A 72,089-nucleotide genomic window follows, 5' to 3' on the forward strand; every position below is an offset into this window, starting at 1 on the left:
ATAAAATGTGACATTAGTACCTGTCGCCCAATTCACGCTCTGCCTGAGACCGTCAAGGTTTGATCTGCTCACAGGTAGGTGATTTAGAAGCCCTTGCAAAGATTCAGAAGGCCCTAAACTGATACCTCATTTAAAAGCTCTTAGTTACTACAGGAGTCTTAGAGCTGGTGGGGTGTTTTACTCTAGAAAACAGACTTCAGGGATATTTGATTAAGATCTTTAAATGAAGGGACTAGACTGGGACCAAGTGGATAGATTATTTGAATTAGATAGGGTAGGAAGATTGAGGGGGCACGTGTATAAATTACATAAATAGAATTAGATTAGCTGCCAGGGTTTTTTTTTTTCTTTTTTCACTGAGGGTTACTGACCTTTGGAACAAGCTTGAAAGCTTGCAAGAACAAACCCAAAACAAAAAACTATGAAAAATGATTTGACCCAGATTGCCATAACATGAGGAAAAAACGTAGAAAAATATCAAACCAAAAACAGACAGCCGGAAAACGAGGAATTACACCTTAGTCAGACACGAACACAATACAGAAACACTCAGAACCAAAAAAGAGCAGTATATTAAGAATACACTTGCTCCATTGAGGAATCCATTGATTCCAATTGTTTCTGGGACAACTGGAATACATTACACAAAAAACCATGACAAATTGGCCATTCAAAATGGAGACACATGGGGAAAACCACTTTGAAAAATTATACCAGAAAAACACACCAAGGCCAGAGCAACACCAAATATGCAAAAAATTGGAAAAGCTCAAAATGGCCATAAAAGATAACCAAAACCCACTAGACTCCATAATAACAGAAAAACGAACTAGTTGAAAAACTCAAGGGCCTGCAACCAGGAAAAGCTTGCGGTGCAGACAGCATACTAAGCGAGATGATTAAACAGACGATAAAATGAAACTGGCTATCCTAAAACTCTTCAACTTGGTTCTGTGTGTTGGTTACTTCCCTGATATCTGGAACAAAGGACTCATAACGCCCATATACAAAAGTAGGGACAAAGTCGACCCAAATACTATCGAGGCATCTGTGTAAACAGTAACCTGGGGAAGGTATTCTGTAGTATCATAAACAAAAGACTTATAAACTTCCTTGAGGAGCACAATGTCTTAAGTAAAAGCCAAATTTGATTCCTGCCAAACTATAGAACATCAGATCATATCTTCACCCTACAGACCCTAATTAATAAACATGTTCATCAAAACAAAAGCAAAATCTACGCAGGCTTTATAGATTTCCAGAAGGCTTGCGATTCCATCTGGCACGACAGTTTATTCCTGAAACTTATCGAAAGCGGGGTAGGGGGAAAAACATATGATGTAATTAAATCAATGTATACAAACAACAAATGTGCAGTTAAAATTGGAGACAAACAAACAAAATACTTCCCACAGGGGCGGGGGGTGACGCAGGGCTCACCCATCTCACCGACACTAATATCTACATAAATGAATTGGCAAAACTACTTGAACAATCTACAGCACCTGGCCTCACCCTATATGAATCAAAGGTTAAATTCCTCCTCTATGCAGATGACCTGGTTCTGCTGTCACCAACTAAGGAGGGTCTACAGCAGAACCTGGATCTGCTGGAGTCGTTCTGCCAGACCTGGGCCCCGACAATAAATCCCCAAAAAACCAAAGTCCTTGTGTTCCAGCAAAGATCCAGACAGCAGGGACCCAAAATAAATTTCACACTAGGAACAACCAAAATTGATCAAACCACTAACTACACATACTTGGGCTTAAAAATCAGTTCTACAGGAAATTCTCATCTGGCTGTGAATGAACTGAAAGAGAAAGCAAGAAGGGCTTTCTATGCCATAAAAAAATCAATCCAAATAGAAATCCAATTAGCATTTGGCTCAATTTTCAAATCAGTAATTGAACCAATTGCACTCTATGGCAGTGAGGTGTGGGGACCGCTAACACAACAAGAATTTGCAAAATGGGACAAACATCCAATTGAGATCCTACATGCAGAATTCTGTAAAAGTATCCTCTGGACTCAAAGGAAAACTGAACAATGCATGCAGGGCAGAACTAGGCCAATATCCATTAATAATCACTATCCAAAAAAGAGCCACCAAATTTTGGTAACACCTAGAAATGAGCAACCCCCACTGCTATCATTACGAAGCCCTGAAATGCCAAGAGAGGACCATAAAGAAGAATACCCTCAGTCAACTAGTCCTGGGACTCAGTGAAGTAACTACTAACAATAACCAGCCCCAGGACAGTGACAGCGTAACACACAGAATTCGACCCAACACAATCGTCGCTAAGCAAAAGGAAAAATATCTGTCATATTGGGCAGAAACAACAAAAACCCAAAGCAAACTCAAATGCTACTTGGCCCTAAACAGACAATACAACATGGCTGATTACCTGACCAGGGTAAAGGATAGCAAACTGAGGAAAACCCTCGACAATGTACAGACTTAGTGAACATAGCCTGGCGATCGAAAAAGGTAGACACAGGGCCCGGCTACCAAGAGAGGACAGGATATGCTCTCACTGCAGTCAGGGAGTGGTGGAGACAGATGCACTTCCTCACAGCTTGTAGAAAATCTCAGGGCATAAGGGAGAATTTCTACCCAAAATTCACAAAAATATGCCCGGAATTCAGAAATTTGAATGACGACCAAAAACTCCCATACCTACTAGGGGGAAGAGAGAAATTGTGTAACCTTAGCGGCACACTACGTTACAGCTTGCCATAAACAGAGGGACAACCACTAAATATAAGAGTATATACAAATTATATGAATGTATATTTATACACTCAGGGATATATCTGTTTGTACACTATGGATAGATCTGTATTTGTGTACAACCATGAATGTTTTTCAATACTTTGGCAACATAAGATGTACCTTGTCATGCCAATAAAGCGATTTGGATTGAATTGAAGTTGCTGGCTCATGCAATGAGTGCAGATTCACCAAGCTCTCAAAAGGCAGCTGGATGAGTTGCTGGCTGTGGCGGATATCACTGCATACAAAAAGGGAGGTATTGCATGGTCTGGAACTCATTTTGTTCACCTTCAGGGATTGAAGAGAACTTTCCCAGATCATTTGCTCCTGCACAGTCCTAAAGTTTTTAACCACCTTTTGTCTCGTGGTTCCCAGGGAGATTACATAGGGGTCGATTTTTGTGGAGCCATCAGGCGGGGTTTCAGGTGTGTGGGAAATCCCAAATTTGGGGGTCCTGACACCATCCCGCCCAAAACCCTGCAACTTTGAGGCAGTGGGTACCCGCCCTGCAAATGGGACCTGCTGACGCCAGCCGGGAAGGGATTAGTGCCAATTAACTGCCTATTTTGAGGGGTTTCCCCCAAACAGTTCCAAACCACACCAGGTTACAGCAGGCGGGCAGTCGGGTTGAAGGAGTCGCGATGTCGGCGCTCAGGTGAGTGACGGGTGTATGAGTGCAAAGGTAAGTGTGTTTGGTGTGTCTAAAGAACTTTTACTTACCTGTACTTACCTTCACAGCCTTTCTTCCTGTAGCTGTCGGGAGCCCATCACTCACCCGGTACTTAAAGCTGAATGGCTGCGATCTGTGAAAAGTGACAGCCTTCAGCTTTGAGTGCTGCCGAGTTCTAACCGAGTCTGTCCAGTTAGAACTCAGACCGTCAGTGTTTCACAGCTTGAAACAGCTGTGAAACAGATATTTCATCAGTCAAAAACTCCAACAGATGAAATTGCAGTCTGTGACGTTACCAATTGCCAGGTGGCCCTTAATTGGCCTGCTGAGTGGGCTCAACAAGGGGAAATTGCACAGATTGGCCAGACGTTGATGTAGGCGGGACTAAAACCCAAAAGTTGTAGTCCCGCCTTCTCCGACAGCTTCGGGAAAATCGACCCCGTAGTGACTGGTGGGTGCAGGCAATGGGAATCATTATGCTCAGTTTGATCATGACAGCCTTGATGGATCAGCTGGCCTTTTCTTGTAATGTTCATTGGATTCAGTCATCTGCACAGACACTACATTCACGAAACAGCCAGTTTTATTTTGTGGATTTGTTTTATTAAAAAAGGAACAAGGACATAGTCAATACCATCAATCTTCCCACTTAAAAGTTTGCCTAAAAATCAGGCTTCTCATTAAACTGGAGTGATTTTTTAAATTTATGCATGCAACATACAGAACATGTTGGTTGTGCATATGTTTGTTGCTACAGTGGTTTTCATGATTAATGACCAAACTAGAAGGCTGATTTCTAGAAACAAGATAATACTGGTGCAACAAAGACAGGGAGTGCCATGGCAATGTCCTGCATGTATGCCAACTTCCTAAATTGAGAAACTGGTCAACTGCTTAAAAACCAACTCAATAACAGTCTTGAGGCCTATGATAAGCCTGATTTTTTAGAGACCAACAAACTAATACTTAATTTACACATATCCCTGCCTAGAGTCATGTACAAAGACAGGTAGTTGCAAAGTTCAGTAAGACAGCAGCTAATGACTTTTGAATTAAGCAGACTACAAAAAGTTGCTAGAATTATTTGGGTTCAAAAATGGCCATAAAAAAAAAAAGTGGGGGGGGGCGGAAAAGGGAGAGGAGGGAAAGAGAAAGCGAGAGGAATAGAAATAAGTAAGTAATAGTATGAGAAGGCTCTCCTTTTCCATGGAGTCATTGGAGGTCTGGCTGCAGGAAGTGCAGCAGAGTAAGTTAGCCTTCTTAAGTCAGTCCATTGGCCCTGCAAGCAAATGCAGAAGAAATACTGTGGCATTAAGAACAGTGCCAAAAATCTATGTATTTCTATAGTTGAATAGCAATTGGGGCACAAATCAAATGTTGATCTGTGCATACTCAGGAGGTAGCATACAACAATTAACTTACTGGGTGGGAAAAAGACTTGCCAGTCTCTCCACCACACCCTGCACCATTTTAGCAGGCATATGAATACCTTTTCACACAATAACAGTCTCATTTAAATGTATACTGAGCCACCATAAAGGCACAGGCAGGAAGCGATAGACTAGGCACAGGATGGTAACTGGGGTACACAGGCACTTTCTAACATCTAGATACATTGGCAAGAACTTCAACTGGAGGTGTAAATTGACTACTGGAAAGGGAGAGGGGGGGGGGGGGGAAGGTAGTATTTTTAAATGGGCAGCCAATCACTATCACCCATGTTCCGGCAATTGCGTATGATCCCAGGCTCAGGAGATGTGGACAGCAAAAGAGAAGGATTATGACCAAAATCTCAGTAGCAAAAAAAAGCTAGAGTATGCAGACACTAATATCAAATGACATCAACCTGCTGCACCTTTTACAGGTTTTAACATTTTGCCAAGTAACATCCTGCTGCATGATTTATAGAATAGCAGCTTATTTGGAAACACAGCTTTGCAATTTTAGACATGTACATACAATTTCTCTAATTTTGCTTTAGATCTATAAAATAATGCCCTTTTGAATACACATTCATAATTCCTCAGTATTGGAAGTTTATCAATTTCAGAGAGTCTCATGTAGCACAGGTTACTGTCTTTTTAAAAAGACTTCCAGAGAACAGTAATTTGTTTTAGAGAGAGTGATCCAAAAGGCAACAAGCTCAGCTGTAAAATTACATAAACTTACAGGATAGATTTTCCCCTGCATTGTGCCTGGAGAGTTCCCAGGCATAGCAAACAGGAAATGGGGATGGAGAATCACTGCATCAGGTTTCCACTACATTGCCCTGGAATTTCTACAGATGAAAGGTGTGCTCAAACTTGCATCTGCAGTAGGCCCAGTGTAACTGCAGATAAAGCAGGGGTGGGGGCGGGGGGGGGGGGGGGGGGAATGAAAGCAGTTCCAATTTGCCTGCCTCACTTCCTTGCAGCAGGACTGCAGTACCTAGGAGGAGAGCTCTTGAGACACTGGGGCATGCAGCAGACGGGAGGATCTGTGATGAGCACAAGGTCTGTTCATTTTCCTCCCAGCCCCATCTTTGAGCCTTTTAGCTGCTGCTCTGTAACTGAAGCCCAACTGAATTACGGTAGCTAGGTGCACAGCTGCAAGCCACTCAACCACATTTCAGTTTCCATTCCTCCGATCAGAGCTGGACCATGCAAAGGCCCCCTCCGATCAGAGCTGGACCATGCAAAGGCCCCAGCCAGAAAACTCGTCAGGCTCTTCCTTCACAGGCAGTGCACCTCCAGTACATTGTGACTGTCAAAATCAGCCATATTGCATTATAATCATTCCTGCAATAAATCACTATGTAATATATTGCAGTCTACAAGCATTAAATTGCACTCCATTACAACCATATGTTTCTATGCATTGGTTTTCCTCCTCAATTGGAAAAAGTGTGAAACAGCTATCAGATTATTCCAGTTATAAAAAAGGCATAAACCTTCCTAATCATTGTTGAAAAGCAAGACATTATCCACACAAAATTATAAACTGAGAACTTTAATCCATTAGTTTCATGGGCTATTTATGGAGTCTTTATTGTCAGTCAATAATTGTTCCCTTTCAGCATCTTCCTCCATATGCTCCTGGCACCAGGGAAGCTTGGCTAGGACTGGTTTATGGAACCCATTGTAGAGTGCAGCACCTGCCAGCAGGATGAAAAAGCCTAGGATCTGGAGACCATGGAATTGCTCCCAACCCACTGCAAGGCTCACTATCCAGATTACGATGGTCCGTAGACTGTCCAGAACCATGCGTGTGGTTGCACTGATTTCTTTTGTGACACTAATACCAGCAAAGTTGAAGAATGCAATGCTTAAGATGTTTCCCAAGAGGGCCAGAAAGATTAATGGTTTTATCCCTATTTGACAGAAAGCATCAAGTGCATCTTCAAGGACACCTCTGGGGTTGCCACCGAAATGGCCCACAGGGATATAGTACATTGGAATCAACAGCAAAGTTAGGATGATGAAGCCAAACATTCCTAAAAAAAGAGAAAAAAAAATTACAAAATGGATGGGAAGGTTTGAAAGCTAGCAACAAGTAACCTGAGCAGAGACACAACACAAGTGAGTTACAGGTTAACAAATGGTAGACAATTTTGTATATGGAATTTCCCACCGAGACATTCTTGGAAATTAGAACCAGGTTTACTAAAGAATGCTACACTTTTGTATTTCTAGTTAAGACTGGTGTATACTAGATTACCACTATGCTCAAACATTCCCCTTTTTAGTAGGCAAAATGTGGCAGTCGCTTTGCGTCCAACAGCAATGAGATGAAGGACTAGTTATGTGTAAATTCCCTGTACATGACCCCAACTCATTTCTAGAAAACTTAAATTGGTATTGTGCCACTGTTAGCACCTTAATCCAAGGTATTTACTAGTGTGTAAACCAGGAGCTGTACGCAGTTCATCCTATTGTTAGTCAAATGGGTTGGGATAGCAATATTCATTGACAAGTACTGTAGAAACATTTGTTTCAGATGCAACATTAGAAAACCACTGCCATAGTGTTATTATCCAACAATTCAAAGAAAAACCATTACATTTACAGAGTGGGTCCAAATTGCCAGTCTGAGGTTAGAATGATTAATTGGGAAATTTAAACTGGCACAGCAGCAGGTGCTGTTTGGAGATGGTGCACGAGGCAGGAAGTGTTGATGCCAACACCAGATACAAAAAAAGTGGAATTATCCCCGGGGGGGGGGGGGGGGGGGGGGGGAGGCGGTAGGGAAGGGAGGTGGTGTATTTATCCATATTTTATTAAGGGGTTAAATATGAGTTGGGTTATAGTCCATGATAATTTAGCTTAGTCATCTGATCCACCAGATAGTTATTGCACTCCAACATATTCCCAGCCATGCTGTTTATATATAGAAATCCCAAACTGACTTCCCAGTTAATATTTTAACACAATGTGACAAATGACAGCTATGATAAGGGCTTTGTGACAAACAGACATCCTCCCTTAATACAAGTTTAGGGTTTTCCACTACAAGTTAAAGACAAAAAGTTTTTACTAGACATGTAAAAATGTTGGCCTCAAAGAAACTAAGAACTTACCCTCTATGCCCACAGCTCGAAGTGGGTGTACATCATGTTTATAAACAAATTTCTCTTCTAGCACCATCTGAATAGCCACAATGATCTGTGCAATGATAATGAGGAGGTCTCCTAGGTATTAAAAAAGGGAAAAAGTTAAATGGGACTGAAATGGGAAACCCAAGTGACCATTTCATTTGCCTGAAATTTTTTTTTTTTTTTTTGGGGGGAAAATAAATGTGGAAAACTAAGTGACCGACTGAAACCAATGATGATTGTGGATAGAAAGTATGCAGGATTAGACCAGCCAGCCATTAGAGTTTAATGTTCACCATGATGTTCCAGACAAAAGTAATCACATGATTAAGAATCAAAAGAATACCACCAGCACTGGTCAGAGACTCAAGACCCCAACTTAAAACAAGGACAAACCCTCACCTAGATTGGAATTTTATGGCTGTAGTTTTGAGTGGAAGGTGTTGGAGACAGAATTGAAGAGACTGTCCAGGTCAGTGATCAGACAGGAACTTCTAAACAGGCAGTATTGGGCAGAGGAAATTCTTAATTGTGTTTGCCCTATCCAAGTGCGATTATGGGCTGCTTCCACTCGTGTTGTACTGAAATTTGCTACGCCCAAGACTACAGAAATACTAAAGTCTTTGGCCCGGGGGGGGGGGGGGGGGGGGGGGGGGGGGAGAAATTCAGTTGGTTAGCACCTCCGGGGGCACTAGGCACACAACATTACTGCCACGATCTCCTGCGCCCACAGATCGTGACGACAGTCGAGCGTGCAATGCCCCAGACTGGATATTGAGTCGCACCCCCTGCCATTAGGAATGACGGGTAGAGGGGAATGTTTTCAAGTTGGGAAGGGTCAGGGGGAGCACCATTTAAGGCAGGCACTTCCTGCCTTTGTTGGGGGGAAAAAAAAATGTACACTCAGGTTGAGGGGGAGATGGATGTCTGGAGATTGATCGCTGTTCTAAAGAGTTTTGGCCCTCAGCACCACTTGAGGTTCCCAAACACTCAGCTCTTTCCCTGGGCCTATCCACTAGTGTTTCCAATACAATTGCTTTAGGTGGTCTCTCCAGACAGAGATTCAAGGCTGCAATGAGCAGGGTGTGGCTGGCCAGCAAGATGGCCACTCCCCTTTAAGAACTGGATGGCACCAGTCTGCCTGGCTTCCACGGTAATGGACATCGCTGAAGCTTCGGTAGCGTCTCAAGGGGTGTAGCACCTGATTTAGCATTCAAATCACCTCCAGGGGCGATAAGAGGCAAAATTTGCAGTCAGAGGCAATAATTAACTAAACTTTGCACCTGGCCAATATTAGTGCTCTAAAATGAGATACACCCAATTTTTCCCCCCCTGGGGCTCAACCCAGCTCAGCAACCAGCCAGGCCACTTGTATTCAGGGCCTTCCCAAAGCCTAACTAAACACCCAGAAGACCAAACAAGCTGCTTCAAACCTCCCTGACCCACTATTTCTAGCAGCGTCAAATAACTCCATCTTCTACAAGCACCATGCAAATCAAAAAAAGTACAATGGTTTCATAGGTAAAATGTAAAATGAGCTCATACTTGAGAATTAACAGTATGACTATTTAAATTTGCAATGGATTTTACACATTACTTTGTTGAATTATGAGTACAGGTAGTCTGGGAGCAAACTTCTGCATAAAACATCTGCAATAAACATTCCAAAGCAGAGACATCACCAGCCATACATGGCACAGCACGATATGCAATAGGGAGGTCCACACAAAAAAGGTGGCCTGCTCTCAGGCTGTTCCAACCAGCAGTTCTAAACCACAAACTTTGCAAGGAAGAGGTCAAGAAACACTAAACAGATGCAATATTAAACATTATGAAATAACTGATCAATTTAAAATATTTTGCAGCTAGCTCATCCTGCATCTGGGGTGCCAGTTTAGATGTCAGTGCAAAGTGGAACCAGCAGTGTAAAGCCTGCGTCAAGGGCCAACCTGACTCCCAAGGTGAAAGTGAAAATGAAGCACGACCCTGGAGACCGCAGTCTCACTGCTTCAGTTCAACACAGCATGCAATGCAATACCCAACAGTTGGGCCTCCTTTTGAACCTACTTGACCTTTAAGTTGAGCACAGATAACAACCTGTCCCCCACCTTAAACATTTTTTTAAAAATATAAAAAAAGTTAGAAATATCAGGCTCTCACTTGATCAATTTCCAGTCCCAGCCAATGTAGTAGACAGGATACTCATATACTGTAAATGTACTCCAAAGAAAAGCCTATTCTTACCAAAGGATTACAAGAGCATTACAAACAAACATTCTAGGAGATTGCTTTTGGCTCAGATTAGGACTTGTGAATGATACCTGGCAAGTGGATGGACTAGCAATATAGTTTCTATTTTAGAACCAGTTTCTAAGAAACATCCACAAATCAATCTAAAATATTATGGGTGGATGAGCAGTACACAATATGGAAAAAAAAAAAAGTATTTTATCTAAAATGTTCAATTAACTCAAGCGAAAAGGTTCACCCTTCCAGCCATAGCAGTATCGGATAACTGAGCCAACAGGAATTCAAATAGCCTAAAACCTGTATGCCTGACACAGGAATCAAATGGGGATTTGTTCAACATGGATCCACCCCCAGGGTTAGAAGGAACAGTAAACATGCTTCATTACCTGTAATAATCTGAGACAAGTGGTGCCCTTGGTCATGATTTCCACTGACAAAATCTGCAAGCCCCACTACCACAAGGCCACAGATGGTGAGGAAAATACCAATCCACTGGCTGGTTATTAAACGGCGGCCTAAGAAGGCAACAGAGAACAGACCAGTGAAGATGATCACAGCTCCACGCAACATCTGGAAACTGGATGCACTGGTCAAGTTTAAAGCTGAAAGAAAAAAAAAAAGGCATGTACAGAAACAAGTATCTCAATGTATGGGGCCCTACAGGCAGCATACACACCAAGCTAGAAAGTGAGCAAAAGCAGATTAACAACTTCAGAAAAAAAAAATGCCAAGCCAATCCAATGAGGAAAAAACCTTGATAAATACAGACTAATATGGTTATCAGAGATATAGACAAACCTGCTCTTATTCAGTGTGCAGCAGCATTCAATCCTTTTACCCTTCAGCACCCAAGTAGTAGACAGGATGGGAGGAACAGAACTACAACAGTTGAACCATGACAGCTCATGGGGGCAACCTCCATGGAACACAAGCAGCTTGAACCCCCACTGATTTTCACCATCAAATGTGGACACTAGGTTAAGAAAAAGGCTGGCTAGCCAGAGCAGTACAGTTTGATTGCAAAAAGCTGCCAAGTAGACACTAGGTGAAAGTGACATGCATGCCATAATGGTGACTAAGTTAACAGACTAGATGCATGTAACATGCAGTAGAATCTGGAAATTCTTGTGTCTCAACATTTTAGGTTTCAAGTTGACCCAGCATGACCAATTTGGGATTTTGTTTTTCCCCTCACTAGTTATTTGCAGGATTCTTGAACTTCATGGAACAGATCAATAAAAAGATGTCACAAATGAAACACAAAAGCAATCTTCCTGCATCTTGCAAGAACAAAATTTAGAATGATTCACATACTGCTGTCCATCTTCAACTCCAGCAGTCATTTTATTGTCATGTCACTGCTAGAACAGCTCTACTGCACATCTGTTCAATATAAAAAAAAGTTATAATTACTGAATTTACATGTTCTTAATGCAATCTCAATATCTGTGGACATTTGAAGTTTGCTTTTGTGGAGTCATACTGCTTGGTCTCCCTGGTGATCATTGGGCAAATGCACCATGTGCTGTGGTATTGAGTCAGTCATACAGACCAGAAAAAAAAAAAGGGTTCAATTCCAGATCTGTGCATTGCTGCTCCAATTGAGATTGCCAGAGAACAGCTAATGGCAGTTTGTGTCCAAAGGTTTGGAGTGGGGAGTGGTTAGTAGAAAAAGTACTATCCAACAACTCATGTATAGATGGAGTCAGTGGTGATGGCTCAAATGGCACATTTACTAATACACCTGAATTATTAGACAAAATGTGTAGTAGAAATGAAGAAACTTAGTTTGCTTTAGTGAATTAACCCCATATCAACACAGCAGAGGTACAAATTGGGTGGTGTGGCTCAGATTACAGAAAGTTGTAACATTCTACTGCTGACCAGAAATTGGTAGATAATCCCAAATGTTTGGAAATTGTGTGGTGCACAAACAGACACCTGTGTTTTTACATCATTGAATAAATCATGTTTTAATTACTCTAAAAGGAGATCCACTGAACATTATTTGGGTTTATATTGGTCTCCTTCAAATAGTGGCAGTCGGTAGTTCTTACCAATGTACATAATGCTGGTGGCTGTCATATCACATAGAGCAGGTGGTAGGAAAAGGAAAGAGTTGAACTTCCTTGCAGATGCCATTTGGGGTTCTGGTTTTTGTCTATCATGGCATAAAATTATGTAGAATACAGCCAAACAGGAGACTTCACCAAGGAACATTCCCACTGCCTGCAAGAGACAAAAACAAAATGAGATGTCTGGTGTGCAGGTGAGTAATGGGTGCATGTGTGCAGAGGCAAGTGTGTGTATATATGTGTTTTAATAAGTTTTACGGAGTCCCTCAGCTCACCAGCACAGAAAGCACCGGCTGCTGAATTGTCAAAAGCTGCAGCCTTCTGCTTTGATTAAGTTGTATCTTTACTCAAGACTCAGGACAGATCGTCAGTGTTTGACAGCCACAGAGCTGTCAAATGACATTTCATTTGTCAAAAGCTCTGGACAGATGAAACGGCACTCGCTGACATCACCTGTAACTGGCTTTCCCTTAATTGGCCTGCCAAGCCCACTGGGTGGGCTTAACAAGGGAAAATAGTGTGGGTTGGCCACAAGTTGGAGGCGGGACTAAAAACCAACAAGTGGGAGTCCCGCCTCCAAAAGCTCCCCAATGACAAAATCCAGTGCGAGAGAGCGCGAGATTTTAAAAATGTTAAAAATAGGTATGAAAAAAAAGGTGACAAAAAGCTTGGTTGAAAAGGAAGGAAGTGGGAGTTCCAGCAGCTAAATGCACTGCCACCAATTTGGGGGGGGGGGCCACGCAGGCGTGGTTGGGTGGTGGTGCAGAATTAGATGGTAAAGGATATAAAGCTGGGTGGAAATTGCAGAGACAGGGTGGGGCAAGGCCAGGCTATGGAGGGATTTAAAGCATTTTAAGTTCGGTTCATTGAGTCAGGAAGCCACTGTAGGCATGGTTCAAAAACTAGGGTCAAAGGAGACAGAAAAAAAAAGTAAGTGCCAACGCTTGGCTTAAACAGATCATTCTTTATTCCTGGAGAAAATGGTTCTTCCCACCTAATCACCATTTGTAGTTTTTTGTGGACCTTCAGTGAATGATTGAGATTGCCCTCACAGAAATTAATGGTTCAAGTTCTTTTTTTAAAAAAAAAAGCCATTGTTCTGTGCGCTAGCTGGAGTGATACTCACTTGAAGGAAGGGATGATTGAACTTGTGTTTCGGTGATCCGTGGCAACCTTCAGCACTGAACCCATCAGCCCACCTGGGAAAATTGAAGACTTGTCAAAGTTTTTTTTTTTGTTTTTTGCATTCTACAAAATATTTGTTACATATTGGAAAATGCACACCCTTGATTAGGGCTTTCCCCACTGGTACAGAAGTCCAAGCTCTGCAGCATTTCCTTCATTTCCCCTTGGGCTTGGGGGGGGGGGGGGGGGGGGGGGGGGGGGGGGGAAAGATAGATATTCTAATAAAACTTTTGGGATGTGGGAAATGCTAGCAAGGAAGCCAAGGGACAAGAGCCCAAAATTCTAATACAATTCAGAAGAGTTCATCCTGTTGGCTGGTTATGGAAGCCTGAAGGATGGTGGAAGCATTTAGCAAATACTATCCACTCCTCCTGTAAAGTGGGAAGCAGGGTCAACCCATTATTTATTCACAGCCCATTTCTGTAAAAAAGGTGTGAAGTGGAGATTCTCTTTATAAAAAAAAAAAAAAAATCCTTGCATAAATATATTATTAAGTGGCCCGTTTTAATATTTTAGGTACTTCCCCCTCCCACCCTGCAAAAAATTGTCTACACTTTCATGGAAGACTAACTGTTGATACAGTCCCACAAGCACTAGGAAGCCTATAGTACCTCACCACCAAAGTTACCAATCTTAATGCAGGGCTCTACGGTGACTGTTGACAAGATTGTGGGGGCAAAGACCAATCGTTTCTCTACCCAATCAGGAACAGGAAATCCAGTTGACTCTCTCCATATTGGCTTCAGGAATCTAAAGCTGGGGCCTTCCTGGTCCAAGAATGATTCAGTACCACATGCACCATTATATAGAAACTAGTAGATTTTAAGGCAAGATCTACTTAAAGCACAAATTTTAAACAACTTTTACTAAATGGGTTGTGAATAAGAGTTGTTCACAGGTAATGCAGCACTTGGACTGGAGTTGGTTTACCATAGTCTTGCTGCAGCCTAAAACGTGACTGCAGTTAACCTGTTAAAGTAACAGTGTGGCGGTACCACCGGGTATCCCTCACTTATAATACATAATTCACTAACTTAACTATGTATGTATATAAAACTTACCTGTTTGGGCCGTTGCCCTTTAAGAACGCGACATGACGTCATCACGTGACTCACCGAGACGCGAGCCAGTCCAGCTCGGCCTCCCGCGACAGCCGCTGGCCCGGTTCGGCCTTCCGCTCCCACAGCGGCCGCCGGCCCGGTTTGGCCTTCTGCTCCAGACTTCGGCCGCAACAGCCAGCTGCAGTGCTGGGCTAACGTCATCACGCACATTACGTGACTGCCCCAAGCACGGACAACGTGATGACGTAATCACGCAATCCACAGGACTGCGAACTCAGTCCTCGTGGCGTCCTCGCTGGGGAAAGACCTACTCCACGGCTCTCCTGCATACATCCCTTACCTGCTGTATTTCATCTGTTCCTGCATTAGAGAACTTCTTGATTTGTTTATCCTGAAGTCGAACTTGATTATTTAGTAGGCATTCGTCCGATACCTACCTAGGTGAACCCGAATTCCTACAACAAATTTACTGTACAGGTGCATGACCAAATACTAAAGTACTCAAGGTCCATAGTGACTAGCGAGATTTTTTTTTTTTGGGCGGGGGGGGAAGGGAATTTACACCAAGGCACTTTGTTCTATTTGAAGATACAAGTGTGTTTGGTTTATTGTTCACCCCTCTTCCACCCCTTCAGAAAAGAAAACTCACCCCAAAAAAGGTAGCTTAGAATTTGTATTTAAATGGAAAGACTGAAAAGGGATCCCTCCTAGCTGCACTTAGTGATTTGTAAATTCGCTGCTTGGCAGTCAGTGCACTCTGGGTATTGTAGATCCACAGGTACAGGAAGTACAATCCAAGCTGCATCACAGACACAAGCAGATTGTGAGGAGTGGCAACTCCCAGCCATTTGCTATCTGGCTATTGTATCTTATGAATTTGGGATATTGCACAGGAGCAGAAGAGATCTTTTATATACACACACACTATGATTAATCTCAGACACAAATTTCTCCAGTTGCTGGAAATCCCCAGCACCCAAGAACAAAAAGTGAAAGTTATGAATCAAACCACAGACAAAAGGCAAGCCTATATGGGAGACACTTATAGCAGGAATTTTGAATGTACACAGACCCAAGTGAAGGTTGAAAAACAGCAAGAGGAAGTTTCAGCATTTGATTCATGACAATTCACATTTTCCAATCCAACATCTGACTACTTAATAGAAACGTGGCTTTTGAACAAACCACAATTGCTTGCCATATGAGCATGTTGCCACTGAGGTACAAGGGTCATGTGCTAGACACCAAGAATTTTAATGAGATACATAAATTCCAATGTATTATTGGTTTAAGCTTAAAAATGTTAATATTGCTACATTCTACTACTGTATGATAAAATACATCCAAGATTAAACAAGTGGATTCCAGTGCATTTTTCCAGGAGCTAAGAGATTCTTCTGCATGTAGGGACAATGTGAATGCTACTGCAGTTTAAACTGGTTCTTACTACAGGTAGTTAGTACAATGCCAGCATATACTGGTTCTGTACTAGCTAGCAAACAAAATGCAGTCATAAACCAAAGCCAGGCAGCTGACTTAATTGCATCATTCTCAGGCAAGCATTACTTGATCAGCAATTGATCAGGAACTCACACCGCTATATCTTTCAAGACAGCAGGAGTGCTCAACAACAATGCTATGTTTGCTGTGGTTTAAGTGTGTCTGAACATCCCCTCTGGAGATGCAGCAGCAAGATCTTTATTTTGACTGAAAGTTCCACTGAGGGTTGGAAACAACTTGCTCCAAGGCACTGCTCAGTCAGTGGCCAGAGGTAAGTGGTGTTGATGTCTGAGTTCCAGTAGGAATGATATCATTTCACAGTGTTGTTACACTAGATATTTTCTCAAGTTAATTGTCACCAGCTACCATCATAACTCTACCCCACACATCAGCTATTGGAATGAATCATGTGCCTCCACATGATTCTCCCAAGAAGCAAAGTACTGTACTAGATCAAGACTTGGGTGAACAAAACCACTTGGTTTGGAGCACAAGACAGATGAACAAATAGTACAATATACATTTCTCCAAATTTTCTGCCCTTACTTGATCTGGCCTATGTAACTCCAGACCCAGAACAATGTGGTTGACTCTTAACTGCCCTCTGAAATGACCTAGCAAGCTACTCAGTTGTATCAAACAGCTACAAAAAATGGTAAGCCACATAGACCTAGGCACCAGACATAAAGAGGAACACCCAGCCCAGTCAACCATGCAAAGTCCTCCTCACTAACATCTGGGAACTTGTGCCAAAATTGGGAGAGCTGTCCCACAGACTATTCAAGCAACAGCCTGACAGGTCCATGAGTATGATTGACTTTCAGCCAATGTCCTAGACTCTATCACCATCTGTGGTTATGTCCTGTCCCACCAGAGGTGGTGGCACACAGTCAGGAGGGAGTGGCCCTGGGAATCCACAACATGGACTCTGGACCCCATGAAGTCTCAGCATCAGGCCAAACATGGTCAAGGAAACCTCCTGCTGATTGATCAGCTGAGGGAGGGCAGTAGGTGGTAATTAGTACTCCATGTTGAACACCACTTGGAAGAAGCATGGAGGGTAGCAAGGGCACAGAATGCAATCTGGGTGGGAAACTTCAATATCCATCACTAAGAGTGGCTCATTAGCACCACTACTGACAGAGCCCTGAAGGACATAGCTGCTCAACTGGGCTTGTGGCAGGAGAACCAACACGAGGGGAAAAACCTACTGAACCTTGTCCTCACCAATCTACTTGTTGGAGATGCATTAGTCAGTGACAGAGTGCCCACTACACAGTCCTTGGATACAAAGTCCCATCTACACAGAACATGCCATGTGTGTGGTACTACCATCATGCTAAATGGGATAGATTCAGAACAGATCTAGCTCAAAACTGGGCACCCATGTGGCACTGTGGGCCTTCAGTTGCAGCAGAATGGTATTCCGTTATAATCTGTAACCTCATGGCCTGGTACATCCCTCACTTCTACCATTACCATCAAACCAGTGGACCAATCCTGGTACAATGAGTGCAGAACAGTATGCCAGGAACAGCACCAGGTGTACCTGAAAATTGAGTGCCAACCTGCTGAAGCTACAACACAGGACTACATGCATGCTAAACAGTGGAAGCAACATGCTATAGACAGAGCTAAGCAACTCCACAACCAATGGATCAGATCAAAGCTATGCAGTCCTGCCACATCCAGTTGTAATGGTGGTTCCTCCTCCTGTTAATTGTCCACCATGAATATCCCATCTTCAATGATGAAGCCCAACACACGAGTGCAAATGACAAGGCTGAAGTGTTTGCAACCATCTCCAGCCAGAAGTGCCGAGTGGATGAACCATCTCTGCCTCTTCCAGGAGGTCCCTACCATCACAGAAGCCAATCTTCAGCCAATTTGATTATCACTCCATGTGATAAACAAATGGCTGAGTGCACTGGATACAAAGGTTATGGGCCTCAGACAACATCAAAGCTGGTGTGCAGAAGTGCTCAGGCCTAGCTGCACCTCTAGCCAAACTGTTCCAGTACAGCTACAACACTGGCATCTAACCAACAAAGTGGAAAATTGCCCAGGTAGTCCACAAAAGGCAGGACAAATACCCTGCTCACCAAGGGTTCTACTAGAACCACTCAGCTCCTGACCTCATTACAGCCTTGGTCCAAACATGGACTAAAAACTGAATTCCAAAGTGAGGAGTGTGACTGCCCTAGACAGCAAGGAGCCGAGTAAAATGGAAGTCAATAGGGATTGCGGAAAATTCTCCACTGGCTGGAGTTATACCTAGCGCAAAAAGGAAGAGGGTTGGGTTGCAGTTGGCCCCAGGACATCGCTGCAGTCTAGGCCCAACCATTTTTAGCTGCTTCAATTACCTTCCCACCATCACAAGATCAGCAGTGGCGATGGTCGCCGATGATTGCACATAGCTGATGATTGCAGTGTTCAATTCCATTAACTCTTCAGATAATGAAGCAATCCGTGCACACATGTAGCAAGACCTGGACAACATTCAGGCTTGGGCTGATGTGGCAACTAATAGTCGCACCACATAAATGCCAGGCAATGACCATCTCCAACAAGTGAGAGTTTAACCCCATCCCCTAAACAGCTTGGGGATTACCATCAGCAAATCCCCCACTGTCAACATCCGGGTGGGGGGGGGGGGGGGGTGGAAGGAGGAGGGGAAACAGGTCACCATTCAACTGGAGCAGCCACATAAATACTGTGCCAACAAGAGCAGGTCAGAGGCTGGTTATTCTGCAGAGAGGGTCTCACCTCTTGACTCCGAAGCCTTTCCACCATCTACAAGGCACAAGTAAGGTATGTGATGAATACTCTCTACTGCCTGGAAGAGTGAAGCTCCAACAACAAGCATGAAGCTCGACACCATCCAGGACAAAGCAGCCCACTCAAAATGGCACCCCAGCCACCACCTTAAATAATCACTCCCTCCACTAGTACATCATAGACTCATCTGTACAATTCACTGCAGCAACTTGGAGGCTTGGACAGTAGCTTCCAAACCCATAAACTTCTACAAGGACAAGGGCAGCAGGTGTATGGGACCACCAAGTTTCCCTCCAAATCATACACACCATCCAAACTAGAAATATAATTGCCATTCCTTCAGTTACTGGCTAGGTCAAAAATCCTGGGACTCCCTAACAGCACTGTGGGAGTACCTCTATCACATGGACTGCAGCAGTTCAAGAGGGCAGCTCACCACCAACTTGAAAAATTTGGGCAATAAATGCTGGCCTTGCCAGCAATGCCCACATGAATAAAAACCCTCCAACCGTCAATACAAAAATTAGATGCTACTTACCATCTCCAAAAAAAATATATAAAAAAAATTGTTCATGGATGTGGGCGTTTCTGGCAAGGCCAGCATTTATTGCCCATCCCCAATTTCCTTTGAGAAGGTGGTGGTAAGACAACAGATTGAAATGGCTGCACAAGCCAGAGGGCATTAAGGGTCAACCACATTGCTATGGGTCTGGAGTCATAGGCCAGACCAGATAAGTGTTGTGTATGTACCTTTAAGAGAATAACTGGTCTCAGACTGCAATACCGGCAGTGACCACCCCTGTATAAAAGGCGCTAGAGCGCCTCTGTTTCGTTTATGCCTTTCACCAGTAAAGATCTGTTTGTTTTCTCTCCTGCTAGTCCGTGTCTCATTCATTCACGGACTTAACACTGGTGACAAGTTAGAAACGAACTTACCTGCAACTCAGCAGCAGCTCCAACGACGTTGAAGGTCAGAGCCAGAAGAAAAAAAAAGCCATTGAAACTCGAGAAACGGGCGTCGACAGTCAATCATCGATTTTAAAACTCGCAGGAGACTGTCCAGAGCCAGGCTGGGTTCCTCGGTCTGTGGTTTCCCAGCTAGTCGGGCTGGTGGCAGGTAGTGCACGGATCCTTCCTGGGCTGCGGCGGGCTGAAGCTCGATTGGGTGGCCTTTCAACGGGGCCGGGCAGCGAGTCGGGAAGCAAAGAGAGAGAGAGGGTGGAGCATACAGGGCGCGGCCGGTGTTTTGAAGCTGGGCAGCGTTCGGACCTAAGAAGAGGGAGGGAAGTGTCCCAGAGGGTCCGCTCCACGATGGGAAAAGAAAAAGAATACGCGCAAGAAACCGTGGAAAGCAGCGCTAACAACAGCGGGGAAGAAGGCAAAGCGCGGGAGGCGCCATTTTAGATTTGCAAGATGCTGAAGACTGGCTGTATCACTGCTTTTGATAATACAATAGAGGACTGGACCACGTATGTGGAAAGAGTCGAGGTATATTTCGAGGCAAATGATATAGCGGAGGGGAAACAGGCATCGATATTGCTAAACTTATGCTAGAACGTACGGCCTATTGCGGGACCTGATTACTCCAGCCAAACTGAAGGCGAAGAGATTTAACGAAATTGTTGCTGTCCTCCAGGAACACTTAAACCCTGCACCGCTGTTGATAGCAGAAAGATTTAAACTCCACAGGAGAACTCAGCACAAAGATGAGAGCAATGCTGAGTATCTTACGGAACTACGCAAGCTATCAAAGCACTGCCAGTTCGGAGCAGGACTGGCAGATACCCTACGGGACAAATTTGTCTGTGGACTCCCGAGTGAAGGAACACAGAAGAAGTTACTCGCAGAAAAAGAGCCGACGCTAGATAAGGCTTTCAGCGTGGCAGTATCGTATGAAGCAGCAGCCAGGGGAGCTGCAGAAATTCAACAAAAACCACAGGAATACGGCACCCACGAAATGACACGGGGATTTGCAAAATGTTATCGCTGCGGCAGAACTAACCATGACCAGAAGGACTGCTGGTCCAAAGACAAAATATGCAGACAATGCGGGAAGATTGGACACATTGCACGAGTTTGCAGGTCTGGGAAGAAGACCAACAACAAAAAGGCTACTAAGGAACCGTACAAGAAAGTACAAAAGATGACGGACAGTAGTTCCGAAGACCAGATGAGCGATAGTGAATCCGGAAACAGGAGACTAAGCGGTCTCAAACTTCACAATGTAATTGCAAAAAAAGAGGATCACCGAACCATTTGGGTCACCCTCACGATAGCAGGGTCCCAAGTTAAAATGGAATTGGATACAGGATCAGCGCTAACCGTCATGAATCAACGAGACTACGAGCGGCTATTTTCACACATCCCCTAGAGACATCCATCGTCACGACGTATACGGGGGCAAAAAGTATACCCCAGAGGAAAAATAAGGGTGCCTGTCGAATACAATGGCAAGAAAATACAGAAATTTTATCTCTACATACTGCCAAATGGTGGACCACCGTTATTGGGATGGGAATGGATCAGGAAGATGAACTTAGATTGGCATTCCATTCATGCAATGATGGTGGACGGTAAAAAAGATGATGACGTCAATCCTGGACGATTGTCAACAATCTTAGCTAACGCCAAAGAGGTATTTCAACAAGAACTGGGCACGCTTAAAGGCGTAACCGCCTCGTTAAAAATAGGAGAGAATGCAGTTCCCAAGTTTTTCCAAAGCGAGACCGGTACCATATGCAATTCGCCCAGCTGTCAAGGCAGAGCTGGAGAAGGTGGGCGTGTTGTCTAAGGTCGACTGGAGCGAGTGGGCGACACCCATCGTTCCTGTCGTGAAGAAAACGTTAAGCAATAAGTCCGGAGAGCCAAGGAAGATTCGCATCTGTGGGGATTTCAAGGTGACGGTGAACCCTGTCCTTCACAGTACAATATCCTCTTCCAAGGATAGAAGACATCTTCGCCTCGCTGTCTGGAGGGAAGCGTTTTACAAAAATTGACCTAGCACAAGCATATTTGCAGATGGAGGTTGAAGAGTCCTCTAGGAAGTATCTCACGATAAACAAAGGTCTTTACCAGTATCATCGATTGGTATTCGGAGTAGCATCGGCTCCGGCGATATGGCAAAGAGCGATGGAACAAGTCCTGCAAGGGATTCCGGGGACTCAAGTGTTACTTGGACGACATCCTTGTAACAGGTGAAGATGACAGTGAACACCTTAACCTAGAACAGGTGCTCACTCGACTACGGGAACATGGGCTGCGAGCCAACCGCCCCAAGTGCGAATTTTTTAAGAAACAGATATCGTATTGTGGCCACGTGATTGAAGAGGGGTTACATAAGTCCCGTGACAAAATTGAAGCGGTTGTTAAGGCCCCAGCACCTGAAAATGTGTCGCAACTGAGGTCATTCCTCAGGTTGGTGAATTACTATCATAAGTTTTTGCCCAATTTGTTGACAATTCTGCACCCACTGAACGCCCTGCTACGAACGGGGGTAGCATGGAAATGGAGCGATGATTGTAAACGTGCTTTTCAGAAGAGTAAGGACTTAATCACTTCGAAGGAAGTATTGGCTCACTACAACCCAGCACTGCCAATCAGGCTGGCGTGTGATGCGTCTCCCTACGGCATTGGGGCGGTACTGTCACAAATTCCTTGATGGTTCGGAGAGGCCGATAGCTTTTGCGTCACGCTCATTAACTTCTGCCGAGCGTAACTACGCCCAGATTGACAGAGGCCCTCAGCCTAGTGTGGGGGTGGGGGGGGGGGGGGGGTGAAGAAGTTCAAATCACTATCTGCACGGTCAAAAATTTACTCTACTAACCGATCATCAACCTCGTCTCCATTTTCAACCCTCAGAAGGGCGTACCGATAATGACAGCACAACAGCTGCAGAGATGGTCCCTTTTCCTAGGGGCACACCAATATGACATCGAGTACAAAGGAACTAAACAGCATGGAAATGCTGATGGATTGTCACGTCTACCGTTGCCGATGGTGGAAGACCTTGCAGTGGATCCAATGGAGTTATTCCACTCGACCAGTCGAATGTCTCCCTGTGACGAATGCAAACATAGAAAAGGAAACACGGAATGACCCGACACTATCACGGGTCTATGATTTAACGGTGAAGGGATGGTCAGCACATGGCGAACCACTGCTGCCAGCATTCTCGCCGAGAAGAGAACAGCTGTCAGTGTGCAGAGGAACCTTGATGTGTGGATCCAGAGTAGTAATTCCACCTAAGTTGACGGATAGAGTGCACAATGAGCTTCATGAGGGTCATCTGGATGGGGTAAAAATGAAGAGCTTAGCCAGAGTGTTTGTGTGGTGGCCGGGAATCAATAGAGAAATCGAAGAGATGACCAAGAGCTGTACAGGATGCCAGAAGGTCCAAAACGCCCCACCACAAGCTCCTCTGCATCCATGGGAGTGGCCCTCATCTCCATGGCAAAGGGTGCACATTGATTTTGCTGGTCCCTTCATGGACTCTGTTTTTAATTGCGGTGGATGCACATTCAAAGTGGCCAGAGGTAATAAAAATGTCCTCAACCACCACGGAAAAAACCATCGCAGTTTTACGAACCATATTCGCCAGGAATGGGCTGCCTGAACAGATTTGCTGACAATGGACCACAGTTTGTGTCTGAAGAGTTCCGGAGGTTCTTAAAGAACAATGGTGTTAAGCATTACACATCTGCCCCATATCATCCAGCCACTAATGGATTGGCCGAGAGGTTTGTCCAAACATTCAAGAAGGCTATCAAGGCAATGTGTAATGAAGATATACCCCTACAACACAAGGTGGACAACTTCTTGTTTGCCTATCGGAATGCGACACATGCAGTTACCAACCAAACTCCAGCCATGATGTTCTTCAAATCGAAGACGACGATGCCGCTTGGATTTGGTTAAGCCAAATGTCAGAAAAGAGATGTGGAAAACAGGCAGTTTCAGAATATGAATGAATGAAAGGCCGACCAGGAGTTTTAAGATAGGTCAACCAGTTTTGGCCCGGGACTACCGCACTGAGAAATGGCAGCCAGGAACTATTTGTACACAAGGACCTCATGTATACCGTGGACGTTGGGGAGAGCATTGTAAGACGCCATGCTGACCAGATTCTAGTGTCACTGGAAAAAGTCAACTCCACACCACGATCTGATACACTTGGTAATGAAATAGACTTTCCAATTGCAGCTACCACAGAACCGGTAATATTGGAAGCAGATGAACCAAACAACGACATCAATTCCGACTCAACATTGCCAGAAGAACCTGATACTCCAAAGAGGTGTTATCCAGACAGAATCAGGAAGCCTCCTCAAAGACTGAACTTATAATTGCTTAAACTTAACCACTATCTAGTAACAGTAATTGTGATTTTAATTTATCATTTAGTTGTTAAATGAATGTTATGTACTGTTTATCTAAAAAGGGGAGGAATTGTTGTGTATGTACCTTTAAGAGAATAACTGGTCTCAGACTGCAGTACCGGCAGTGACCACCCCTGTATAAAAGGCACTAGAGAGCCTCTGTTTAGTTTCGTTTGCCTTTCACCAGTAAAGATCTGTTTGTTTTCTCTCCTGCTAGTCCGTGTCTCAATCATTCATGGACTTAACAATAAGGACAACAGATTTCCTTCCCTAAACAAACGACATTAGTGAACCAGATGGGTTTTTACAACAATCTGGTAGTTTCATGCTCACCATTACAGCTACCAGCTTTTTTCCACTCCAGGTTTATTTAAACTGAATTTAAATTCCCCAGCTGCCATGGTGGGATTTGAACTCAGATCAGTAATGGGCAATTAACAGAAATGCAGCATGGTAATTAATTCAATCTAGTGGCATAGCTAGTTGTGGGCAAAAGATCACGGAAATGCGATTTGCACTTCAAATTCCTCATGCTGGTTTGGCTGAATTACGTTAAAAACCAGCACAACTTAGTGGAAATGCCAAGCCCTTATGTCAACTTTCTCCCTCCATTATAAGTGTGCATATGGGAATTCAGAATATAAACTAGACATGCTGTAGTTGCACCCTCTTGCCAGTGATGGCACAACAACACCAAGTTTTGCATCTAGACTACTGCAGAGAAACTCCTCCAATCAACACTACAGCCCAAATTGTCAGAAGTTTCATTATTTGACTACAAATAACATGAAAAATCAAAGTTTCCCCAAAAGTAAAAGGGCAGAATGCATGGCCTGATTATCCTCTGCTCTCTAACCCCATTTCATCTGGGAGATTACACTTAGCCTCGACACCCTGGGTGCAAAGCTGGGGGGGGGGGGGGGGGAAGTTTAAGAGCACATCCAAATTTACATTTTCTGGTGTGCAATGTGCTACACCACCCCCTCTAGTATCTGGAACCCATTAGTGGGTCCCATGCTCAAGTTGTCTAGGCACAGGAAATGTGGGTCCCCATTCAATTGCTTCTACCAGTCTCAATAGCACTATAAAAGTGTGCACAGGTCGAGTACTGCCTTATCAACATAAAACATGTGCTTTGTGCACATCAGGAGGCACTCCATGGTCTTCAAATTCTACAAAGAATTGTGCGTGATGTCATATGACTTCAAATTATTCCAAGGTTCAATATTGTTACAAGGTTCAATATTGTATGAGCGATTTTGTTGAGTGGTTTAATAATTTTGACAATATTATCCCTAAGCGAGTTAGAGTTTCACTTGTATGGAGGATTAGTACAAAATCAGTGTGGTGCAGACATGCTAGCAAAATTAAAGCCCATGGGATTAAAGGGACAGTGGCAACATGGATACAAAATTGGCTAAGGGACAGAAAGCAGAGAGTGGTGAACAGTTGTTTTCAGACTGGAGGGAAGTATACAGTGATGCTCCCCAGGGGTTGGTATTAGGACCACTGCTCTTTGATATATAATGATTGGGACTTGGTATACAGGCATAATTTCAAAGTTTGCTTATTATACAAAACTTGGAAATGTAGTAAACAATGAGGAGGATAGTAACAGACTTCAGGAGGACAGACAGGTAAAGTGGGCAGATGAAATTTAATGGAGAGAAGTATGAAGTGATGCATTTTGGTAGGAAGAATGAGGGGAGACAATTTAAAAATGTAACAATGTTAAAGGGTGTGCAGGAAAGGCAAGACCTAGGGGGTGTATGTACACAAATCTCAGGAAAAGTTGAAAGGGCTATTAAAAAAGCATACAGGATCCTGGGCTTTACTAACAGAGGAAGAGAGAGTACAAAAGGCAGTTATGCTAAATCTTTATATAAAAAAAAAGTTAGGCCTCAGCTGGAGTATTGTGTTCAATTTTGGGCACCACACTTTAGGAAGGATATCAAGGCCTTTGAGAGGGTGCAGAAGAGATTTATTAGAATTTCCACATTACAACAGTGACTACACTCCAAAAGTATGCCATTGGCTGTAAAGCACTTTGAGACATCCGGCGGTTGTGAAAAGCCCTATATAAATGCAAGTCCTTTAGAACAGTACTGTGAATGAGTGACTTCAGTTATGTGGAGTGACCAGAGAAGCTGGGGTTGTTCTGCTTAGAGCAGAGAAGTTGGAGGAGATTTGATAGAAGTGGTCAAAATCATGAATGGTTTTGGTAAGAGTAAATGAGGAAAACTGTTCCAGTGGCAGGAGGGTTGGCAACCAGAGGACAAAGATTTAAAAAAGGTAATTGGCAAGAATCAGAAGCAACTTTAAATACAGCAAGTTGATGAGATCTGGAATGCACTGCCTAAAAAAGGGTGATGGAAGCAGATTCAATAGTAACATTCAAAAGAATTGGATAAATACTTGAAGGGAAAGCATTTACAGAGCTATGGGGAAAGTGCAGGGGAAGTGGGATTAATAGGATAGCTCTACCAATGGGCCTGCACAGACATGGGCTGACTTCGATGATGCAGCATTCTCATTAACAAGAATTGACTGCTGGAATATTCTACAGCCACTAAAGTTACAGCAGATTGGAGTAGCTTGTAAACTGCAGTGGCTACATCCCTCGTGCCTAACAAAGGAACTACTGGCTCGAAGAAAAACTGTTGCTCAGCACTCCTCACACGATAAATGACTCACTCATCAGCAATCAAGCTCTGCCTCAGTTTGGGTGATCATTTTACTGGATGAACTGCTGGTTCCTGGGGCTAGTTGTACACAAGAGGGGCAAAAATCAGCTGAGGGATCCTTAACAGAGTTGGCTACTGAAGTCATGAACACCATTTTGTTTAGTACTTCCCAGCAGGTACTTTGCAAAAGACTGCAGCGGTTACTGGTAGTCAATGTGGCAAACACACATGGAGCTAGAGAACAGTAAAAGCAGAAAGCATGAAACAAAACAAATACCCACTGCAAGATGTTAGCTGCACTGATCACAATCAGCTACAATGCTAATAGTTTCATTTCTGCTTTAGTGGTCCACTGTGGAGGTGCAGTTTCATTGTTGCTGTAAAAGGCATGTGATGTGAAGTCAACACTAATTCATTAAGCCATACTAGATTCTTGCATTAGCAATTTCCAATTCCTGCCTTTGTGGAAGCCCTTTTTAAAAAAAAAAAGTGGTTTACTTTCTCAAGTAAAAGTATAAAATTAGTAGGTTTTTTTTGCCAATGGAGTATCAAAAAAAATGCTCACCACATTACACCCCCACCTAAAAATAAAGAGCAGTAAAGGAGTTCTGTAATTGCTGACCGGCACAGAACTTCTCCAGCCACTAAGGAAGTAAGAGTCATCACTGAAGACTTCCACATACACACAAATGGTTGAGGTCAAATTGTTTACTGAAGAAACCACTTCTATAAAAATCAGGTGATTTCTACAGTCCAGGGAGCAGGATTACAAAACACCATTAAGCAGTCTGCAATAAAAATGCACCATAACCAGGGTCCTACAATCCTAAGGCAGCTTAAATGACTGGCAAGCTTAAGCAACTTCGACAGTGCGTCTAGTGGCTAACAAGTGCTCAATGCATATTTGTATCTGAAAAGTTTAAACATAGAAGATAGGAGCAGGAGTAGGCCATTTGGCCCTTCGAGCCTGCTCCGCCATTCAATGAGATCATGGCTGATCATCCAAATTCAATACCCTGTCCCTGCCTTCTCCCCATATTCCTTTAGCCTCAAGAAATATATCCAACTCTTTTTTGAATATATTTAATGAACTGGCCTCCACCACCCTCTGTGGCAGAGAATTCCACAGGTTCACCACTCTCTGGGTGAAGAAATTCCTCCTCATTTCAGTCCTAAATGGCTTACCCCTTATCCTTAGACTATGACCCCTGGTTCTGGACTCCCCGGCCATCATAAACATCCTTTCTGCATCTAGTCTGTCCAGGCCTGACAGAATTTTAGGTTTCAATGAGATCCCCTCAATCTTCTAAACTCCGGTGAGTATAAGCCCAATCGACACAATCTCTCCTCATACGTCATTCCTGCCATCCCAGGTATCAGCCTGGTGAATCTTCGCTGCACTCCTTCCATGGCAAGAACGTCCTGCCTCAGGTAAGGCGACCAAAATTGCACACAATACTCAAGGTGCGGTCTCACCAAGGCCCTGTACAACTGTAGCAAGACATCCTTGTTCCTGTACTCGAACCCTCTTGCTACGAAGGCCAACATACCATTTGCCTTCTTAACTGCCTGCTGCACCTACATGCTTACCTTCAGTGACTGGTGCACAAGAACACCCAGGTCTCTTTGCACTTCCCCTTCTCCCAATCTATAGCCATTCAAATAATAATCTGCCTTCCTGTTTTTGCCACCAAAGTGGATAACCTCACATTTATCCACATTATAGTGCATTTGCCATGTTTCTGCCCAATCACCCAATCTGTCCAAATTGTACTGGAGTTTCACGACATCCTCCTCACAGCTTACCCTCCCACCCAGCTTTGTCTCGTCTGCAAATTTGGAGATATTACATCCAATTCCCTTGTCCCAATCATTAATATATATTGTTAACAGCTGGGGTCCTAGGACCGATCCTCGCGGTACCCCACTAGTCACTGCCTGCCACTCGGAAAACAACCCGTTTATTCCAACTCTTAGCTTTCTGTCCGCCAACCAGTTCTCTATCCAAGTCAATACCTTGCCCCCAATCCCATGTGCCTTAACTTTGCACACTAATCTCTTATGTGGGACCTTATCGAAAGCCTTCTGAAAGTCCAAATACACCACATCCACTGGTTCTCCCTTATCTATTTTACCAGTTACATCCTCAAAATTCCAGTAGATTAGTCAAGCATGATTTACCTTTTGTAAATCCATGTTGACTTTGTCCGATCCTGTCACTGCTTTCCAAGTGCTCTGCTATTACATCTTTTAGAATAGATTCTAGCATTTTCCCCACTACCGATGTCAGGCTTACCGGTCTATAATTCCCCGCTTTTTCTCGACCACCTTTTTTGAATAGTGGGGTAACATTAGCTACCCTCCAATCCATGGGTACAGTTCCAGAGTTTAATCGAGTTCTGGAAGATGACCAGCAATGCATCTACTATTTCTAGGGCCACTTCCTTAAGTACCCTGGGGATGTAGATTATCAGGCCCTGGGGGTTTATCGGCCTTCAGTCCCATCAATTTTCCTAACACCCATGGCCTAGAAATTAGGTTTGCCTCCGCCAGGGCTTTTGCGCCCGCGATATTTGCCGCTGCGCCCGCCAAAAATTCAGCTGCCCTGCGCCCAGATGGCTGCGGGTGCTAATGGAGGGTTTCAGCGCCTCGCTATGGGCGCTGAATGCAGGTTTGCGGCGCTAATCCCCCGCTGCGGCACCCGATGCGGTGCGGCAGGCTGGGGTACTGCAGGCCTCCTTCTGTTAAGGAGGAGCTGCCTGCAGCCGACCACTGACCGGTCGAGTCGCCCGACAAATGAGCCCGGCACCTCGGAGAAGTGCCGGGCTCGCGGGCCACACACATCAGTGCCGCGGGGGGGGGGGGGGGGGGGGGAAAGGGAGGTGCGGGAAAGCGGCCGGCCGCCACTCCACCTTAATGCGCCGGCGCTACGTGCTGCAACATCCCGTTGAACAATCGTTGGTTGCGGCTGCCACGGGCGAGGCGGCCGCAACTGAATTTGGGCATCTGGCCGCTTTACCACGGCAACCGGGACGCTGCGCACACCGATGACGTCATCGGTGCCGGCGCAGCGTTACCGGCTAATGCCGATGGTAGGGCCCAACGCAATTTCGATCGCGGCTATAATTCCGGCGCAAGGCCCTCTAATGCCTCTAATTGGGCGCTAACCCCACCGAATTTCTAGGCCCATTTCCCTACAAATACTGATTTCTTTCAGTTCCACCCTTTCATCAGGCCCTATGTTCCCCAGCATCTCTGGGAGGTTATTGGTGTCCTCCTTTGTGAAGACAGAACCAAAGTATGAATTTAGTTGGTCTGCCATTTCTTGGTTTCCCATTATAAATTCCCCTGATTCTGACTGCAAGGGACCTACGCTTGACTTCACTAATCTTTTTCTCTTCACATATCTATAAAAGCTTTGAGTCAGTTTTTATGTTCCCTGCTAGCTTACTCATTCTATTTTCCCTTTCTTAATTAATCCCTTTGTCTGCTTTTGTTGAATCCTAAACTGCTCCCAATCTTCAGGATTATTGCTTTTTCTGGCCAATTTATAGGTCATCTCCTTGGATCTTATGCTATCCCTAATTTCCCTTGTTAGCCACAGTTGAGTCACCTTTTTTGTTTTATTTTTATGCCAAACTGGGATGAACAAATTCTGTAGCTCATCCATTCGGTCTTTGAATGTTTGCCATTGCCTATCCACCGTCAACCCTTTGAGCGCCATTCCCCACTCAATCCTACCCAACTCGCTCCTCAGACCATCGTAGTTTCCTTTATTTAAATTGAGGACCCTAGTCTGAGTCAACTACTTCATTCTCCATCTTAATGAAGAATTCGATCATATTATGATCGCTCAGACCCAAGGGGCCTCGTACAACAAGATTGCTAATTAATAGCAGCAGCAACTTTTAGATTTAAAAAACCCCAGCACAATTGGAGAGGGAGGCACTTGAATTATAGTACTAGAGGGAAGAGGAAAGTCAGAACTATTATGTCAGTGTATAATTGAGACACAGACTGCAGGAGTTGGTTATAACAGGTCTTTACTGAATGGAGGCAACCTGGAACTATTATGCAAATGTTACTACACAGGCTTATATACAGGGGTGGTCACTACTGGTACTGCAGTATTCAGGGGCTGCAGAATATAGTTCCTTCTGCAAAGTGCATACACTACAAGAACAGCAGCTGAAGCATAGCCAGCTAACTAGTTCAGCTCAAGGGGAAGGGGCTCATGGCATCCAGCAGAAGAGGCACAAAAAGGTAGTCAGCTTTTCAAGCAGTCTGTCACTCTAGTACCAGCTTCTAAATATTTCTGTATCTAGAATGTTACAGTAAAAAAAGGCTCTTTTGCACCTCTTGTCATTTCCCTGGTGCAAGGGAATTTCCATAACCATGTAGTGTCATAGGCCTGGATTATTCCAAATTTGGTGCATTAAAGAGCAAGATTAGCACTTCTAAAAGTAAGGTTACTGGCTTTAAAATTAGTGTGGCATACTTCCATACAAATGCTTATGGCATTTGTCTGAAATACCTGCCTCCATTATTTTAAGCAATTACAGTAGACAATTTCAAATTAGATTAGCACTGCCACTAAAAGTGGAGATAGAGAAACATTTATCTGCTAGTAACCATGGAACAGCTTAAGACCAGTGACAATCAGTTACTGTTCAGCCAAAAAAAATTGCAATCTATGTTCTGTTTCTAAAATACAAATTGCACTGAAAAAAAAAAGTAGTGAATCATTAACAAAACAGCCATTTGAATTTCACCACTTATGGTTTGCATTCATTAGATCATAAAGCTTTTTAAAAAACTTGAGAATTTAATTCTATTTGTTCTGTGATTTAACAGTTCTTTGCACTTGGATCTTGCATTGGATACAAGAGCATATTAAAAAATACACACGAGCATACATGCCAACCTAGCTAGCAAAAGCTGATCAACAGCATCAAATGAGTAGACAACCCTGAATGTAGACAGTAGGAGTGTGACGAAATATTCCATTCACCACTGCCTGTGACTGAGATCGGTTTCAGTGTCATTTCCCTTCCCCCAGACCTCATTGTATTGTGTACTGGAATGTGCTGTATTGTATACTAGAATGTGCTGTGTGTAGGGCTCCGCCCATACCTGGCCCCGTTTGTAAGCTAGTTCAGTCTGGCCTCAGTCTCCAGAAGGAAGACATATCTCTCTCTTATGTGTTACGTTCTAAGTTAATAAAAGCCTTGTTTTTGTTCTGCTAACTTCGAGTCTCGGAATTATTGAGGCACATCAATTTTATTAACTTATTTTTCAACACTATGGATCAACTCCTGAAACCCGAACGTTTGGATTTGGATCAGCACGCTTCGGACACTGGTTTGAGTGTATGGAATTCTTCCTGGACAATTCCGCAGCCGTCAAAGACGCTACGGACGCTGCGAGGATGAGACTCGGAATTCTGTGGAATTGGGTAAGCCACCGGGTTTACCCCCTCATCCAAGACGTACCTGGCCACCTGCGACATCTTAAAGGTGCATTACCAGCAGCCTACGAATGAGGTGTCTGCTAGGCACCTGCTCGCTACCCACGCACAGCGACCTGGGGAATCGGTGGAGGAGTTCCTAAGCACCCTGAAAATGCTTGGCAAAGACTGCAAGTGCCGAGATGTAAAAGCCGCAGTGTACACTGACGAGCTTGTTCGCGATGCCTTCATCACAGGCCTCAGCTCCACTTACATCCGGCAAAGACTGCTGGAAAAAACGGGGTTGGACCTGAAACAGGCTGCGGACACCGCGCGATCCCTGGATGTGGCCCAGAGAAACTCGGACGCCTACTCTTCAGCCCGCGCCGTGTGCGCCGCCATCTTGGAAGGCATCTTCCCCACCCGACAGCCCGACACCGGCTGGGCCCCGCTCTCCCCCCAGAAGCCCTACGACAGCCGCGACGCGTCAGGGACCCAACTGCTACTTCTGCGGGCAGCCAAAGCACACCAGAAACCTGTGCCCGGCGAAAGGCACCACCTGCTTTAAGTGCGGTAAGAAGGGGCACTTCGGGAAGGTGTGCAGAGGGAACCCCGCCGGAAAACCAACCGCCGGAAAACCCGCCACGTGTGTGCCGTGGGAGCGGCCATCTTGGACGCCATCTTGCCCGACCTCATGGGGTCCACCATCTTGTGAGCAGACAGCGTGGACGCCATCTTGTATCGATCAGGGCCCTACAGTGGCATCGGTCAGTGGACCAGACCAGGCCGCACCCGCTATCCAGATCAATGGTGGACATCGAGGTAAACGGGTGCCGGGTTAAATGCTTAATTGACAGTGGAAGCACGGAGAGCCTTATCCACCCAGAACTGGCACAACAACTCTCCCTAAAGGTGGTCCCTACTCAGGGTACCATCTCTATGGCTGACAAAACCCAGACATCGACCATTCTGGGTTACTGCACGGTACAATTGTGCATTAAAATCATATACAGTTCCATTAAAGTATTAATCATGAAGAACCTATGTGCGAGCGTGATCTTGGGCCTGGATTTCCAGTGCAACCACCAAAGCATCACGCTCAAGTACGGTGGGTCCCAGCCGCCCCTCAGTGTGCGGTCTGGCTACCCTGAAGGTAAAGCCGCCTTCGCTATTCGCGAACCTTACCCCTAACTGCCGGACAATAGCGACCAAAAGCAGGAGGTACAGCTGGGAGGACAGGCGGTTTATCGCGACCGAGGTAGACAGGCTCCTGAAAGAGCGCATTATTGAATGCAGCAACAGCCCGTGGCACGCCCAAGTGGTAGTGGTAAGGGGTAGCGAGAAGAAACGGATGGTGATCGACTATAGTCAAACGATCAACAGGTACACCCAACTAGACGCCTACCCGCTACCCCGCATATCAGAAATGGTGAACCAAATCGCCCAATACCGGGTGTTCTCCACCATCGACCTCAAGTCAGCGTACCACCAGCTCCCTATCAGACCAGAGGACCGCCCGTACACCGCCTTCGAGGCGAACGGACGCCTCTACCAATTCCTCAGTCCCCTTTGGGGTGACGAATGGGGTCTCGGTCTTCCAGAGGGAGATGGACCGCATGGTCGACGACCACCACTTGCAGGCAACCTTCCCCTACCTCGACAACGTCACCATCTGCGGCCACAACCAGCAGGATCACGACTCGAACCGCGAGAGGTTCCTGAAAACCGCACAAAAAACTCAACCTCACCTACAACGAGGACAAGTGCGTTTACAACACCACGCGCCTCTGCATACTAGGCAGCGTGGTGGAGAATGGGGAAATCGGACCAGACCCCGACCGATTGCGCCCCCTACAGGAGCTGCCCCTGCCCAACACTCCCAAAGCCCTGAAAAGGTGCCTGGGGTTATTTTCTTATTATTCCCAATGGGTCCCCAACTACTCCGACAAAGCCCGCCCCCTCTTGAAAGCATCCTCTTTCCCGCTCTCTGCTGAGGCCCACGCCGCCTTCAAAAGCATTAAGCAGGATATTGAGCAGGCCACGCTACAGGCAGTGGACGAAAACACTCCATTTCAAGTGGAAAGTGATGCGTCTGACTTCGCCTTGGCGGCCACCCTCAACCAGGTGGGGCGGCCCGTAGCTTTCTTCGAGGACCCTCCAAGGGCCCGAGATCAGACACTCCTCCGTGGAAAAGGAGGCCCAAGCCATCGTGGAGGCAGTGCGCCACTACCTAGCCGGCAAACGCTTCACCCTACTTACCGACCAGCGGTCGGTAGCGTTTATGTTCAATAATAAACAGAGGGGGAAGATTAAAAATGATAAGATTCTTAGGTGGCGGATCGAGCTCTCCACCTTCGAGTACGACATCATTTACCGGCCAGGGGCCCTTAACGAATCCCCTGATGCCCTCTCACGAGGGATGTGTGCCAGCGCCACCGGGGATCGGCTACAGACCCTCCACAACGACCTCTGCCACCCAGGGGTCACGCGGCTGTTCCACTTCATAAAGTCCTGTAACTTACCCTACTCGATTGAGGAAGTTCGGTCCCTGACCAGGAACTGCCGCACTTGCGCTGAGTGCAAGCCTCGGTTCTACCGCCCAGATAGAGCCCACTTAATCAAAGCTACACGGCCCTTTGAGCGGCTCAGCTTAGATTTCAAGGGCCCCCTCCCGTCCGTCGACCGCAATGTTTACTTCCTGAACATTGTGGACGAATACTCCCGGTTCCCATTCGCCTTCCCCTGCCCAGACATGACCAGCGCCACGGTCATTAAATGCCTCAACAGCCTGTTCGGTATGCCGAGCTACATCCATACGGATAGGGGGGGGGGGGGGGGCGTCCTTCATGAGTGAAGAGCTACGCCAGTACATGCTGTCCAAGGGGATCGCCACGAGCCGTACCACCAGCTACAACCCCCGGGGTAATGGCCAAGTGGAGCGAGAGAACGGGACAGTATGGAAAGCAGTCACTCTAGCTCTAAGGACCAAGGGCCTCCCTATCTCCCGCTGGCAGGAAGTCCTCTCGGATGTGCTCCATTCGATACGGTCGCTATTGTGTACGGCCACTAATACCACGCCCCATGAACGAATGTTTGTCTTTCCCCGGAAATCCACCTCAGGCGTATCCATGCCGTCATGGCTCTCCACCCCAGGTCCGGTACTCGTGCGAAGGCATGCGAGGGGCCACATGACAGACCCTCTCGTGGAGCCAGTACACCTACTCCACGCCAACCCCCAATACGCATATGTCCGGCACGCCGACGGAAGGGAGGACACCGTGTCCATAAAAGACGTCGCCCCAGCCGGCATCGACAACAACCACGGCAATGACGATCACAGCAACTCTTACCCACCCACTACCCTTTCATCACCCCTGGAAGAACACCGACCAACGGCACCCCCACCAACTACCCCTTCAACAACCCTGGCGGCACCCCCGGCAGAGACCCAGGAGGCTACCGGGGACACCCAGCCGACACCCGCGGCAGCGCAACAGCCACGTCGGTCGCAGAGGACTATCAAACCCCCGAACAGACTAAATCTATAGAAGGGGTGAATGTGATGAAATATTCCATTCACCACTGCCTGTGACTGAGATCAGTTTCAGTGTCATTTCCCTTCCCCCAGACCTCATTGTATTGTGTACTGGAATGTGCTGTATTGTATACTGGAATGTGCTGTGTGTAGGGCTCCGCCCATACCTGGCCCCGCTTGTAAGCTAGTTCAGTCTGGCCTCAGTCTCCAGAAGGAAGACATCTCTCTCTCTTACGTGTTACGTTCTAAGTTAATAAAAGCCTCGTTTTTGTTCTGCTAACTTCGAGTCTCGGAATTATTGAGGCACATCAAGGAGCTCAAAATTAAAGTACAACAGGCCATGGGCTTGTCATGCTCAGTATGTAGCAGGAAAAAAAATGCAGTTTACACAAGTGGTGGATTCAGAAATTACTTAAGGAAGGCATCAGATTTCACAGGCAATTCCCCATTACTAGAATTAATCTTCTCCATTTTACCCACAAAAAAATGCATTTCAGAAGGAAAATTAATATACACTAAATGGTAAAAAGATGTAGGATTTCTGAGACACAAACCTTTAAAGATGGAGTGCAAGTTGATAAAGCTGTTGCAAAAAAGTATGCTAGCAAGTTAATACATGTATTTGTAAGCTACTTGTAATGAAGTCAGTCACTCTAGGTTCATCTTATTTGACAGTACTTTTGTTGCCTGTACCATTTAGGTGAAAGGAAGCACACATGGTCCCTTTTCAAATCCTGGAACTATAGATCAGTAAATGCAACAACTGGTAGTGAAGTTAATGGAAACTCTCATGAGATGCTATAAATTAAGATTTAGAATTCAGAGATGGTGAATCCAGGATACTTGCTAAACACACCTACCTCTATTCCAAAAAAGTTTTTTTTATTTTTATTTAAAAAAAAACATTTAAAAGAGCTACGCAAGAAAACTAGACTCATGGTTTTGCAGGTGGATTAAAAAAGGCCGAGACTGCAAACAAAAAGATATTCAATGGAGTTGCTTCCCAGTGGGGTCCAAAAATAATGAGGTGCCCCAGGGTTGAGTCAGAGTTCCCTTCTGTTTATTTAATGAGCCAGAGGAACAAGACATAAGCAGCACAGTAACTAAATTTCCTACACTTCAACAGTGAATACACTTGCACTTCATTGGCTGTAAAGTGCTTTGGGACCTAGGGACTATATAAGTGCAATTTTTTCCCCCTTTCAAAGTCAACAACCTAGAAGAGGGAAATAGATTGTGAATTAATTTTAATAGACTATGGAAGTGGGTGTAAGACTAGCAAATATAGAAGTGTGCAAATTATGAACATAGGAACAAGGGCAGAACATATAAATGATTAGTATAGTACTTCACTGACTGAAAAGCACTTTGAGATGTCCATGGTAGCGAAAGGTGCTATATAAATGCAAGTCATTCCTTCTTTTTTGGGGGTGGGGAGAAGAAAAAAAGCACAAGTAATTATTAATCAATCACTCACTCAGGGTTCAAGTCAAGAGGCTACAGTCAAAGCAGTCTTAGCCCAGCTGATTCATTACAAAACCAGGACCACAATAAGAGGGTTATAAGATTGTACATGATATTTGAGTACTGTGCCCCATTTTGGTCCCCCAGCTCAGGGAGGACATTGTGACTCTGGAAAAGGTGCAGAGAAGGGCAACAAGGGATCATGGAGCTACAATGATAGACTTGACATCTTGGCTTTGTACTTGCTGGGCAAGTTCAAATCCAGGTATTTAAAATTTATTAAACATGATCATCATGCAAGTAGATATTATATTGGAGGAGGTAGTGGAGACAGAAGGAGTTTGATGGATATCTGAAAAACCAAGTTAATCATTGGATATAAATTATTCTGGCAAAAAATGCATGGATTTGGGACCTCCTGGAGTTTGTCAGATTATTTTAATATCCCTGTCACCCATGTGGACAGAGGATTCCTGAATTAGCTACAAGTATTTAGCCTCTCCTAGGAGATGAGGGAAGGTTGATGCTTGGGCAAGAAGCCAACTGAAAGACATGAGCGAGCACCTAGAGGCTGAAGGTCTTTTCCTCATCTTGGAATGGAGCACAAACACATGCCTGGTGTTGCTGTGCCCAACTGTATCCTGATGCTTTGGTACAACAGCTGATGCATACACCATTCACTGAAGTGTGACATTCAAGTATCCCAATCATTAGGCAAACTCTGGATCTTAAAATAGGCAATGTTCTAATTTAAAAAGACTTTGTACATGGCTATAAAGTCCTTAGATGTTTTTCTGTTAAGCAATTTCTACTGTGTAGAATTCAAAACAGCCCCAGACATCCTGACTGACAAGATTAAAGCAAATGGGACAAGTTGTGGCAGCCAAGATTTTTAGCAATAGCTTACTCCATCCTTGTGGTTAAACTATTGGCATCAATTGCAAGTTTATACAATTGCTTTCAAAAGTAAATTTCTGGTTTTATAACTAGTCTACAGTAATTTGTTTTCCTGGAGTCATTTCTTAACTACACACAATCAGTCATTAATGAAGCTGCCTGCCCTAATTTGCTTCCGAGGGAAAATGCAATGATGCCGACTGCCTAAGGAAGTTTTACAATAAAAAAAAAAGGTAAAGGGTCCATGTAACCTCAAATCTGCTTATAAAAAAGGGAGCTTGGCAGCATCAGCTGGAATGCTGAAAACAACTGTTCAAGATAATCCTACATTTGAACAAATGCACTGCTCTCAACATCAGCCCTTCCAAATTAATATAATTCAGAATTTTGTTAAGGCATTACTTTTTTGATAGGTATCGTTAACTTTTAGTATTTAAGCAACAAGAGATCAAAACACTGCTTTCAATAGTAGAGAAACCTATTATAAACAAGCTCCACAATGCTTACTTCCACATATGATGGCATGGTCTCCTTTTCTTACCAAAACAAGAATCCCAAGTCAGATTTACAATATCAAATAAAGTGCTTTTTTTATTTTTAAGAATCATTCATTAAATCCACAGGGGACCTGATTTTCATCTCATGCAACAGTGCAGGACAGGCAAGATGTTACCAGCACAGACTTGGCCAGTGTGTATATTTCCACAGTTGGCTCAATTAGCTTTTTGTGAGCAGAGGTGAACTGACACCCTCTGAGCTGGTTCACAATTTGTGGGCTTGCAGCAGTTTAAAAGGGGTCCCCATCAGTTTAAAAAAAAGATAGGGACACAATCCAACTTTGCTACAGGTGTAGCTATATCCACAACTAATACTTATTCCAAGAGCAGGGCACCCCAATTTACTGAGGTGCTAGAAATATAGCTGCAACAAGTACACTAGGGAGGACAGGGCTCTTTCCTGCAGATAATGGTCAGAACACAAGGGATGGTTAGGAGGTGGCAATACATAATGGGGCAGTAATTCCTCCCCAAACGTGCGAGTAAGGCAGGGGTACTCGCGCGTCTGGCCGGAGGAAATGCCAGTTTTCAGCATGCACAGCACATGCGCTGAAAACTGGCATTTCCTCTCCTCTAACCCAAGAGGGGAAGAGGCTAGCGCGTGCGCTGTAGGGGGCAGCGCGTGCGTCTTGGATTTCCTGTTTTGGGGGATTTGCGCATGTGTAAAGGCCTCCAGTCTTTACGCTTGTAAAAAGCGCACACAAGTATTTTTTTTTTTTTTTAAAAACAGGTAATTGGTGTTTAAGTGCAATTTAGAAAATTTTTTCCCCACAGGTTTATTATTTTAAAGAATCTACAATAAAAAGGTAAGTTTAGTTTTAGACCCTTATTAAAAATTTATTTTTTTCAAAATAAATTGTTTAAATTTTTTTTTTAAAAACTTATTTATACTTAATTTAATGATTGGGATGTTTAAAATTTTATTTAAAGTTTAAGTAGTGTTTTGGGGTGCCGTACTTCTCATGAGTTTGATAGTTCTTACTCAAACTTATGAATAAAGTTTCCCCTCCCCTGATTGGCTGAACAGTGCTCACCTGATCCCAGCTGGCACATCGCACTAATTACGCCGCTGGGTCAGGTTAGCACAGCGCGCCGACATCAGAACCGGGCCAGACAGGAAATCCACTGCGGGCCAGGTTTCAGATGTCGGCGCGCAGGGCGAGTGCACATCGGGGGCTGGCACGTGCGGCAAGCCCCCGACACCAAGTTCTGGGCCATTAATGCCAACAGCAATGTTAAGAGGACCATGCAAGAGTGCCTCACATCCCAACTCATTTACTGTACTTGTATGAAGCATGTTCATATCACACTCACCAGCATTAACTGATATTGATATTTCTGTATCTCCTCCTGCCAATTTTAATTTGTCAACACCCCCTTCTACTCTGCAGAAAACAACTGCACATAATAAGGATTGCCCCAACCTCCACTATCTAGGAGGAGAAGTTAGTGCAAGAGGACTGGGGTACAGAGAAAATTGAGGAAACTGTGGGATAGGAAAGTAGGGTTGCCTCCCTTCAAGACTTCACCAAACTGTTCCTCCTCTTTAATCCACCAAGTCATTCTGTCACTCACTGGACCAAACTACAAGCTGAAGCAGACTGCCAATATCAAAATCACTGGAAAGCAGCCTCTCAAAAGAGCAGTTATGAAGACAGCATTGCAACACTGCAGATGCTGGAAATGTAAAATAAACTTGTTCTTTTCCACCTTCCCTTGGTTGTGTCACAAAATGGAGTGGGGGTGGCAGGAGGGTGTGGTTACAAGGACCTGTTGCAGGAGAAAATTATGTATAATGTCCACAAGAGCCAGGGGCCTGGAGGAGGCATTCCCAACATGGAGCTGCTGGGGAAGCACTCTGATCTAGCCACAGCAAATAGGAAGATTGGCAGGACAGGGTTTGCACCAGATTAGTGAGTGGCCATCTAGAGAGTGACCCTGCCACCCTGTAAGGCAGCAGACAGCCAAAATCTTCCACATGCAGATGGTCGTCCTAATCCCAAGACAGCAATTCTCACCAATCATTAGATTGTACCCGCCTTCCCTCAAGAGCCATCACAATAGGTTTTAGGGGCAGAGGGGGTGGGATTAAAAAAAAAAGCTCACAGCATTCTCAACCAAGATTCTGTCCCCAATTCCTCAACCATGATCGCCTCCATCTCTCCCCCCCATGAAAATCACTCACTCCCATGCTCCACCTGGGGTGGGAGTTCCCCAGGGGAAAATTATTGTTGGAAAGGATGTGGCACTGGGTGATTCACAGAGCACAAAGGAATCTGAGGAGTGGGGGAAAAATGTGCTACCTCCTCAGTAGAGGTCAGATAAAGGTAGAATGGCTATTAACACCACTGCGTCTGCCAATGATTGAGGGGCTAGACAGGGCAGGACTTGCAGCAAGAGTCAGTTTAAACAGTGCACTACAGCAAACAGTCTGCAGAAAGTGTCTTACGAACTACAGAAAGCAGAACCCAATGGCTGAAACTGCAGGAACTTGCTGGCAAATGCATTTTGCTGGGGATAGCTCCCTGCTGAGTGGAGGACAGTTACATAAAAGGTCAATCCTAGATACTTACATCCAGGCATGACGGGAATTATCCAAATAGCGCCATACTGGCCGAGAATAATGGGGTCACCATATGCAGCCATAAAATGGTGCCCGTGGCTTCAGAGTCATGGGACCTTAATCTCATGTACTTACCTGAAACACATGTTTGAACATCACACCCACATATATGTTCCAAGGATGCAAGGTAACAGATTGCCAGGACTCAAATTTACAGCCATCATTTGCAGCTTCAATGGTGCATGCGATTCCTTCACTAGAATCTTGGACAGTGGGTGGCACCTCAGAGGGTTGGTGCCTCCTCCTCTTATGGAAGAGGAAAGTACAGCTCCAGTGGCAGTAGGGGGACAGATTAGACAGTACCCTGCATTCCAGCTTCCAGAACCTGAGGGTCCAGATACAGGCCACAGTCTCCAGACTGACTTTTTAAAATTTGTTCCTAGGATGTGGGAATCACTGCCAAGGCCAGCACTTATTGCCCATCCTTAACTTCCCTTGAGAAGGTGGTGGTGAGCAGGGTTCTTGAACCACTGCAGTCCTGTGGTGAAGGTACTCCCAGTGATGTTAGGAAGGGAGTTCCAGGATTTTGACTCAGCAATGATGAAGGAATAGCAATATATTTCCAAGTCAGGATGGTGTGTGACTTGCAGGAGATGATGTTTCCATGCACCTGCTGCCCTTGTCCTTCTAGGTGGTAGAGATCACTGGTTTGGGAGGTGCTGCCAAAGAAGCCTTGGAGAGTTGCTGCAGCCATGGTACGCCAGTGGAGGAGGGAGTGAATGTTTAAGGTGGTGGATGGGGTGCCAATCAAGCAGGCTGCTTTGTCCTGGATGGTGTTGAGCTTCTTGTGTTATTGGAGCTGCACTCATCCAGGCAAGTGGAGTATTCCAATCACACTCCTGACTTGTAGATAGAGGAAAGGCTTTGGGGAGTCAGGTGGTGAGTCATTCACCAAGAGAATACCCAGCCTTTGACCCACTCTTGGAGCCACAGTATTTGTGGCTGGGCCAATTAAGCTTCTGGCCAATGGTGACCTCCAGATGTTGATGGTGAGAGATTCAGCAAGGGGCAGTGGTTAGCATTAAACCAGCCATCCTACTGGTCAGTGGGGAGACAGAACCAGGGCCCAGTGGAATGGAAATGGCTGGAATACTTGCTTAAGGGTGCCATTTCTCAGCATATGCCAGGCATCTGGCCTTCACCCTCAAGAACACCAGCAAAACCTGACTCCCTAGACGCAAGCTGCCAAGATGCAGGCAGCAGCAATTCATTCCCAGGAACAAGCTTCCACAAGAAAGGAGAGAGAGAGTGTGCCAGTCATCCTTTGTTGTTCATGACAATTAGTCATTAGGAAAAGGTGCACTTATTTCTAATGAAGATTTAGAGTCACATTGTGCAACATCACAAGAGTGAAGGAATTGTACTTTATTTGAAGGTGGGAATTGTACTTTATTTGAAGGTGGGGGAGTAGGAGTTAAGAGTTTCTCATGAACCCATATCAACTGTTTGGGAGAAGGAGAAATTCTTAGGGTGTAGCCTCCTCAAATACAGTACACCTTTCCTTCATCCTCTCCATTATAATAGTAAACAGAGAATACAACAGGCAGTCAGAAGCAAGACCAGCACTACCACAGGGCAGAACAAAAAACAAAACAATTTAGGGCACCTGCACCACAGCCTTCAGTTAAATTAACTACACAAGGACTCACAAGCAAGGCCAAACCAGAATATTGAATTTAGGTGCAAAAAGCCAGTTGAAGTGCTTTCCACCCCAATTAACAGGCAAGGAAAAAATGCTCTTATTTGAGGCTCCAGAAACAGCATGGAATTACAGGCCTGCACCACTATGGATCAACACTCCTGCTAATGAGATGCAAATTAAGATGAAAGCTGATTAATTGGGCAGGTGCACTCTTCTGCCAATCAACAGTTTCCAAAGAGTCACACAGGCCATGTTACAAACATTGGGAAAGATATTTATGATCAGCAAGTGCCATACAGATGGGCAAAGCATTTAAACAGGAGCCAACATGTCTTTTAAGCATAACAAATCATAAAGCAGCACAGTGGCATAGTGGTTAGCACTGTTACCTCACAGCACCAGGGACCCAGGTTCAAATCCAGCCTCAGGTGACTGTGCAAACTCCACAGACATTCTCCCAGTGTTTGCGTGGGTTTCCTCCAGGTGCTCCGGTTTCCTCCCACAGTCCAAAGATGTGCGGGTTAGGTCGATTGGCCATGATAAAAAAAAAAAAAATTGACCCTTCGTGTTAGGGGGGGATTAAATACGTGGGGTTACAGGGATAGGGCTTGGGTGGGATGGCTGTAGGGACCGGGTGCTAGGGTTTGGATGATCTCGTTGAATGGCGGAGCAGCCTCGAAGGGCCAAATAGCCTACTCCTGCCTTCTATGTTTCTATGTAAAATCAGGGTTTTCAGCTAAATTGCGCAATGGTCACCTGCAGCAGAACAGGAAGAGTAGATGCCAGGAGTTCACTCCTTCAGCTGCTGAAGCTGTTGCTGCAGTGCTGCCTGGGACTTGCAGTCCTTCGCATTTAGCGGCATGTGGAAGTCTCATTTCGGGTGCAAATCGCCGACTATAATCCCACAATAGGGATTCATCACAGTATTTTTTTTTTTTTTAAATAAATCTTCGATTCTGTTTAATGCCAACACCTCAATTTAGCCCACCTCTTGGCCCCCGCCGCTGGCTGCCATTAATTTCCATCCCACTGCTGAATGCGAGCTCGAATAAGTGAGATTAGGAACTATTGCACTGGCGGATTACAAATAGAAACAAGATCAGAAGCAATCTCCGGGTGCGAATGATAAATCCTGGCGAATGCGGAAGGATGATCTATTTAAACAGAAAGAAAGGAAATAACCTGCAGCGCTCAAACCCCCCTCCCCGATACATTTCCTACTTACTTGGCCGACAGCGTGTTAATAGACCCTGTAACGAGCATCATCGCTGCCAGGCAAAGCTGGTACTTGGTCCAAGCCATGGTCAACCCGTCCTATTCCCGTTCTCAGCACCTTTTTCTTTTTGCGGCTTTTAAAGGGAAACAGGAACAAGCAATCACATGGTTCAGTCAGCTGAGAGCTGGACAGCCTGAGCACCAAGGATAAACTTTGCGGAGTGTTCACTGTTTGACCAGCAGGGTGATTAAAAGCCACACTTAATTCCAGCGAGATTCACATATTTTGGGGGTTTAGTTTATTTTTTCAAAAACGCTTGAAAAAAACATCTGCACAGAGTAAATGGAGTTGCAGGCCGTCTATTTATGATCATAATAAATCTCGCTTTTAACATTACTCTGGATATAGACTTAGAGGGGAATTTTTTTTGCAGGGCCGTGGGGAAAGTGGGACTAATTGGATCGTTCATTCCAAGAGCCGGCACAGGCACGATGGGCCGACTGACCGCCTTCTGTGCTGTATCAGTCACTGATTCTGATTCTAGGATGTTGACACTTGTTAAGACAACAACATGGGCTGTGTGATATATTTTACTGTTTTTCTAAATAAGGAGGCAATCTGGCAACAGCAGATTTGAAATTAGTCACGGATGCTTCTAATTGTACAGATGAATAAATAACCTTGCTGCATAATGTTGGGAGCAGATCAGGGGAGCTCACCAATTAAACCTAATTTTAACCTTTACATTGAGGAGTAGTAATTATATTGTTACTTTTACATTATTTCACAATGGATGATTAAACACAAGGCTTTAAAAAAAAGACTTTTTTCAGAATTCAGGGGGAAGCTACTTTCCGATATTGTAGCGTTGCTTACAGCAAAATACCTCAGCCTCTTGTATGTCATTGTTCGCCTGTTTGCATTTTTCATTTATTCAGCCCTGTAAAAACTGCACTTTTATGTGCTGTAGTTTTTCACTGTAATACAAGCAATGGAATTCTGGCTCCGTGTGCTATTACTGAAATAAGATTTCACACAGATGTTTAGACTCAAAAACATGCTGGTTTAATAAAATATTCAATAGAAATTAAAATAAGAACGTTGGAGCAGGTGACCTGCAACATACTACAAAACCCATCATCGGCAAATATTTCACTATCACCATCTGATATGTTGCATTTTTTGAACTTTATTACTTACATTTGAACATTAAATAGAATAATTTGTATAAACCATTTGTGTACTTATTTACCTACCAAAAGCTCAACTGTAACTTTAAAAAAAATCATTCATTCACAGGATGTGGACGCCACTGGTAAGGCCAGCATTTATTGCCCATCCCTAGTTACCTTTGAGAAGGTGGTGGTGAGTCGCCTTCTTGAACCACTGCAGTCCATGCGCTGAAGGTACTCCCACAGTGCTGTTAGGTAGGGAGTTCCAGGATTTTGACCCAGTGACGATGAAGGATCAGCGATATATTTCCAAGTCAGGATGATGTGTGAATTGGAGGGAACTTGGAGGTGGTGTTCCCATGCACCTACAGTCCCTGTCCTTCGAGGTGATAAGTGTCACGGCTTTGGGAGGTGCTGTCGAAGAAGCCTTGGCGAGTTGCTGCAGTGCATCTTGTAGATGGTACACACTGCAGCCACGGTACGCCAGTGGTGGAGTGAGTGAATGTTTAAGGTGGTGGATGGGGTGCCGATCAAGTGAGCTGCTTTGTCCTAGAATGGTTACAGCACAGAAGGAGGCCACTTGGCCCATTGAGCCCATGCCAGCTCTCTGCAAGAACACTTCAGCTAGTTCCACTCCCCCGCCCTTTCCCCATAGCCCTGCAAATGTTTTTTCTTCATGTCCTAGATGGTGTCGAACTTCTTGAGTGTTGTTGGAGCTGCATCCATCCAGGCAAGTGCAGAGTATTCCATCAGACTCCTGACTTATGCCTTGTAGGTGGTGGAAAGGCTTTGGGGAGTCAGGAGGTGAGTCACTCGCTGCAGCCTCTGGCCTGCTCTTGTTGCCACAGTATTTATGTGGCTGGTCCAGTTGAGTTTCTGGTCAGTGGTGACTCCCAGGATGTTGATGGTGGGGGATTCGACAATGACAATGCCATTGAATGTCAAGGGGAGGTGGTTAGATGCGCGCTTGTTGGAGTTGGTCATTGCCTGGCACTTGGGTGGCACAAATTTTACTTGCCACTTATCAGCCCAAGCCTGAATGTCATCCAGGTCTTGCTGCATGCGGGCATGGATTGCTTCATTATCTGATGAATTGCGAATGGAAGTGAACACTGTGCAATAATCAGTGAACATCCCTGCCTCTGACCTTATGATGGAGGGAAGGTCATTGATGAAGCAGCTGAAGGTGGTTGGGCCTAGGACACTGCCCTGAGGAACTCCTGCAGTGATGTCCTGGGGCCTCCAACAACAACAACCATCTTCCTTTGTGCTAGGTATGACTCCAGCCAGTAGAGAGTTTTCCCCCTGATTCCCATTGACTTCAATTTTACTAGGACACCTTGGTGGCACACTCGGTCAAATGCTGCCTTGATGTCAAGGGCAGTCACTCTCACCTCACCTCTGGAATTCAGCTCCTTTTGTCCATGTTTGGACCAAGGCTGTAATGAGGTCGGGAGCCGAGTGGTCCTGGTGGAACCCAAACTGAGCATCGGTGAGCAGGTTATTGGTAAGTAAGTGCCACTTGATAGCACTGTTGATGACACCTTCCATCACTTTGCTGATGATTGAGAGTAGGCTGATGGGGCGGTAATTGTCCAGATTGGATTTGTCCTGCTTTTCTGGACAGGGCATACTTGGGCAATTTTCCACTTTGTTGGGAAGGTGCTAGTTTTGTAGCTGAACTGGAACAGCTTGGCTAGAGGCACGGCTATTTCTGGAGCACATGTCTTCAGTATTACAGCCAGAATGTTTTCGGGGCCCACGGCCTTTGTTGTATCCAATGCACCCAGCTGTTTCTTAATATCACGTGGAGTGAATCAAATTGGCTGAAGATTGGCTTCTGTGATGGTGGGGACCTCAGGAGGAGGCCGATATGGATAACCCACTCGGCACATCTGGCTGAAGATGATTGCAAATGCTTCAGCCTTGTCTTTTGCATTCACAAGCTGGGCTCCACCATCGTTGAGGATGGGGATGTTGATGGAGCCTGCTCCTCCCGTTAGTTGTTTAATGGTCCACCACCAATCACCACTGGATGTGGCAGGACTGCAGAGCTTTGAGTTGATCCATTGATTGTGGGATCGCTTAGCCCTGTCTATAGCATGCTGCTTCCGCTTTTTAGCATGCATGTAGTCCTGTGTTGCAGCTTCCCCAGGTTGGCACCTCATTTTCAGGTACACCTGGTGTTGCTCCTGGCATGCTCTTCTACACTCGTTGTTGAACCAGGGTTGGTCCCCTGGCTTGATGGCAATGGTAGAGTGAGGGATATACCGGGCCATGAGGTTACAGATTGTGGTGGAATACAATTCTGCTGCTGCTGATGACCCACAGCACCTCATGGATGCCCAGTTTTGAGCTGCTAGATCTGTTCTGAATCTATTCCATTTAGCATGGTGGTAGTGTCACACAACACGATGGAGGGTGTCCTCACTATGAAGATGGGATTTTGTCTTCACATGGACTATGCGGTGGACACTGCTACCAATGCTGCCATGGACAGATGCATCTGTGACAGGTAGATTGGTGAGGACGACGTCAAGTAGGTTTTTCCCTCACATTGGTTCTCTCACCACCTGCTGCAGTCCCAGACTGGCAACTGTGTCCTTCAGGGCTTGGCCAGCTCGGTCAGCAGTGGTGTTACTGAGTCACTCTTGGTGATGGACATTGAACTCAATCAATACATTGCAAACTACATTTAATACAGCAAGAAAATGAGATCATACAGTCTGAGGAATTGTCCAGGTATATATCACCCTTTTCTGGTAAGATTTAGCTGATAGCTTATGATGATACTGACTGGTTTCTGGAATGGTGGAAGATGGCCCCTCAAGCTCTTCTTTCTGCAGGTAGGAAATGAAGAAATCTGCCAGACCAGGTAACACATCAGCTGGTATCTGTATTAGGCAGAGAAGATAAGGACGGATTTTCCTCTGCCCTGCACCTGGAGAATCTGCGCTCTTCAAGCACAGTGCAGAGGAAAAAGAGGCGGAGACTCATTGCTTCAGGTCTCTGATTCTAGCTTGCTGCTCCGGAATTTCCTGGAGCTCCCGCTAGTGATGAAACTGGTCCTACACCTGTCGTAGTAGCAGGCCCAGGGTTCCCATTCTAATGAGGCAGTACAGGAATTCCCGTCTTTAAGCCTCATTCTCCATTGGATCCACTCACTGGGCATTCCAGGAGAGTGGTGCCTGTTAGAATCTGGCTCTATGGCCTGCCCCAGTCTCCCCATCAATTACCAGTTGATGGAGGTGTTGGGAGTCAGCTGAAGACAGCAAAGGAAATTTTAAATTTAAATTTTACTCTCTCGCCCAAGAAAGACTGGAAGCACTTGGAGTCTTCTGCTACTCTGTAGCTCCTGACAGAAGGCCATGATCTCAGCGGCCTGGTGTGCAGTTGCAAGCTGGGATTTCCTGTCCACTGATCATGCACACGGCCCAATCAGGAGGCTGTCCTCTGCCTGGAGTTCCCCTGGGCCATGCAAGTGGACAAGTGAAGAAAAATGTGGGCAGCGCACCTCAGATGCGCTGAACCTGTCGACATTCACTGGCCATCCATAGAGGAAATCCTACTCTACATTTTCTATTTGACCACAGAATGTTGGATGAATTTGCAACTCAAGTTACAAGTCCCACTTCATTCAGTGTAACTATATGTTTTCACATGTCATAGGCCAATGGATTTTGGTTTTCAGATAAAAATGGACCAAACTACAGAAAATAATCTCTAAAATGCTGGTAAAAATCTTGGAATCCGAAATAATTAAAATGGAATTTAACTTAATCAGTAGCCCTGATCATAGGCCTATATTTAGAGTTGGTTTTGAGTTGTCAGCTTTTGCTAAATTTCTAGGTTAACATGTGTGCAAGGGATGCTGAGGACAATTGCAGCAGCCCAACTGTTAACCTAGCTGAGAGTACAGACTGGAAATTGAACCTGAGACCTCCGAGTTTGCTTGGCTTAGTACATAAACCAGCTAGTGCCTTTATACACTAACCCTCAAGGGAGATTAATTTAAATTTAATATGTATGAATTACAAGTGACGTCTGCTATTTTGTATGTAAACAGCAACAGTGTAAAAGCAGAGGACAACATAGAAGCAGTAAACTTTTATCCATGACTAACAACATTAGGAAAACGTTTACTCAGCAAGCGACATCTGCTGAAAACTGAACTGTTTTAAAACCGGACGACACAAATGGTGAGGCCGACACCCTTTTACATAAAACAGCATTGCTGGGCAGCAACACAGCAGATGCAACAAGTAAGGTGTCTGAGGACTAAAAAGTCAGTAACAGTAACACTGTCATGAAGTAGTCAGTTTTCAAGCAGTGCATAGTATTAGCAACTGTATGAAAAAGTTCCTGTTACAACACTTTAAATAGAACTTTGTTTAATAGTAGGTAACATTCGCACCACAGAAGTGCCAGGCAATGACTATCTCCAACCACCACCCCTTGACATTCAATGGCATTACCATCATCGAATTCCCAACTATCAACATCCTGGGGGTCACCATTAATCAGAAACTTAACTGGACCAGCCACATAAATACTGTGGCAACAAGAGCAGGTCAGAGGCTAGATATTTTGCGGCGAGTGTCCCACCTCCCTACTCCCCAAAGCCTTTCCACCATCTACAAGGCACAAGTCAGGAGTGTGATGGAATACTCTCCATTTGCCTGGATGAGTGCAGCTCCAACAACACTCAAGAAGCTCAACACCATCCAGGACAATGCAGTCAGCTTGATTGGCACCCTCTCTACCACCTTAAACATTCACTCCCTCCACCACCAGCGTACCGTGGCTGCAGTGTGTACCATCTACAAGATGCACTGCAGCAACTCGCCAAGGCTTCTTCGGCAGCACCTCCCAAACCCACGACCTCTTCCACCTAGAAGGACAAGGGCAGCAGGCGCATGGGAACACCACCACCTCCAAGTTCCCCTCCAAGTCACACACCATCCTGACTTAGAAGCATATCGCCGATTCTTCATCGTCGCTGGGTCAAAATCCTGGAACTCCCTCCCTAACAGCACAGTACCTTCACCACACGGACTGCAGCGGTTCAAGAAGGCAGCTCACCACCATCTTCTCAAGGGCAACTAGGGATGGGCAATAAATGCTGGCCTTGCCAGTGACGCCCAGATCCCATAAACAAATTTTTTAAAAAGTAGTCACTAACTCTTCCACAACAAACGTGTCTACATCGCTGCTTGTAAACTAAGCAGCAGCGGTGGTTACACTGAGTTGGGGTAGTCAATTATAAAATAACAACAGAAAATGCTGGAAATACTCAGCAGGCCAGGCAGCATCCGTGGAGAGAGAAACAGAGTTAACGTTTCAGGTCGATGACCCTTCGTCAGAACTGGAAAAAGTTGGAGATGTAACAGGTTTTAAGCAGGTGCAGAGGCAGGGAAAGGGGGGAGGAGGAGGGGAGGAAGGAACTAAAGGCATAGTCTATGCTAGGATTGAACTCAGGAGAGATTAAATGTTGCAAATGGGGATGGCAGAATCATCAACAGCTGCCGCCTGAAAAAATGGGGGGGTTATAGTCTGAAATTGGTGAACTCAATGTTGAGTCCAGATGGCTGTAAAGTGCTTAATCGAAAGATGAGGTGCTGTTCCTCGAGCTTACGTTGAGCTTCATTGGAACAGTGTAAGAGGCCAAGGGCGGAGAGGTCAGAGTGGGAGTGGAGGGGAGAATTAAAGTGACAGGCGACCGGAAGCTCGGGGTCACCCTTACGGACTGAACGGAGGTGTTCTGCAAAGCAGCCACCCAATCTGTGTTTGGTCTCCCTAATCTGGAGGAGACCGCATCGTGAGCAGCGAATACAGTACACTAAATTGCAAGAAATACGTGCCCACCTAGTCAATTATAAAGTTGTGCATTGTGGGGGCAATTGTGCAAAACATCTCCTGTAACAACACTTTTAATGGAAATTTCTTCAATGGTATTAAACAATTTTTGAGAAACCAACGTGTCAACATAACTGCTTCTAAACGTAACAATAACAAGTGTAAGTTTTACACTAACTATTTACAAATTGGTACAATTCTGCAGTTGAAAGGTTAATTACGGAACCGCTGAGGATGAGAAGCAGCAGGAGGAGGTTGACTGTGCAGGCAGGAAGACACACTACTGCCCTATGATCCCGTCCTTGCCCCGCCCCCCCACCGGACATGGACGAGGTCTTGGACTACATTGATGGCCTCTGAGTCCCATGTGATGGAAAAGATCAGGGCGTTGGGTAGTGAGGGAATCCTGATGCTGTTCCAAAGGGACATGGGGCAGAGGCGTGGTTTGACTACAAGGAGCTGCCTCCTATGATGGGTCTGCTGCTGGCTGTATCAGACTGGTACAGAGCTTGGGTGGAAGAAGTATGTGGCCTTGGGAAGTAAAACATAGGAACATAGCAACCATTCAGGTCCTCGAGCCTGATCCGCCATTCAATTAGATCACGGCTGATTTGCTGCAGTCCTGAGCATCAGTAGCATGGTCTGCCGCTGCAGTGGACGGCTCTGGCCAGAGGGGACATGGGCATCAGCTATAAAACGACTGTCAAGGCTTCCACACGATCATGTGCAACAAAGAAAAACTGGCCCCAAATTTCCTGTCTGCTGCAATGGCAACAGATCTTCGGTGCAATGGGAACTCAGTCCATGTTATGCTAGGAAATGGGCCTCAAGTGGGGGGATAGTGCTGTGATCGATTGCATTGCTGAAACCATCCTTTTAAATATACCCTACCCAAGGCCCTTAGACCCTACCCACTGGCTACCAGACACATACCTTGTTCCCATAATTGCTGGGGCGTTAATGATGGGAAACACATGACACATTCCCATCCATATATATGCAGGCCTGTTATGCGACAGCCTTCACTTCCAGGGTATTTTTGGCAGGTGGAGAAACAGACAGGGACCCGGTGTAATTGGGTCTGGCCCCAAAATTCTGTCCCCTACCTGTCTAGATTATGGTGTTTTTGCATTGATTTGCGGAAAGAAATTCAGGGCCTCTGTGAATATGTTAATTTTCTTACTTAAATATAGTTTTCCTGTTTCCATAATGTTCTATAATGAACACTGATGGGCAATGCTGCCTCTAATTTGCACTCTAAGTGGGCGGTGCGCAGCCTCGCATGCGCAGTATCTTCCAGCGGCAGCGGTCGCGCACCTTAGAGGGAACATTGCTGACGGACCTTTCACAAGACACGTCACTTTCACCTTCGGGAGCATACAATTGGCACCACTAACCAAAATGGAGGCCCCTTAAATACTGTCAGTAATTATTTACATAAAACTGATTGGTTAGCATTTGACTGTGCAAGAAACCAATTGACCAGCATTGGTCAGACAGTAACTAAACAACATTTAAGCAGCCGTTATAGTGAGCATTGATTCCAATTTATGGCCTAGTAGATGGAAGAGCTAGCCGATCCGCAAACTTAACCAGTACAGTATGTCGAAACACACTGATAAAAGAAAATTTACCTTGCCTCACCTCATTGTAGCCTTGGTTTTTCTATTTAAATAATTCCCAAACGCGCACAGCAAGTTTCCACCTCCACCGCCTCCCTAAGATAAACAAATGGATCTGTACCAAGCAGGCCCACTGTTTCAGCTTGCTCCTGTCCCAAAAGCATCCATCACCATCCCTGGGTATGTCCTGTCCCACCAGCAGGACAGACCCACCAGGGGTGGTGGCACAGTGGTATACAGTCAGGAAGGATTAGCCCTGGGAGTCCTTAACATTGACTCTAGACCCCATGAAGTCTCATGGCTTCAGGTCAAGCATGGGCAAGGAAACCTCCTGCTGATTATCACCTACCGCCCTCCCTCAGCTAATGAATCAGTACTCCTTCATGTTGAACACTACTTGGAAGAAGCACTGAGAGTAGCAAGGGCACAGAATGTACTCTGGATGGGGGATTTCAATGTTCATCACCAAGAGTGGCTCGGTAGCACCACTACTGACTGAGCTGGCCGAGTCCTGAAGGACAAAGCTGCCAGTCTGGGCCTGCGACAGGTGGTGAGAAAACCAACACGAGGGAAAAACGTACTTGACCTCGTTTTCACCAATCTACCTGTCGCAGATGCATCTGTCCATGACAGTATTGGTAGCAGTGATCACCACACAGTCATTGTGGAGACGAAGTCCTGTCTTCACAATGAGGATACCCTCAATCATGTTGTGTGGCACTACCACCGTGCAAAATGGAATAGATTCAGAACAGATCTAGCAGCTCAAAACTGGGCATCCATGAGGCGCTGTGGACCATCATCAGCAGCAGAATTGTATTCCCCCACAATCTGTAACCTCATGGCCAGGCATATCCCTCACTCTACCATTACCATCAAGCCAGGGGACCAGCCCTGGTTCAATAAGGAGTGTAGAAGAGCATCCCAGGAGCAGCACCAGGCGTACCTAAAAATGAGGTGCCAACCTGGGGAAGCTGCAACACAGGACTACATACATGCTAAAAAGTGGAAGCAGCATGTTATAGACAGAGCTAAGCGATCCCACAACCAACGGATCAGATCAAAACTCTGCAGTCCTGCCACATCCAGTCGTGAATGGTGGTAGACCATTAAACAACTAATGGGAGGAGGAGGCTCCATGAATATCCCCATCCTCAATGATGGTGGAGCCCAGCACGTGAGTGCAAAGGACAAGGCTGAAGTACTTGCAACCATCTTCAGCCAGAAGTGCTGAATGGATGATGCATATCGGCCTACTTTCGAGGTCCCCACCATCACCAAAGTCAGTCTTCAGCCAATTCGATTCACTCCACGTGATATCAAGAAATGGCTGTGCGCACTGGATACAGCAAAGGCTATGGGTCCCACCAACATCCTGGCTATCGTGCTGAAGACTTGTGCTCCAGAACTAGCTGCGCCTCTAGCCAAGCTGTTCCAGTACAGCTACAACACTGGCATCTCTCCGCCAATGTGGAAAACTGTCCAGGTGTGTCATGTCCACAAAAAGCCGGACAAACCCAATCCGGCCAATTACCGGCCCATCAGTCTACTCTCAATCATCAGCAAAGTGATAGAAGGTGTCATTGACAGTGCTATCAAGCAGCACTTACTCACCAATAACCTGCTCACTGTTGCCCAGTTTGGGTGCCGCCAAGACCACTCGGCTCCCGACCTCATTACAGCCTTGGTCCAAACATGGACAAAGGAGCTGAATTCCAGAGGTGAGGTGAGAATGGCTGCCCTTGACATCGAGGCAGCATTTGACCAAGTGTGGCATCAAGGAGCCCTAGTAAAACTGAAGTCTATGGGAATCGGGGGGTAAACTCTCCATTGGCTGGAGTCATACCTAGCACAAAGGAAGATGGTTGTGGTGGTTGAAGGTCAATCATCAGGTCAGAGGCTAGGTATTCTGTGGCGAGTGTCTCACCTCCTGACTCGCCAAAGCCTTTCCACCATCTACAAGGCACAAGTAAGGAGTGTGATGGAATACACTCCACTTGCCTGGATGAGTGCAGCTCCAACAACACTCAAGAAGCTCGACACCATCCAGGACAATGCAGCCCACTTGATTGGCAACCTATCCTCCACCTTAAACATTCAGTCCCTCCACCACCGGCGTACCATGGGTGCAGCGTGTACCATCTACAAGATGCACTGCAGCAACTTGCCAAGGCTTCTTCAGCAGCACCTCCCAAACCCGCGACCTCTTCCACCTAGAAGGACAAGGGCAGCAGGCCCGTGGGAACACCATCACCTCCAAGTTCCCCTCCAAGTCACACACCATCCTGACTTAGAAGTATATTGCCGATCCTTCATCGTCGCTGGGTCAAAATCCTGGAACTCCCTACCTAACAGCACTGGAGGAGTACCTTCACCACACGGACTGCAGCTGTTCAAGAAGGCAGCTCACCACCACCTTCTCAAGGGCAGTTAGGGATTGGCAATAAATGCTGGCCTTGCCAGTGACGGCCACATCCCAAAAAAAAGAGAATTAAAAAAAAACACTGAACTATATGGGGATATGGGGATAGTCTGGGATGGTGGCGTTGAGGTAGAAGATCAGCCATGATCCATATTGAATGGCGGAGCAGGCTCGAGGGGCCGAATGGCCTACTCCTGCTCCTATTTCTTCGATTCTCTTATGTACCTGAGGAAGGACGTTCTTGCCATGGAAGGAGTGCAGCGAAGATTCACCAGGCTGATACCTGGGATGGCAGGAATGACGTATGAGGAGAGATTGTGTCGATTGGGCTTATACTCACTGGAGTTTAGAAGATTGAGAGGGGATCTCATCGAAACTTATAAAATTCTGTCAGGCCTGGACAGACTAGATGCAGGAAGGATGTTTATGATGGCTGGGGAGTCCAGAACCAGGGGTCATAGTCTAAGGATAAGGGGTAAGCCATTTAGGACTGAAATGAGGAGGAATTTCTTCACCCAGAGAGTGGTGAACCTGTGGAATTCTCTGCCACAGAGGGCGGTGGAGGCCAGTTCATTAAATATATTCAAAAAAGAGTTGGATATATTTCTTAAGGCTAAAGGGATCAAGGGATATGGGGAGAAGGCAGGGACAGGGTACTGAATTTGGATGATCAGACATGATCTCATTGAATGGCGGAGCAGGCTCGAAGGGCCAAATGGCCTACTCCTGCTCCTATCTTCTATGTTTCTATGTTTCTCCTTTGATCTTGACACTATTGTTTTGCCTATTACGCACCTAAATCATCCAATGCTCAGTGCCACTTTAACAATTTTAGGTTCTTTGACCCCAATCATCTGCATTTCACCATGTATATTCATTTCCTCTACACCTCCAGCACTCACAAGGATGGTCTCCGAGCCTTCCGCTCCTTCCTTGAACAGTGGCCTAGCCAGACTCGAACCATTCTGCTCCATTTGGCTAAACCTCTTCTCACCCCAAACAACTTGTTAACACTACTCACTTTCAAGTACAAGGTGTTGCTAATGGAACCTGTTGTGCCTACATTTTTGTAGGCTTTGTGGAATACGGTTTGTTTCAATTGGACTCGGGTCCGCTACCTGTTCTCTTCCCCAATTACATTGATGACTGTGCCACTCAGTACTCTCACTCTAATTTTGGGTATTTGATTGAATGTGCTTCTAAACCATCCCTTACCCTTGGGTGGTCCAAATCTGACACTTCCTTTCTCTTCCTAGAGTTCTGTTGCTCTCCGTTTGTGACAATGGGCTTGCCACAGACATTCTTTACAAACCCAAAGACTCTCACAACTACCATACATCTTCTCACCTTGCTTCCTGTAACACTTGCATCCTTTCATCCCAATTTCTCTAATCCTGTTGTATCTGCTCTGATGACTCCAGTTTTGACATTATGGGCTGGATTTTCATTGAGGAGGTGGGTAGGAGGCGGGACTACAACTTTTGGGGTTGTAGTCCCGCCTCCATCGAGTTGAGGCCAACCCACGCGATTTTGACTTGATTGACCTTGTTGAGCCTGCCCAGCGGGCTCAGCAGACCAATTAAGGGCCACCCGGCAACAGGTGATGTCACAGATTGATATTTCATCTGTCAAGACCTTTTGACAGATGAAATATCAGCATTTGACAGCTGTTTGAAGCTGTCAAACACTGACAATCTGTACTCTAAGTTAATTCCTTCCTGGATGATTTAGAGATCTCTCTGGAACAGAAAGCTGAATGCTGCAATTTTTGACAGCTCACAGCCATTTTGCTTTCTGTGCCGGTGAGATGAGGGACTCCCGAGACCTGAAGGAAAGAAGGCTGTAAGGGTAAGTACATGTAAGTAAAACTTCTTTAAACACACCAAACACACTTACCTCTGCACTCATGCACCCATCACTCATCTGAGCACCGGACATCTCGACCCCTCCAAGCCCTTCAGCCCGACGGCCCGCCTCGCTAACTTGGCATGGTTTGGAGCCATCGGGAATCTCACACTTCAAGAATGAAAATAGGGATTAGGCTAAAAACTGCCTGTTAACAGTCAGTTAATTGGCATTAATCCCCTTCCCACCTCGGGGAGCCAGGTCACAGTGAGGGTCGGGTACCCACTTCCTTTGAAACTGGCATGGAGGCGGGTTGGGGGCGGGATGGGTTCGTGCCCCCCGATTTCAGGATTTTAACCCCCCACACGCCTCCAATCCCGCCTCCACGGCCCAATGAAAATCCTGCCCTATAACTTCTGCAATGTTTTTTTTTTCTCAGCCTCGGCTTCCCCTAGGCTGTAGACAGATTACACTTTTTTTATGTCAGTGCTTTCACCGCCTCTCCTTCCTCTCATAACAACCACAAGATCCACCACATCCTCAATTCCCACCTCACCGGTCTCCACGTTTGCAGATCATCAAAAAAAGAGACGACATGAGGAAAAACCTTTTTACGCAGTGAGTGGTTAGGATTTGGAATGCATTGCCTGATGGGGTGGTGGATACAGATTCAATGGTAACCTTCAAAAGGAAATTGGATAAATACTTGAAGGAGAAAAAATTGTCAGGATATGTGGAAAGAGCGGGGGACTGAGACGAACTGGATTGCTCTTTGAAAGAGCCGGCGCAGACTCGATGGGCCGAATAGTCTCCTTCTGTGCTGTACTATTCTATGATTCAATGCTTCTGTTTTGTGAATCTCTTTGGAAAGCTTGTGCAGGGCTCAGAGTGCAGCCAGAGGGCAGTGTAGTAAACTGTGTTTGACTTCATTTCTGTATGCTGGTATTTGTTGCCAGTCCAGCTGATTGATTTATACTGTAACTGTGAATTCATGTCAAATAATACATTACCCTCCAGAACATGAGTTGAAGAAAACTGGGGTTCAGTTAACCTCCGTTCTAATATTTTATTTTCAATTGAGCACACAGAAGCAATGGGCCATGAGGAATTTCCAATTGCAAAGCTAACTCTAGGATACCATTAAATTTCATATGAAATAGTTAATATTTGGTTCTAAGCAACTTAACTAAAATCAATTGTTTCTTGTTTATGTCCCGCTCTAGGGGGGAAAAATTCGGTTGCTTTGCACCTCCCATTAGTGCCCTAAGAGGGCACTAATGGGGTGCAAAGCAACTAGCGCCCGGGCGCGGCGATGTTTGCGCCGCTCGCAAAATTGACCAGATATTTTACAGTGGCGCTAAACACTACTGCCACGATCTCCTGCACCCGCAGCTCGTGACTTCAGTCGAGCGTGCAAAGCCCCGGTAGCGTCCCGGACAGGATATTGAATGGCACCCCCTGCCTTTCCGCCTGCCACAGGTTGAAGGGAATGTTTTGCAGTCGGGAAGAGACTGGGGGAGCGCTATTTAAAGGCGGCTGCTTCCTGCCTTTTTTTTGTCGGCGACATTTTTGCACCATGTATTCTGAGAGAAAGAGAGAGACTCCTGGAGAAATTCAATGCTGTGTGAAAGAGTTTTGGGTACTGAGCAGCACTTTGCAGGTTCATTTTGATTTGACCTTCCTTGCATCGATTTAGAAGAGACTATGGGGGCTGCACTCTGAGCTCTTTCCCTGGGCCTCTCCATTGTTCTTTCCAGCAGATTTGATGTACAGGTCTCTCCAGGCTGAGATTCAAGGCTGCAATGAGCAGGGTGTGGATGGAGAGCAAGATCGACCCTCCCCTTTAAGAACTGGCCGGCGCCATTGTGTCTGTGTTCCATTGCTGACTGACATCACAGGAGCTTCGCCAGCACTCTGAGGTAGCACCTCACTCTTTGGCGTTAGCGCCTTAAGAGCAGTGTGTAGCACCTGACTTAGCGCAGTTGGAGGCGATAATTAGCGCCAGGCACTAAACTTTGCGCCTGGATGATAATTGCGCCCCAAACGGGGCGATACCGAATTTCTCCCCCTATGAGTCTTGACCCTTCACCTGGGCTTTTCAATAAAGAAAGAACAGATAGAGAACACAGCTCGTTACTGAGGCACAGAAAATATTCCCAGAGTGACTCAATTTTGTCATAATGCATTTTAAATTACATATGGTAAATCTTTGTGGTAAATGAACAAAAGTATGTTACTTTATATGTTCCATGAATGTTCTTGAAATACTAGCAGTCCTGATTATGTGTTGTAGTTAAAGAACTAAAAGAAGCTTTTTTTTATATAATGAGTACTTACTGCAGAGATGGCGCAGTGCCCAACAGAACCAAAATTGGGTAAGGTCGTGGGGAGAATCCCTCCCTACATGTCTGACTATATAATCTGGGACTGTTGGTAATTCATATTTGTAAGGAAAGCACAATGTCCAATAAAGGCAAGTAACTGTCTGGAAATTGGAAAGAGAGACATTATATATGGAAGGAATATGTAAATCCACTGTCACTTACATCCTGTTTTGAAATGGTGTGATTGAATTGGTGTGTCCTATGCATAATTTTACAAAGCCAGGAATGGCTGGCATATTATCCTCGGTTTCAAATGTGCTATGCCTGACTCATCTGTGCAGATAAGACAGCTGCATCTGTGCACGTTTCTTCATCAGCGCCGTTTTTTAATACTGAGGCACCAGAGTGGATGATTATGGGAGAAGACCCTACAAAAACGTAGGAGTTTACAGCACAGAAGGTGGCCAATCCACTCACTGGGGGTAATTTTAACTTTTGTCGATAGTGTGAAACTGACGATATCAGATGGGTTGAAGTTAATGGAAATGAAAATTGGGAGAGGTGTGGAAGGGGCAGCCAATCTGATATCATTCGTTTTACACCCTTGACAAAAGTTATAAACGACCTTCGTTGTATCTTTGTCGGCTCTGACAAAGCCACACAAAATAAATCCGCTTAGCTCTGTATCTTACTCCTGATCAAAAATATTTATCTACTCTTCTCTTAAAAGATGCAGGCATAAATGTTCCCCTTCACTGCCTGGGTGGTAATCTGGCAGTGCGTATCATCTGCCCGTTGAAGAACTTGTCTGATTTTCATCTCATTGATTTCACCGCCCAGTCATCAATGGTGAAAATTACCCCCACAATACTTTTTGCCTCAGCTCCTTCTTGTAGCAAAGCATTCCATGATCTATTGACTTTCGATGTAAAGACCTTTCTTTTACTCACTCTCTTACTGACAAATTTTAAATTGATGAGAAGTGCGGGGAGGGTGGTAATGGGGGAAGAGTGAGAGGCACCGAATGTGAGGGGAAGGAGAGAGTGAGGGAGGTGGGAGAGAGTGAGAGGAGAGAGTAATTGGAGAGATTGTGATGGGGTGGGGGAGAGAAGATGGGGAGAGAGTGAAAGGGAAGAGAGAGGGGAGGAGAGAGGAAGGATGTAGAGAGAGGGAGAGAGAGGCAGAAGTGAAAGAGGGAGATGGGAAATGGGGTAGGGAAGAGAGAAAAAATGGGAAAGAAGTTGGGAAAGAGAGGGGAGGACAAGAGAGGGGAGAAAGATATATTTATGTATGCTACATGTGTTAAATCATAAGCCATGAGAATAGCACACTTTACAATAACATTGATCATAAGTTTTATTACGTTAAAGGTGCTATATAAATATAAGTTGTTGTTATACTATTGGCAGGATTTACATAAACAATTTGAACTCAGGAATCGGAAGTACAATTTCAAAAATTGCAGACGACATCAAATGGGGGGGTATAGTTAATACTGAGGAGGACTGCGACAACATTCAGGAAGACATTAATAAACTTGCAGAATGGGCACGTGAATTGGAAAATTAACTTCAGTATAGGCAAGTGAGGTGGTACATTTTGGTAGGAAGAATAACGAGGCCACATGCATCTTGGAAAATAAGTGTCTAAATGGGGTAAAAGATACAGATACACAAATCTGAGAAATGTTGCAACACAGGTTAATAAGGTCATAAAAAAACAACAAAGCACTGGGGTTCATTTCTAGAGGGATAGAATGGAAAAGCAGTGAAGTTATGTTAAACTTATATAGAACCTTGGTTAGACCACACTCAGAGAATCTGGTCTCCATATTATAAAAAGGATATAGAGACACTGGAGAACGTGCAAACAATATTTACAAGGCTGATCCCAGAATTGGGAGCTTATATTTATCAGGAAAGGTTAAAGAGGTGAAGGCTCTTTTCTCTAAAAAAGAGAACACTGAGGCGGTGACTTGATAGAGGTCTTTAAGATTATGAAAGAATGTGATAGGGATAGAGAAGATTTTCCACTTGCGGGGGAGACCAGAACTAAGGGCCATAAATATAAAATAGTCACTAATAAATCCAGTAGGGAATTCAGGAGAAACTGCTTTACCCAGAGAATGGTTAGAATGTGGAACTCGTTACCACAGGGAGTAGTTAAGGCGACTGTCATAAATGCATTTAAGGAGAAGCTAGATAAACACGTGAGGGAGAAAGGTATTATGTTGATAGGATTAGATGAAGTAGGGTGGGAGGAGACTCGTGTGGAGCATAAACACCAACATGGACCTGTTGGGCCGAATGGCCTGTTTCTGTGCTGTAAATACTATGAGATTTGTATGAGAAAACGCAGTGAGCCTTTTCAGCTTAGTGGCATTGCAAATCGGCTCAACCATCCATTTTTGTCCCACTTGTGGTGGCCAGCAAACAATCCAAATCCCTAGATAAAACTTTTAACATCATCCCTCACCTTAAAATTTAAAATAAGATTTCAAAAAAAAAAATTGGGGCACAAAGTTCCCTGAGCCACTTAGCAGACTCACTGCTGATGCATGTTTTTCTGCCAGTTCGAGAGCATTGCAAATCTCCTTCTCCCTCTCGTCAGCTTCAAGCTGGAACAGCTCCTTCTCCCTGGCCTTATGTTGGCACTGTTTCTCCTTCTCTCTGAACTCATGCTCATGTTTCTCTTCTCTCTGACCTCATGCTGCTCTTGTTTCTCCTTCTGTGAGCACAGAACTGGGTGAGAATTGGGTGAATCTGCTAAAGTAGTGACAACGGGAATTTGGTGAGAGTAGGAATTCACTGGTAAATAATGGGTGAGTAGTACAGATAGTGTGTTGTTATCAAACTGAAATTTAACTTAATTTTCTTACTTTAAAACTTTACTTTAAAACTACAGGGGAAAATGTCGGTTGCTTTGCGCCTCCCTAAGCGGGCACTAACGGGGCACAAGGCAACTAGCGCCTGGGCGCGGCGCCGCCAATGCATCCCGCAAAATTCAGCGGGAGGTTAGTGGCGGCGGTAACCGTTAGCGCCCTGTGGCGCTGCGCCGCCGGCGATGACATCATCGCCGTGCGCAGCGCCACACTCGTGCCCCGGCCGCGGTCTTCGGTAGCGCCCCCCTGACTTACCACCGGACGCTATGTCCGACGGGGTCAGGGGGGCCTCCCTGCGGCCAGGGCGGCGCTATTAAAAGGCGAGGTGCCGGGCGGCCATTTTTGTTGCTGGCTGCCAGCCAGCACCTGCCTCTGCTCCCATCCCCGGCCTCCTGACCCGCCCCCCCCGCGGAGTGCTGGCTGCGCTCCATGAGCCCGGCACTTCTCTTGAGTGCCGGGCTCTTTTGCCAGCACTCCGATCCCCGGTGGCCCAGCTGGGCCCCGGGTCGCGCTGCGCAAGGCCCCTCCCCTTTAAGAAGGGGAGGAAGGCCTGCAATACCGCGGCACGTAGCACCACAATATTCCCTCACAGCACCCCAAGTGGGAGGCAGGGCGCTTCCAGTAGCACCCCGCTTCCCTCTTGGGGCGCTACCACTCAATTTCGGCTGCGGGGGTGCTAATGTTTCCGGGGCGCTAATCAGCTGTAAGTGGGTCCCTGACTTGCTAATTATTGTGGCTGGCAGTTGACTGAGCAATTTTAACTAAAAGGTATATATTCGAGGGATATCTGCTATAGCACAGAGCTGGGTGCACAGAACTGTGTGAGAGGTGGGTGAATCTGCTAAATGGAGTGGCTTGCTAAACAGAGGGATGATGGGAATGAGATGCTAAGTAATTTAAAGCAAGGTGCAACAGTAAATAAGTAAATATTTAAATAATCAGAGTAATTAATTAGATCTAAGGGGATAACATTAAAATGAACTAAGTAGAGGATGCCAACATTAAAGGGATTCGAATTGCATTAAATAAAATATCTGGTATACATAAATAATTAAATAATAAATAGGTGTAAAAGGATACTAAACTAAAATAATATATATAACATAAATAGATAGACTTTTGAGCAAAATGAGGGGACGGCTGAGACCCATTGCCTACAATTCCTGTACCATGTGGGAACACCAGGACGCTTCATGTGTCATGGATAACCACGTGTGCAGGAAGTGCCTCCAGTTGCTCGAACTCAAGCTCAGGGTTTCTGAGCTCAAGGAGCAGCTGGAGTCACTGCAGAACTAATGTAAGTAGTTCTGTGAGGAAGGGTTTAAACTAATTTGGCAGGGATAGTGGCACCACAATGAAGCATTAGAGAAGAGATACAAGGCGCACAGAGAACTGAGAGAGACAAACAGTATTAGAATTAAAAGCAGTGCAGAAATAAAAGGGATCAAGCGGGGGAGGGGGTGGGGGGGGCGGCGGCGGTAGAAATACAATGCGTTTAGAGTGCTTGTGCATAAAAGCCCTGAGCATGGTATATAAGATTGGTGAGCTGCAGGCACGAGTAGGATATAGTGGAGATATCAGAGACCTGGCTCAAACAAGGGGAGGAATGGGCACTTAATATTCCTGGCTACAATTTATTCAGGAAAGATATGGAAGGGAAAAAAGGGGAGTGGCAAGTTGGCCGTATTGATCAAGGGTACTGTTACAGCACTAGAAAAGGATGAAGAACTTGAGGGTTCAAAGACAGAATTGGGGAAAAATTTGGTACCTTAGCATCTCCCAGTAGCGGCAGCAGATGGCGGTAACGGGGCCTTGATGCAGTAGCGCTGGGGCGAGGCGAATCCAGCGACGCACGGCAAATCTGGCCTCCCGCCCCTGTTGCGCCGCCTGTACGAGTTACCGCCGAGGACTTCAACGCCAGGCAGATCGTAACGTCAGTGAGCGTCACTGGCTGCCCGATCTGGAGAATTCATTGTCGCCACTTACCTTAGCGCCTCGACCAGACAGCGACAGGGAGAGCTGGCGTGCAGCTCCAGGAAGCTGGCTCCAGCGACGTTATTTAAAGACATCAGAATTAATCACTCGCAGCTGTCAGGGCAGGTTAGTTTCAATGGTTTGTTGTCAGTTTCACCCACTGGAACAGTTTCTATGAGTAATTTCCTTTGTATCAGCAGTCTTCTGGCAACTACAAAGTAGCTACATTTATTGTTCAAAGATTCAAACTGCTACACTTGGCAACATTAATGAGGGCTGTACTGGCATGCCACCTCACCCTCCAGGATCTACGGCAGAGGGAGCATAGGCAGCAATAAATACAGGAACATGTGCGCAGAGGGATGAGGAAGGACATCAGGGCTCACACCAGGAGGCCTTACCCTCCGAGGGTATTCCGACAGCACTTCTCCTACCTTCAATTAAGCGACGAGCAGTGCATTAGATTGCTTTGCATCACCAATGTGGTGGTCACAGAACTCTGCCACCTCCTCCAACAGACCTCCAGCCTCACACCAGGATGACTTAAACCCCAGATCCCTTTTGCTCACCACATGCCCATCATACCATCCCTGTGTCATGCCATATCACAGCGTCCTCCTGGGTGCAAAGGTGAAATGAGAGAGACCACAAAATATTGCAAACTCCATTAATAAATTTATACATAAGCATATCACACATAGCACATTCATTCTAAAAACGAATTACCCTTGTGCCTCCCATAGTTGAATAGTTGTCATTGTGTGCAAGGTGTGAGATGTGGGTGTGAATGTTGGTAGGTAGAGATTGTTGGTGGGTGAGTGCTTTGGGCAGTGTGTGAAGCTTGTGGTACAGATGGCCGTATGTAGCATTTGTTGAAGCATTCAATCACCCTGAGCACCTGACTGAGGTGGATCTGCCATGAGCACACCTGCTTCAGTCCTCCGGCTCCTTCTCTTTGTTCTGCTTCTGCTTGCTGAGGCAGCTGCACAGCCAGCAATGCTGAGAATGAGGTGCTGCAGTATCTATGGGGGAGAAATTTGGTGGATTAGCGCCTCCAGTTAGCGGTCCCGGGGGGTGATAACGGGGCGCTAACGACTTACTGCCCGGGCGTGGCGAGATGAACGTCTCCCGCGAACTTAGGTCAGAGGTTTGCGGCGGCAGTAACACTTTGCGCCACAATCTCCTTTGCCTGGAGATCATGACGTCATTGCCGTCGCATCGCCTCGGTAGCGCCCCGGACCCGAACTTCGGTTCTGCCCCCTGCAGCATCGCCAGACGACAACACCGGCAGCTGTGGGAGGTGTTGATCGGGAGGCTGGGCGCTTCGGGGGTGAAAGTTAAAGGGGAGGTTGCCGAGGTAAGTAACTAAATTTCTGAAATACTTTTGTTCAATTTCTTTACTTCTCCTGGGCCACAATCGATCAGCCCGGCACTCTGCTGGAGTGCATGGGGCTGATTGGGCTGGATCGCGGTTGCCGTCGAGGACCAGTTAACTGGTCCCAATGCAGAGCCTGCAGCGATAGCCCTTCCCTTTAAGGGAGGGAATAAACCTCAGATCGTGCCAGCGCTGCACGGGACATTGTGCAACGCTGCGCCTCTACCGTCCCACCTGCGTCCTTTTGCGCCCCAGGAAGGAAGTGGAGCGCTTGATTTAGCGCTGCACTTCCTTCCTGGAGTGCTAAAACCCAATTTTTTAAAAGCTGAGAATCATTAGCGCCTGGTGCTAAGTTTCCCAGCTTTCAAAAGTTAACGCCCCCAAATAGAGCGATACTGAATTTCTACCCCGATGAACCTCTCCTTTAAGTATTGGGAAAAGCCTATGGCAATGATGACTTGCGATTAGACTGCACCCGATATTGGTCCAGCATTTGAGTGTAACACTAATGAGCTCGGCCTTTAAGACTCGAATTAGCGCTCCAATCATTTCTTTGAGCAGTGAAAATGAATTTTGCGTGCAGTCTAAAGCATTAGCGCCTGGCGCTAATTCTCAAACTTTTCTAATTATACCACCGATTCCTGGGCCATAATTAATTTCTAGCCCAATCTATTTTGTTTGAATTAAGGAACAATAGAGGAGCTAATACACTGTTGAGTGTATATTATAGGTCACCAACTAGTGGGAAGGAGATAGAGGATCAAATTTGCAGCCAAATTGCAGAAAGATGCTAGGGGGGAGAAATTCACTATTGCCCCATTTGGGGAGCTAATTTTTAAATGTTTGAAAATTTAGCGCCAGGCGCTAACGATTTCAAACTTTTGAAAAATTTGCTGTTTGCGGATCAGGAAGGAAGTTCCATCTACATCCTTCTTGGAGCGCAATCAGCAGTCAGCAGCAGGCGGGGTGGAGACTTCAGCAGCGTTGCTCACTGGGCCGTGCAGCGCTGCCGCGTTCAAAGGCTCCTTCCCTCCCTTAAAGGGAAGGGCCATCGCTGCAGGCTTTGCAATAAAAAAAGTACCTACCTGGACCACCAACGCAGCCGCGATCCCGCGCGATCAGCCCAACACGCAAGCAGAGTGCCGAGCTGATCGATTGGGGGCAGGAACCCGCGAGAAAAAGCGGAACAAGAAAGGTAAGTTTTTTTTAACTTACCTCGGCCAACTCGCCTTCAATCATCGCCCCCGAAGCGACCGGCCGCCCGATGCACGCCTCCTGCAGCTGTCGGTGTTTTCGACTGGCGCTGCTGCAGGGCGCGGAAGTCAATTTCGGGTCCAGGGTGCTACCGGGGTGATGCGCATGGTGATGACATCACAATCTCCGGGCGAAGGAGATCGGGGCGCAACGCCATAGCGCAGCCGCAAAACTCCTGCTGAATATGGCTGGAGTCGATGTCAGCGCCCCATCCGATCGCAAAGCCATTTCCGCCCCATTGGGCACTAACGGGAGGCGCAAAGGCACCCAATTTCGCCCACTAGAACTTAAGAGTAATGATAATAGAGGACTTCAATTATCCTAATATGCACTGGAAAAATAATAGTGTAAAGCGCAAAGAGGGGGAGGAAGTCCTGAAATGTGTTTTTTAAAAATCCGTTCCTGGGATGTGGGCGTTGCTGGCAAGGCCAGCATTTATTGCCCATCCCTAATTGCCCTTGAGAAGGTGGTGGTGAGCCGCCTTCTTGAACCGCTGCAGTCCATGTGGTGAACTCCCACAGTGCTGCTGGGGGGGAGATCCAGTATTTTGACCCAGTGACGATGAAGGAATGGCGATATATTTCCAAGTCAGGATGGAGTGTGACTTGGAGGGGAACTTCGAGGTGGTGGTGTTCCTATGTGCCTGCTGCCCTTGTCCTTCTAGATGGTAGAGGTCGCAGGTTTGGGAGGTGCTGCCGAAGAAGCCTTGGCAAGTTGCTGCAGTGCATCTTGTAGATGGTACACACTACAGCCACGGTGCACCGGTGGTGGAGGGAGTGAATGTTTAAGGTGGTGGATGGGGTGCCAATCAAGCGGGCTGCTTTGTCCTGGATGGTGTTGAGCATCTTGAGTGTTGTCGCAGCTGCACTCATCCAGGCAAGTAGAGAGTATTCCATCACACTCCTGACTTATGCCTGGTAGATGGTGGAAAGGCTTTGGGGTGTCAGGAGGTGAGACACTCGCTGGAGTATACCCAACCTCTGACCTGCTCTTGTAGCCACAGTATTTATGTGGCTGGTCCAGTTAAGTTTCTGGTCAATGGTGACCCCCGGGATGTTGATGGTGGGGAATTCGGTGATGGTAATGCCGTTGAATGTCAAGGAATGGTGGTTAGACTCTTGCTTGTTGGAGACAGTCATTGCCTGGCACTTGTGTGGCGCAAATGTTACTTGTCACTTATCAGCCCAAGCCTGAATGTCGTCCAGGTCTTGTTGCATGTGGACATGGACTTCATTATCTAAGGAATTGCAAATGGAACAGAACACTGTGCAATCATCAGCAAACATCCCCACTTCTGACCTTATGATGGAGGGAAGGTCATTGATGAAGCAGCTGAAGATGGACACTGCCCCGAGGAACTCCTGCAGCGATGTCCTGGGGCTGAGATGATTGACCTCCAACAACCACAACCATCTTCCTTTGTGCTAGGTATGAGTTCAGCCAGTGGAGAGTTTTACCCCTGATTCCCACTGACTTCAGTTTTACTAGGGCTCCTTGATATCACACTCAGTTATTGGTGAGTAAGTGTTGCTTGATAGCACTATCAACGACGCCTTCCATCATTTTGTTGATGATTGAGAGTGGACTGATGGGGCGGTAATTAGCTGGATTGGATTTGTCCTGCTTTTTGTGGGCAGGACATACCTGGGCAGTTTTCCACATTGTTGGGTAGATGCCAGTGTTGTAGCTGTACTGGAACAGCTGAACACCTGAAATATGTTTCCATCCTAACTAGGAAGGAAGCAGTGCTGGATCTAGTTCTGGGGAATGAAGTGGGGCAAGTAGAGCATGTTTCAGTGGAGCATGTTTCAGGGTTAATTTCAGTGAGTTGAAAAGGGATCTGGCCCAGGTGGATTGGAATCAAAGATCGGTAGGTAAAGCAGTAAATGAGCAATGGGAGGCCTTCAAAGAGCAGATAGTTCAGGTACAGACGAGACACATTCCCACCAGGGGGAAAGGAAGGGCATCCAAAGCTAGAGCTCCCTGGATGATTAAAGATAAAGACCTAAAAATTGGATACAGCCACAAAACAGCAGTGTTAAGGCCAAATGATGTTGAGCTGCGCACCTCAAAATGGTCTAGGTAGCACATAAAATTCATGCTCACTCCTCATTAATATGATTATAGTCATGATTTCAGTGCTAAAACTGCTGCTCTTTGGTTTAGCGCTCAACAGGTTGACCAATATCGGGGCCAGTCTAATTCACAGTCATGTGTGGCACAGGCTTTTCCTACTACTTAAAGAGGAGGTGTGTTGATGCTACAGCACCTCATTGTCAGGGCAGTTGCAACTGGAGCTGCTCCAACAAGCAGGAGCTGGGAGCACAATGGCAGGGCGTCGTAACAGGGAGAGAGCCAGGAGGTTCTTGGATGAAGCTCTGGCAGCACTCGTTGTAGCCGTGGAGAGGAGGTGGGCTATACTCTACCCCCAAAGTGGCAGGAAGCCCTTGCCGTACACCTCCCGTACCATGTGGCAGGAGATAGCTGACCACGTAACGGCGAGTACTGTAGTGCCAAGGTTCACCATCCAGTGCAGAAAGAAGTTTAATGACCTCACATGGGTGGTCAAGATGAGTGATGGTTTCAGCACCTGTCATACACCACCATCTGCACCTCAGGCCACACACTGCTCAATGCTGCACACCCCCATCACTCACCTGCCAACAATCTCTACCGATCATCACTCACCTCACAATCATGGCTTCACTTCAGCCTCACAACCTTATCACTGTTGCAACACTCACACGCACATCTCACACCTTGCACACACTGACTGCTATTCAACTATGGCAGGCACATCACCCAAAGACATTGCACCACACTCATTCATACACTTCTCTTTCTCTTGCAGGCCAAGTTGGCTCACAACCGGAGGGAACAGCAACAGACAGGCGGGGGGGCAGGCTGACATGCAGGACTTCAGCCAGTGAACATATTCAATAATAACTTTTCAAAAGGGAATTGGAAGGAAACATTTGCAGGGCTACGGGTAAAGAGCAGGGGAGTGGGACTAATTGGATAGTTCTTTCAAAGAGCCAGCACACACACGATGGGCCAATGGCCTCCTTCTTCTGTGCTGTATCATTCTATGATTCTCCAATATGGAGCTAGCACTGGCATGGTCTGTGCTGAGTTTTCCAATATTCATCCAGAAAGTTGTGCTCCTGGGCCTATGATTTCTTTTTTGATTTTGAGAGTATTATCCCTCCAAATGTAGCCATTAGGGGTCATGTTTACTGCAAGGCAAGGCAGCTTCTCTTAACTGTTCCCATCCTTGGGTACGATGCCCCAGTTAGCAATCCAAATGAGAACATAACAGAAAAATAAGAAGCATGGATGACAGATGCCAACTCGTCTCTTGAAATCGGCAAGTCATCTCCCTGCTGCTGGCAACTTGGGAGAAAACTACTTCACATTTGCATTTTGCGCCGCACACTTTCATTTCTCGGACTGCTTCCAGCTTTGCCTGCAGTAAGTCGGAATTTGGTGGCCGTGCTGCATGCCAACAACGGGACATAATGCTACTTTTTTGGTGAGCAGGTGAGGCTGGTGCGGGTCTACCTGCCCGTGGCTCAGAGACAAGAGGGAATTCCTGAGGCTGGCCTCCCACCTGAAATTTAAACCGACTCGCTCAATCTACAGGAAGGAGGGAAAAACCTGAAAGTGAGTTTCAGCTCCTGACAAACAACATGAATGCTTTGGACCAAACGTCAAAAAGGTCAGCAACACACCTCTTAAAAGGGACAGCATATATGTAAGCAGCCCAGTATTTAAAGACGAATACTTCTTCCTCAATAAAATAATGGTCCTTCTCAAGAGCATTTTTGTTTGTTTATTCCTCCTCTGCTGAAGTTACTGAGCTTCTCTGAGCTGCATTTTCCCCTAGCACTGACAATCGCAATGGTACAGTTCCCCTGGCTCCGACTCTTGCTGGGGTTCAGTTACCCCTGGCACTGACTCTTGCTGGGGTTCAGTACCCCTGGCACTGACTCTTGCTGGGCTACGGTTCCCCTTGTTGTGTCTGTGTGTTGATAGAGACACTGAAGACAGGAGTTGGTTTGATAGGTGTTTACTAAACAAAGTCTGGAGGGGAACTAACGGATACAACACAATACTCAGGCATTACAGTACACATGGGGCTCTTAAAGGCACATACACTACAATTCCTCCCCTTTTAGCTAAGCAGTACATAATATTTTAAGTAATTATTAATTACATGTTACAAGAAAAATAATCTATACATTGCTGCAGTTAATTAATTATAAGTCAGTCTCTCTGGAGGCTTCCTGACTCGGTCCGGATAACGCCTCGGTGGTGTAGTAGTTTCTGGTGGTGTAGTAGGTTCTTTTGGCAAGGCTGATTCGGCTTGAATGCCAGTGTCGGGTTCATCGGGTTCCAGTATCACTGGATCGGAGGTAGATATGGGTATCTCTACTTCATCGTTAGGCGTATAGAGTTGTGGTGTAGGTTGTCCCTTTTCAGATGACTCTATGACTTGGTCAGCATGGCGCATTATTATGCTTTCTCCGATGTCCACGGTATACATCAGCGGTCCTAGTCGTGTGCAGATAGTTCCAGGCTGCCATTTCTCGGTACGGTAGTCCCGGGCCAAAACTTGTTGACCTATCTGGAAGGTTCTAGTTGGCCTTTCATTCATGCCTTGAAATTGCCGGTTCTCCACGTCCCTTCTGATGTTGGGCTTGATCAAATCCAGCCGGCATCTTAGGCTTCTGTTGAAGAACATCATGGCGGGAGTTTGGTTTGTAACCACATGTGTTGCATTCCTGTATGCGAACAAGAAGTTATCCACCTTGTGCTGACGTTTTATGTCTTCATTACCCATGGCCTTTATGGCCTTCTTGAAGGTCTGGACAAACCTTTCAGCCAATCCATTGGTGGCGGGATGGTATGGGGCGGACGTGTAGTGCTTAACCCCATTGTTTTTTAAGAACTTCCTGAATTCTTCGGACACAAATTGCGGTCCATTATCAGAACAGATCTGTTCCGGCAGCCCATTCCTGGCAAATATGGTCCTTAATACTGTGATGGTTTTTTCCGTG

General features: G+C 45.8%; 1 protein-coding gene and 1 pseudogene across 1 annotated transcript; both read right to left on the reverse strand.

Annotated features, from left to right (window-relative positions):
* Positions 1 to 4,027: 4,027 nt before the first annotated feature.
* Positions 4,028 to 44,460, reverse strand: slc35f6 (solute carrier family 35 member F6). The gene is made up of 6 exons (XM_085997402.1): positions 44,314 to 44,460; positions 13,468 to 13,540; positions 12,324 to 12,495; positions 10,653 to 10,868; positions 8,002 to 8,112; positions 4,028 to 6,918 (listed from the first exon to the last, which is right to left on the reverse strand). The coding sequence occupies exons 1-6, from the start codon at positions 44,388 to 44,390 to the stop codon at positions 6,449 to 6,451; spliced, it is 1,119 nt and encodes a 372-aa protein (XP_085853528.1). The 5' UTR covers positions 44,391 to 44,460; the 3' UTR covers positions 4,028 to 6,448.
* An 818-nt stretch (positions 44,461 to 45,278) lies between these two features.
* LOC147112785 (uncharacterized) lies at positions 45,279 to 47,605 on the reverse strand (annotated as a pseudogene).
* Positions 47,606 to 72,089: the final 24,484 nt, after the last annotated feature.

Source organism: Somniosus microcephalus, chromosome 9 (genome assembly GCF_052327205.1).
Source record: "Somniosus microcephalus isolate GS21.2 chromosome 9, FLI_Smic_1.0, whole genome shotgun sequence".
NCBI lineage: Eukaryota > Metazoa > Chordata > Chondrichthyes > Squaliformes > Somniosidae > Somniosus > Somniosus microcephalus.

Coding starts and splice junctions, on each gene's coding strand:
- slc35f6 (XM_085997402.1), bottom strand. CDS start 44,390: ATGGCTTGGACCAAGTACCAGCTTTGCCTGGCAGCGATGATGCTCGTT. Junction 12,496..13,467: donor TCAATCATCCCTTCCTTCAA/GTGAGTATCACT, acceptor TGTCTCTTGCAG/GCAGTGGGAATGTTCCTTGG. Junction 10,869..12,323: donor CACCAGCATTATGTACATTG/GTAAGAACTACC, acceptor TTTTTCTTTCAG/CTTTAAACTTGACCAGTGCA.